Source organism: Phoca vitulina, unplaced genomic scaffold, assembly GCF_004348235.1.
Source record: "Phoca vitulina isolate PV1807 unplaced genomic scaffold, GSC_HSeal_1.0 scaffold6, whole genome shotgun sequence".
NCBI lineage: Eukaryota > Metazoa > Chordata > Mammalia > Carnivora > Phocidae > Phoca > Phoca vitulina.
The window spans coordinates 50,752,492-50,823,160 of NW_022589709.1; the positions used below are offsets into that span (position 1 = coordinate 50,752,492).

The 70,669-nt window shown below is 39.7% G+C and overlaps 2 protein-coding genes and 1 non-coding gene across 4 annotated transcripts in view; 2 read left to right on the top strand and 1 right to left on the bottom strand.

Moving 5' to 3' along the window:
* The first annotated feature begins 25,242 nt into the window (after positions 1-25,242).
* ZBED3 (zinc finger BED-type containing 3) lies at positions 25,243-42,655 on the top strand. 2 transcript variants are annotated; one of them, XM_032404157.1, is made up of 4 exons: positions 25,243-25,378; positions 31,268-31,418; positions 32,850-32,974; positions 33,627-42,655. In XM_032404157.1, exon 4 carries the CDS (start codon positions 33,641-33,643, stop codon positions 34,346-34,348), a length of 708 nt encoding a protein of 235 aa, XP_032260048.1. In that variant the 5' UTR covers positions 25,243-25,378; positions 31,268-31,418; positions 32,850-32,974; positions 33,627-33,640; the 3' UTR covers positions 34,349-42,655. The 2 variants fall into 2 exon arrangements, with proteins under 2 accessions (XP_032260048.1, XP_032260047.1); XM_032404156.1 differs by lacking the exon at positions 31,268-31,418.
* LOC116632514 lies at positions 31,024-31,161 on the top strand. The gene has a single exon (XR_004299450.1). It is a non-coding gene; the product is annotated as a small nucleolar RNA SNORA47 (small nucleolar RNA).
* A 4,878-nt stretch (positions 42,656-47,533) lies between the features above and the next one.
* The window catches only part of AGGF1 (angiogenic factor with G-patch and FHA domains 1), a 35,831-nt gene continuing 12,695 nt past the window's right edge, over positions 47,534-70,669 (bottom strand). The window contains exons 6-14 of the mRNA XM_032404159.1: positions 69,896-70,226; positions 67,839-67,950; positions 66,837-66,888; positions 61,978-62,079; positions 60,931-61,096; positions 59,466-59,548; positions 53,237-53,364; positions 51,236-51,335; positions 47,534-49,725 (exon numbers count right to left, since the gene is read on the bottom strand). Of these exons, the coding sequence (XP_032260050.1) occupies positions 49,525-49,725; positions 51,236-51,335; positions 53,237-53,364; positions 59,466-59,548; positions 60,931-61,096; positions 61,978-62,079; positions 66,837-66,888; positions 67,839-67,950; positions 69,896-70,226 (1,275 nt within the window). The 3' untranslated portion in view covers positions 47,534-49,524. The remainder of the gene's footprint in view (positions 49,726-51,235; positions 51,336-53,236; positions 53,365-59,465; positions 59,549-60,930; positions 61,097-61,977; positions 62,080-66,836; positions 66,889-67,838; positions 67,951-69,895; positions 70,227-70,669) is intronic.

The window sequence follows — 70,669 nt, forward strand, 5'->3', positions numbered from 1 at the left end:
TTAATCTCAGGAAACAAACTGAGGGTTGCTGGAGTGGGGGGTGGGGTGGGAGGGATGGGGTGACTGGGTGATGGACACTGGGGAGGGTATGTGTTCTGGTAAGCGCTGTGAATTGTGCAAGACTGTTGAATCTCAGATCTGTACCTCTGAAACAAATAATGCAATATATGTTAAGAAAGAAAAAAAGAAGAAGAATGTAGCAGGAGGGGAAGAATGAAGGGGGGGAAATCGAAGGGGGAGAAGAACCATGAGAGACAATGGACTCTGAAAAACAAACTGAGGGTTCTAGAGGGGAGGGGGTTGGGAGGATGGGTTGGCCTGGTGATGGGTATTGAGGAGGGCACGTTCTGCATGGAGCACTGGGTGTTATGCACAGACAATGAATCATGGAACACTATATCTAAAACTAATGATGTAATGTATGGGGATTAACATAACAATAAAAAATTTAAATAAAAAAAAATTAAAATAAAATAAAAAGCCCCCCCGCCAATAGTATCAACTTCAAAAGGCTTCATAAATCTGAATTAATCCCTGGTAAGTATTATGTATTCCATTTTAAAAATTAATGAATAAGGGTAAGTAGCTTTGCCCAGATTTCCACATCTGGATTTAAGTGCAGGTATTTGAATGTCTGAATTCATTTTCTTTCCACTACTCCACAATACATCTCTAGATGGTGAAAGAAAGGTGAAGAGGTATCAGCTACTTTCCTGGGAAAATCAGGCCTGGAACATGGGTGGAAAGGGGGCAAACCTGAGCCATCAGGATTCATGTGGTGGTGTTCTGGGTAACAGGTGGTGGCAAAAGATACAAAACGCAAGGTCACTGAAGAAAACCACGATGACACATAATCTGTCTTCAGCCGGCTCTGCCAAGTGGTTGGAAAGCCATTACACTAAAACACCTCCTGTGAGACACCACGTACTTGGAGTAAGAAGAGGAGGTCTCTTTTTCCAGATGTTTCTCCTTTTATCTATTTTTTATTTTTTTATTTTTAAGTAGGCTCCATGTCCAGTATGGGACCCAACGTGGGACTTGAACTCATGACCCTGAGATTAGGAAATCAAAGACTCACGGATTGAAAGAGACAGTTGTGGGGATTTAGCCCAAGTCCTCAATGAGGGGAGGCAGAGCATAGTGAGAGGCATCACACATAGTGGTTAAGAGCACAGCTGAGGGACACCTGGCTGGCTTAGTTGGTGGAACATGGGACTCTTGATCTCAGGGCTGTGGGTTTGAGCCCCATGCTGGGTGTAGAGATTACTTAAAAATAAAATCTTTTAAGAAAAATGAGCACGGGGGCACCTGGGTGGCTCAGTCGTTAAGCGTCTGCCTTCAGTTCAGGTCATGATCCCGGGGTCCTGGGATCGAGCCCCGCATCGGGCTCCCTGCTCTGTGGGAAGCCTGCTTCTCCCTCTCCCACTCCCCCTGCTTGTGTTCCCTCTCTTGCTGTCTCTCTGTCAAAAAATAAATAAAACCTTCAAAAAAAATGAGCATGGTTGAACTTGGCTTCTGTCTAGAAGCTATATGACTCTGAGCAAGTTATCTGAACTCTATGCCTCAGCTTCTTCATTTATAATCTGGGGACAGCAAAATGAGTCTGTATTCCCTTATGTACAATTCAGAATCCATAACCCTAAAATTACTTCAAACCTTATTTGGTAGATAGAGCTAATCTGAACTGATTTGGAAGCAAATCCTAACTCAATTCATGTAAAGGTATTTATTCCATTTAATGTAAAAATTCATATGCCACTGGGCGACAGGTATTAAGGGGGGGTATGTGTGGTGATGAGCACTTGGTGTTATACCCAACTAATGAATCACATCAAAAACAAATGATGTACTGTATGGTGGCTAACTGGATATAATAAAAAAAATTCATATGCCTCCAACAGACACAGGAAAAGATGCTCAACATCACTCAGCATCAGGGAAATGCAAATCAAAGCCACAATGAGATTTCACCTCACACCTGTCAGAATGGCTAAAATCAACAACACAAGACATAACAGGTGTTGGCGAGGATGTGGAGAAAAGGCAACCCTCTCACACTGTTGGTGGGAATGCAAACTGGTGCAGCCACTGTGGAAGACAGTATGGAGCTTCCTCAAAAAGTTAAAAATAAAATACCAGCAATTGCGCTACTGGATATTTACGCAAAGGACACAAAAATACTAATTCAAAGGGATACATACACCCCGGTGTTTATAGCAGCATTATCTACAGTAGCCAAACTATGGAGAGAGATAAAATGTCCATCGACCGATAATGGATAAAGAAGAAGTGGTATATATATACACGATGGGATATTATTCAGCCACAAAAAAGAAGGAAATCTTGCAATTTGCAATGACATGGATGGAGCTAGAGAGTATTATGCTAAGCAAACTAAGTCAGACAGAGAAAGATAAATATATGCTTTCATTCATATGTGGAATTTAAAAAACAAAACAAACAAGCAAAGGGGGTAAAAAAGAGAGAGAGAGAGGGAGGCAAACCAAGAAACAGACTCTTAACTCTAGAGAATAAACTGATGGTTACCAGAGGGGAGGTGGATGAGGGGATGGGTTAAACACGTGATGGGGATGAAAAACTGCACTTGTTGTGATGAGAACTGGGTGTTGTATGGAAGTGTACACCTAAAACTAATTTACACCGTATGTTAACTCTACTCAAATTTCAATAAAAACTTTTTAAAAGTTCATATGCCGTACCACAGAAGTATTAATTTATTTAATTATGGGGTACAGTCCCCTGAGGGTGCTTTCTAACACAAGATAGATGTGCCATGTGTCTTTTCAAATCTAAATATTTTTGAAACACATCTGGTCTTATGAATTTCAGATAAAATACTATGGATCTGAAGTACCTCTCTCATAAGGCCATTGTGAGGATTAAATTAGTAAACACAGGAAAAGTGCTTAGAATAGTACTTGGCACAAAATAAGTACTCCATACACAGGTGTGCTATTATTGAGAACCCCTTCTATAAGCATATTCCTGAGAGATGTTATCTGACATTTATCTGACTCCTCAGGAGGAGAATTCACTTGTTTATGAGACAACCAAGTTTAAATGCTGGACATTTCTGGGGTGCCTGGCTGGCTCAGTTGGTTAAACGACTGCCTTCGGCTCAGGTCATGATCCTGGAGTCTTGGGATCGAGTCCCGCATCGGGCTCCCTGCTCGGCAGGGAGTCTGCTTCTCCCTCTGACCCTCCCCGCTCTCATGCTCTCTCTCTCATTCTCTCTAATAAATAAATAAATAAATAAAATCTTTTTAAAAAATAATCTAATCTTATACTAGCTGAATTTTGCCTCCCTGTCACTTCCCCCCACTGTCACAGCTAGATTTCAGTACAGTCCTTGGGGATAGCTGCCGTGTCTGCCCTGAGTCTTCTTTTCTCCATGATTAATTGTTCATCACACACTGCCCCCAGACCAACCAGTTAGCTCTGCCCCGACACACTCCAGTTTGCCAATCTATCCTCCCAAATGCGGTGCCCAAAATAAAACCCAGAAATCCATCTGGGTTCTGAGAAGCATAAGTACAGTCCATGTTTTTTTCTGTGCTCCAGACTGTGAAAAACAACAGTGTCTCAGTGTGAAAACAGAAGTAAGATGGGAGGAGATTTGGAAAAACACAATCAAGTCCACATCGCAGAGTTTCATTAGAAAAACACACTAAAAAAATTCAATTTCAAAGCAATTTTTTCTGGTTTCCCTGAACGAAGATGGAAAACAGCGAGCAGCTTGGACCGATTCAAATACAAGAGTCAAACAGTGTAGAAGTAAGGTCAGTGACGCTACACCAACTCATGGACTGTGAGATCCCACAGACAGCACTCTGGTGCCTGTGTGAAGGTCACGGACCGTATCCCACAGTCCAAGAAAAACTAACGATATGCCAACAGGAGGAGGAGAAGAACAGAGCTTAAAAAACAAAACAAGACAAACAATAACTCTGACAAGTATCAGCACCAATTTACAGTGAATTACTGAGAAACAGAAGGACACTGCTCCCTCTGGTGGGCAGCTAGACCCTTCCTCGTCACCGGCCTCGACCCCTCTGGTTAAAAAGAACCTGAACGAATAAATCCACTGGAGGGGAAGAAATCCATTTCCCAGACGGGCAGTGTGATCCCTCACTCGAGCTCTGATGGGGAAAACATTCTTCTCTTGCAGTGGCCACCTTGCCTACTTGCATAAGGTGCCTAGAATTCTAGATTCTTTGGAGTCGTGGTAAAAATCCCCCAAGAGCTGGTTGGTGGGTACATGGGGATTTGTTATTCTATTCTTTCTATTTTATGTATGTTTTAGATTTTTCTAACAAAATGTTTTGAAAAATCCTCAGGCAATTACAACTTTTAAAACATTTGTTTTAAAATGATGACAGTCTAATAATTCAATCTGTCCTCCTTTTCCTCTTACAGAGATATCTTTTTTCCCTTTTTTTTTTTTGAAGATACTTTTTTTTTAAAGATTTTGCTTTTTATTTGAGAGAGAGAGAGAACATGAGCACAGGGGAGGAGGAGAGGAAGAAGCAGACTCCCTGCTGAGCAGGGAGCCTGATAAGGGGCTCGATCCCAGGACCCTGAGATCAGGGCCTGAGCCAAAGGCAGACGCTTAACCAACTGAGTCACCAAGGCACCCCTTGAAGATAGTTTTTAAGCCAGAAGTTACCTTCATTAATAAACTGGTTGGGAAAATGTTGGTAATTTTTTATGTAGACCTATTAAATCATATACTAGGTTCTATATCTAATAACTAAACACAGAAATAAACTATCAGAAAGAGTTCTGACACTGAAAAGTATGTTCAAAGCCATGTTGTGAATGAAGGCCATCAGGTGAATGTCTGGCTAAAGGCAAGGATGTTAGAGTGAGAATGTTTAGCCTGGTTTGTCCTTTAGTCCACTGAGGAAAGGCTTTGTGATCATATTCCTCAGACTCACACCAAACCTAATACTAGAACCACACAGATAAAAGAGTAGTCAGAAAACTGATTAGGCAAATAGACTTTGACCTACTTCTGCTCAAGTGCATCTAGGAATGGACCTCCATTTTACTTGGGCTCAAGTAAATGCTCAGAATGGGCTGACAATGTTTTGTATATGGACACTCAGAAGCAGAGCGTCCAATGTCCCGGAACTCTTGAGTACCATTTCTCATCCTGGCCCTGCCATTTACTCCAGTCGCTGCTGCCGCTAATCAGTTCCACATAGGCTTGGACTAGCTCCACACAGGAGCTGCACCTGAATCTTGCCTTGCAAGGTGATGCTTGTCTCATCAAGACCCTAACTCACCTCTACTCACTATCTCCAGGATAACTGGAGCCAAGTTTTGGCTCAAATAGGCAGGAAAATATAGCCTTGCTCCCATAGGAAGTAGTTTACTGAAGAAACTGAAGGCCCTGGCCATTGCATACAGCCAGGAACCTCGAGATGCTAACAAGAGTGGATCTTGAGGATGCTGGACCACGGTTGGTGAGCAGAGAGCAGACAAGTTACTGACAGTGGAGCACTCTTCCTTGATGTAAGCTGACCTGGCAAAAACACCTGGAGCAATTCACTGCAAGGATGGTTTCTTGAGGCTCGGGCAAAATAATGGCCTACAATAAATAAATTGCTGGAATTTGCCTGGCAAAGCTCTGAGGAAGAAATTACAAAGCTCAGGTGAATGGCAATATTAGACTTACTTTTTTTGATTATTCACTTAGGACAGATTACAAAAAGTGTTGATTAGCAATTAATAGAGGCAACATGTAATTTCAATTTCTACAAGCACTTATGTTTTCAAAAGTTTGCAGGAAACACACAGAGATGCCACTTTACGTAACTGAATTCCATCAAACTCTTTGATCTCCGTCATCATAATCAAATGACCGATACTGGCAAATAAGGCATAGCTTATTCTTGAACAGTGGTGAGTAACTTAAAAAAATGTATTGTGGTAAAATATACATATATAAAACTTACCATTTTTACTATTTTTAAGTGCCCTATTCAGTGGCATTAAGTACATTCACATTGTTGTGCCACCATTAGCACCATGATCTCCAGAAAATTTTCATCCCAAACTGAAACTCTGAACACATTAAACAATAACTCCACATTCTCCCTCCCTCCAGCCCCTAATAACCTTTACTCTACTTTCTGTCCCCAAGAACATACCTATTTTGAGTACCTCATTAATATGATTTGTGGACCCATACAGTATTTTCTTCTTTCACTTAGCATAATGTTTTCAAGGTTCATCCATATTTTAGCATGTTTCAAAATTTCATTTCTTTAAAAAGATGAATAATACTCCATTTTACATATATACTACATGTCGGTTACCCATTCATCTACTGATTGACATTTGGGTTGTTTCTACCTTTTGGCTTTTGTGAATAATGCTTCTAGGAACATTGGTATACAAGTATCTGTTTGAGTCCCTGCATTCAATTTTTTGGAGAATATAACTAAAAGTGGAATTGCTACATCATGTGATAATTCTGTTTAACTTTTTGAGGAATCACCAAACTGTTTTCCATAGCAGCTGCACCATTTTACATTTCCACCAGCAAAGCACAAGGGTTCCAATTTTTCCACATCCTCACCAATGCCTATTTTCCTTTTGAAAAAAAAAAAATAATGGCATCCTAATAGGAGTGAAAAATTAGACATTTTTTACTTTTACCTCTTCAAATATTATTTGATCCCTTCCCTCTCTCCTTTCCTTCTGATACTTCAAATGCACAGATGGTAGACCACTAAATATTATTCCATAGCTCAGTGACGCTTTGTTTTTCCAATCTTCTCTCACTGTGCTTCAATGTGGATAGTTTCTTTTTCTGTGTCATTATGTTCACTGCTCTTTTCTTCTGTAGTGTCTAATTTGTTATTATATCCAACCAGTGTCTTAATTTTGGATATTTTATTTTTATCTCTAGAAGCTTGAATTGAGTCCTTCTTAAATCTTCCATTTCTCATCACATCATTTTCATGTTCTTTCTTAATCTTTGAGTATACTGAGCATAATTCTAATAGATGCATTAACATTCTTGTCTGCTAATTCCATAGTCTCTGTCATTTCTGAATCTGGATCTTGTGACTAATTTTTCTCTTGATTATCATTCATATTTTCCAATATGTCTATTCATTTATGTTGCATTCTAGATATTGTAAATTGTACATCGTTGGGTGCTGGACTTTGTTGTATATCTTTAAATAGTATTGGACTTTTTCTTTCGGACTTTTAATTTAAGATTAGTCTGATCCTTTTGAGGTATGTCTTAGGCTCTTCTAATGTGGTTTAGAATAGCATTTACTTGAGATACAACTCAGTCCCACTTCAAAGTGTTGCCTTTCTGGGATTTCTACTGAATTTCACGTGTATTCAGTAAGGTCTCTTTACTCTGGCTGGAGGGGATTCAAATGGTTTCCAGCCCTGTATAAACTCTGGCTATTGTTTGTCTCACAGCTGACACATAACTGGTCTTTCCTTGGAAGATGTTCTTGCCCAGACTTCTGGAATTTCACTGTATTCCTGAGTAGACTGATATTCAGACAAAGACTAAAGGGGATTCCTACAAAGATTGCTTGAGCACTTTTTTGCATAGTCACTCCTCTCAGGTATTCTGCCTTGGTCTTCTTATAGTTACTATAAATTATCTTGTTCTTCTTGAACTACAGTCTTTTATCTACTTAACTCTGTATGGTTTCCCCTTTCTCAAACACAGTCTTGGAGCTACCTGCAAGCAGCCCTGGCTTTATATACTAGATATGATATCATGGGAGACCATGAGGCAGAACCACCCAGCTAAGTTAATCCTGAATTCCTTACCAACAGAAACTGTGGCTGATAATTGTTTGTTGTAAGATACTAAGTTTTGGGGTAATCCACTATGCAGCAGTAGGTAACTAACACAGTGCTTCTTCTGCAGCATGTTATATCCTCTTACCTGACTCTGAACTCCCACCATTGCTGCACATGACAAGTTCTGCACCAGCTTTGACCAGCCGCACCCAGATTTAATCTGAAGCATCCCACCTTAGCCCATGCTGTGCACCTACAATGGGAATTCCACAAGGGGTTGGCAAGAGGCCTTCCAGTAGTCACACGATGGATAAATGCTTTCCCTTTCATCACCCGCAAGCTAGGTTCTGAGTAGATTTCCTCAGAAGATTCCAATGGGCTTGAACACCACTTGCTCAGCCGTGTCTAACTTGACCTTGTATTTTTCTTTTTACTGTACTCTTTATTATGAAAATTTTCAAACATAAAGAGAAGTTGGAAGAATTTTATGGCCAAACCCATGTATCCATTACCTAGACTGCACAATTAACATTTTACTCTCTCTTCATTATATGTCTGTTCATTTATCTACCCCTCCATCTATCAATTAATCTTATTTTTAATGCATTTCAAAGTAATTTGCAGGCAACAGTACAATTCACCTCTAAATACTTCAGCATGAATATCACTGACTAGAATTCAATATCTCTTTGGGATTTTTTTTTCTTTTAAGGCAAAATTTACATTCAATGAAATGCAACAATCTTAAGTGCACCACTAAATAATTTTTGAAAAATAAATTTGCCTGTGTAACCCAAACCCTCTGAAGATATAGATCACTCCCTCATGCCCATCTTCTGTCCATCCCCATTTAAACACACACATACCACTGTTTTGATTTTTCTTCATTGTAGATTGCCTGTTCTAGAACTTCATACAAATGGAAACATATAGTACTCTTTTGTGTAAATGGAAACATATAGTACTTCTTTCACCCAGCATATTTTAATATTTATCCATATGTTGTAGCAATAGTCTTCCTTTTTATTGCTGAGCAGTACTCCCTGGCGTGAACATAGCAGTTTGCTTATCCATTCTGTAAGTACGCTGTTTCTAGTCTTTTACTATTGTAAATAATGCTTCTATGAACGTTATTATACAAGGTTGTTTGTATCTGCATATTTGATATTTGCACTGAGTAAATATCTAGGAAAGGAATTGCTGGGCCACAGAGATGTGTGTTTCATTTTATAACAAACTGCCAGACCTCGCTAAAGCCGGTGCACCCTTTTACACTTCTACCAACAATTTATGAGAGCTCCAACTGTTCCACAGACTCGCCAACATCTGTCGCAACCAGTCTTATAATTCAGCCATTCTAGCAGACATTCAGCAGGTATCTCATTTGATTTTAATCTTAATTCCCCCAATGACTAGTGATATTGGGTGCTTTCTCATGTGCTTATCGGTCATCTGTGTATTGAGAGTGCAATCTTGTACTGGTTTTTCCATCTTCCCTGTTTCACTCCCCCATTCCTCATTCCTGGTGTCTAATATCCTTTCTCAAATAAAGTACCTGTTTATGATCCTTTGTCTCGACTTTACTTTAGGGATATCCAGGCTAGGGTATCAGAAAAAGCTGACGAGCTAAGAGGATACAGCTCCATTGTATTCCCATTCCTATGAAAATAGCAAAGGGGATGCTTTTTCATTCTGGTGAAACTTCACCGCTCATATGTTACTAGGTGGGCTTCCATGTGATGTGTGGGGGGGTATCCAGAAGAATGCACCTATGACTGGAAGTATTCTGTATTGACCAAATGCAGATAGGTTTCTATAGCTTTCACAATTAAAGAAAACTTCTGTCTTCTAACTTTCTGTTTTCATAGTTAGAATCACTAAGATGGTCATTCACACTAAGTTCAAACACAAGGGACACTGGTCTGAGAAACAGGCAAAGAAATGGCTTAGAAAACTAAATTCTTCTTCTATTCATCACTTGGGCTTTACAGGAGACCCAGGTTGGCCTTCACATGGTGGACACCACCTTTCCTCTGCACCCAGAGTACCCTGAAGTACCCCATGACTCTCCAGTATCCAGGCCCAAGAGAACAAGGCTGAGAGAGAAGACCCCCTCCACTTATTTTCTCCTTCAGCCTGCCTTATACTTACATTCTGCCCCAATAACAGAAAAAAAAAAATACTAAAGTTTAACTGAGATTTCTAGACTTAAATACAGAACTATCATCCAAAAGAGTGTCTTGTACACATGCATTCAGTAACTGTTGGTTGAAAAATAATGAATGTATACGTGAACAGATGCATATTTAAATAATAGGACAAAATGGTATACGCTAAATACGCCCATATCACATAGAATGACACAAAGAGCAAGTTCCATAGACAGGTCCAAATATGGAAGAGGAAAACACATGCTCCTCCTACCCCTCAACTGGTCTGGGGGGCAATCAAACCTGCAGCCCCCCTACTCCCAACCATGCCCGAAAGACCCGCATCAGTACCAGAGGTTCTGAGGAAGCCAGACATACAGGTGACGGCAGACGCAGGTGGTGGCAGCTTGGGGACCAGTGCACTCCTACCACCCCAGCCCCCAGAGGACAGGGTGCACCTTTGGACTCTGCAGGCTGTGACCACACTGCCCAGTTCTGAGTCCATGGGGGTCATGGTCACAAAGCCACCAAAACAGAGCAGGAAGAGGCTTCACCCCTTACAGGGGACCTGGAAGCAGCCTCGGCTTGGGTGGCAATTAACAGCAGCTTGAAAAATGACTCTCAGAGTGGACAGCTGCAAGGCTCTGCCACGCAGAAGGCTCTAGAAATATGTGGCTCAGAGGGGTGGGGGTGTCAGGTGATGGTGGGGGTGAAAGGCACGGAAGTGACAACTGGAAAGTGTACCATCTTCTTGGTCCCCGAAGAAGAGGAGGCAATGGAAGAGGAAGAAGCCAGTAGGTAAAGAAATGGATATGTCCAAACTGAAATGTGCTGTAGGTGTAAAGTGTACACTGGACTTCAAACACTTAGTACAGAAAAAAAAAGAATGTAAATTATCTCAGTTTTTATATTGATTACATGTTAAAATGCTATTTTTGATATATTGTGTTAAATAAAATATGATTTAAAAATTTTTTAATGGAAGAAATCAGTAGGCAGGAATGGACATAAAAGATTTATGAAAGATGAACAATCAGTCTGAACTGAGCCTTGAAGGGTAAGTAGGATTGAGCTGGGTGGGAGAAAAGGGAAGCAACCTCCGAGAGAAGACCCAGCCTGTACAGACCTGAATTCTTTCTGATGACCCTCTTCCTGGATGAAGTGAACTTTCATTGTAGCACTGAAAAGGTCAGGGACACTACAATCAAAGATTTAAGTTTAAAACCCCCTTTCACCATTGATTAGTGCTGGACAAATCAATAAATCTGAGGGGACGCCTGGGTGGCTTAGTCAGTTAAGCATCTGCCTTCAGCTCGGGTCATGATCCCAGGTCATTCTATCCCTGACTTTTGCTCAGCAGGGAGCCTGCTGCTCCCTCTGTCTGCCTCTCCCCCTGCTTGTGAGCTTGCTCTCTCTCTCTCTCTGACAAATAAATAAATAAAATCTTAAAAAAAAAAAAGAAAAATTCTATCTCACATGGCTGTGAGATATGTAAATTAGATAGTATGTTAAAGAGCTTTATTATGAAGCATCTTGAAATAGATCATTCTCGCTTCTTCTCCGGTATTTCAGAATCGGCACATCTTCCCAACAATTTATTTCATAAGACCTATGTTTCTCCTTCAATGTCCATGTGTAGTCGGAGGCCTGTGTATTTCAATATATTTTCATATGCTTGAAAATACCTCACTCCCCTTCTGAATACATATGTCTTCCACAGATAGCACACTCTTCTAGTTGACTTTGAGGGGCCATTGTAGAGAGGGTAGGGTCTCTGCAGAAGAAAATGGACATTTCCCATCCTCCTGACTTTCCTGATCAATGAGTTGCAGCACCATCCATCCAGGTGAGCGAGCTAATACCTAGGAGTTCCCCTTGTACCGCTCCCTCAATCCCCACATCCAATCTGTGAATGAGCGCTACTTATTCTGCCTGTCAAACGTCTCTCACTTCTCTGGCAGCCACCCAAGTCTAAGCTTTCAGCTTTGCCTGACCTATTGCAATAATCTCCTATCCCTGACTTGGCATTCTATCCCTGACTTTTGGCATTCTACCCCTGACTTTTGCCCACCTCTCTACAATCCATTCTGCATTCCACAGACAAAGTGATTTTCTCAGTATTAAGGAAAAAGCATTCAGTCGTGCACCATTCAGTCTGCTGTTAACTGTAAGGTTTTTGTAGATGCCCTTTGTTAGGTTAAGGGAGTTCTCTTTTGTTCCAAGATGGTGAAGTCATGAATGGATGTCAAATCCTGTCAAATGCTCTTGATATGGTAAATTACAGGAACTTTGTCTGTTGCCTAAGTACTGAAGGGAATTAGCTAAATGGGAGATAGAGTTGGAAGGACGGAGCAGGATGGTATTCTCTGAAATAACTGGATGTATTATGGCCTGGTAAAAGGGAAATAACGAGAGGCCATCTGGCAGTCTCTGCTGCCTCCATGATTCAAAGGCAACTGGGTACATAGCATGTATCTGAAACGACTGATTCCATCTCAGTCTGTGGTGGACAACTGGGATCCATTCTCCAACTCTCAGAGCACCATCTTGGAATGCCCCTAGAAAGTTTTGGTTAGTATTCATTCCATCTGCCTTGCTATCCTTCAACAAACAGCAATTATGACATCTCCAACATGAAATTGGGGGTGCAGATTACTTATTATTTACAGGCAGTCCTTGTAATTAGCTATTAAGCGTCAAGTGCCAAACCCCAATGCAAATCTACTCATCAGAAGACAATTAATTAAACTTGACTTTCTCATTAAAACCTATAGTTTTCCTAAACTTGCATTCAGATCATGGATTCCATGTGATGAATGTCACCTTAAAATTTGTCTTATCAGTCAGAGCACTCTATTTTATCCCACAAAATGGGACAAAATATTTGCAATACATACATCTGACAGAGAACTTGTATGCAGAATACATAATGAACTAATACAATTCAACTATGAAGACAGAAATCAATTAAATATAGGCAAAATATTTGAAACAGACTTCACAAAACAAGACCTATTAATGACCAATAAACACATGGGAAGACTTCAACATCAATAGCCATTAGGGAAATGCCAATTAGGGATGCCTGGGTGGCTCAGTCAGTTAAGCATCTGCCTTCAGCTCAGGTCATGATCCCGGGGTCCTGGGATCGAGTCCCACATCGGGCTCTTTGCTCAGCAGGGAGCCTGCTTCTCCCTCAGCCTGCTGCTCCCCCTGCTTGTGCTCTCTCTCTCTCTCTTTGACAAATAAATAAATAAAATCTTTAAAAAAAAGGAAAGAAAACAGAAAAAGAAAATGCAAATTAAAACCAAAATGGAAAAAAAAAAATGAGGTACTACTTCACACCCACTAGAATGACCAAAATGAAAGAGACAGACAATATTAAGTGTCAGTGAGGATGTGGATCCCTGGAACTCTCACACATTGCTGGAAGGAGTGTAAAACATTACTGCTACTTCCGAAAACATGTGGTAGTTTCTCACAAATTTAAACATATACTCACCATATTACTCAGTAATTCTACTTCAGGTATTTATCCAAAAGAAATTAAAATATATATCTACACAGGGATGTCTGGCTGGCTCAGTTGGAAGAGCATGTGACTCTTGACCTTGGTGTTGTGAGTTCAAGCCCCACATTGGGTGTAGAGCTCACTTAAAATAAATAAATAAATAATGTTAAAAATATATATACATATATATATGCATATATATCCACACAAAGACTTGTACACATATGTTCATAACAGCTTTTTCAAAATATATACAATAGCCCCAAACCAGAAACAACCCAAATGACCATCAACAGGGGAACAGATAAACAAATTGTGGTATATATAACTCAGCAATAAAAAAAAAAAAAAAAAGAATCCACTGATATATGCCACATAGGTGAATCTCAAAAGCATTATGAAAAATGAAAGAAGCTTTCACATTCCATTTATATGAAATTCTAGAAAATGTAAACTTTTCTATAGTAACAAAAAACAGATCAGTGATTGCCTGGGAGTGGGAAGAAGGGAACATTTACTGAACAGGATATAAGAGAATTTGGGGGAGTTATGGAAATATTCTGTATCTGGATTTAGGTGGTGCTGACATGTTTGTATACATTTTTCAAAACCCATCAAACTACATTTAAAATGGGAGCATTTAATTGTATATAAATTGTACTGTAAAATTCATTTTAAAAAACAATAAAACACAAGCTCCTAGATGCTCAACTAGCTGCCCATTGTCACCTAATACATAGGGTTGCAAAGGGGGCATCTACTACCCTGAGGCCCCTGCAGACAAACATGTCCCTGGCTCCCAGGCCATCATATAGTCTCTTACCACGGTGGATAGGACTAGCCCCACGTGAACCCCAACACGGGGACTGGACCAAAGGTTTGAGGGCCCTCTGTGCTCCCCTCACCCTCAGATCCCACTTAGCTTTCTCGGGGGAATGAAGGGTACTTCCTCCCAAGCAGGGAGCTCAGCTGGTCTCAGGAGGAAGGGGAGGAATGGTATAAGGAATAGAAGATATCCTTGTCCTGTTTACAACTCATTCAGGGACGACCATCATGGTTTATTGATGACTCACGCCAGGCTGAACATCGGGGTGAGAGTTTTCCACATGCTATCATATTCAATTCTTGTCCTAACCCTAAGCATGACTCCTTCTGTTAGGCCAGTTTAGAAAGGAAAAAGCAAAGGAAGCAGAGAAGCTAAGAAACCATTCCAAGCTTTCAGAGCTAGTATATGGCAGAGCTGAACCCAAGCAGCATGATGTCAAAGCCTGTGTTCTTAACCACCACACTGCCTTTGCTTGTGAGCTAGCTCTGCTTCCGACTGCTCATGCCCATCCTTCCCCTCAACACCCTGCCTAAAGTGCACACAGCTCGGGGCAGGCCCAGAGGACAGGGTTCTGAACAAACAGGACCCAGGCCCAGAACATGGAGTCCTGTTCTCCTCCCTGCTGCAGCTACATCAAGAGTGCCCAAAGTTCAGAATCATATTAAGTCATTTTCTCTATAATTCAAGTACAGAAATACTTTTGAGAGTCATACAGCATTCCGGCTATTCCTGTGTACTATAAATATGTAATTTATGGGGATAATGGGAACTCTGTGTCACATTCAAACTGAGAACTATCTGAAAGAAAGGAGAAAAATATCCCATCCTATTGAGTCATGGGGAAAAATACAGTATATCATAAGAGTAAATAAGAATGTAAAAACAGCTTCTGTTTGGAAGTGCAAATCAAATGTTAATGTGGCCTTGAGTTTATTTCAAGTATTTTTGATGAAGCATTTTCATTTTCACAACTCGTTAAGTCCCCCATATTAAACCAAAGTCAAATGATTTTAGATGCCTACTTGAAAACCCTTAAGATCAATGTATTCAACTCCCTTTGAAAAGAAGAAACAAACTGCAACTGTTCTTTGAAAACAGATTATCACGGCATATAGATCATTAGTTACTAAAGAACAAGATCCTTGAGGGTGGAGCCCCGGGTTGATTTTTCTTTGCCTGGCACAAAGCTCAGTGTGGGGTGGACACCTCATTTTTCTTGGCCCAACGCCCCTTTTTCTCAGAAGACGGAAGTCCTCTTTACTGGGAAAACTCCCTCCCCCACTCTGAGTCAAGTAAGAGTGGCCAAACCCAGCCCCCTGACCACACAGGGGAGAAAGCCAGCCCAGCTGGGTCTCAACGTGTCCTGTCCCAAGATTCTTCATACTTCCACTAAAGAAAGAGACTGAACAGGGACCCAAGATCCCAAGAGTTGCTGGTGCTGTGTTTCTGGCTGAGAGGGGAAAGTTGGTCTGAGAGAAAGAGCTCTCAGGCCTTTCTTCTCTGAGTGGGGATGCCCCCCAGCCACCAACTGGGTACCTTCCAGGGATTTGGTTACATGTGGGATCACACATCACAGACAAGGCACTGTGGGTCTAGAAGGTACCTGGGGTCTATTTCATTCTTCTCAGATCCAAGCTAAAATCACAAAATCAAAGCATTCTTAGCGGCCATTTATAAAAAGTAGCCATAGTTTTCAGCTTCTATTCTGCCTCAAGTACCCTGGGAGACATTTCAGGCCATTCCTATTATGTAATCCTCCCAACAAATCTACAGGGGAAGGAAGCTACTATTATTATCCCCCTTTTACAGAGACACAAACCAAACAAAACTGGATGCTGAATATTTTGAGATCTTTAGTAACTTGCCCACATTCACACCATCACTATTAGCCTTTTGCCCTTACTCTGAGGGCAGCTGTAACACTGTGTGGTCTAGACTTGAACTCCTCCTAACCATTCTTGTGTAGGCATGAATTATAAAAATAAATCTAAACTAAAAGCCTGGTACGAATGTTCTCATTTAAAAAAAAAAACAACATGGAGCTAGTAAGTGGGCAGCTGAACCCAGTGTCTAGAGCTGACCCAGCAAGCCCATCAAACTGGAAATTTCATTCACACACAGTATTGATCCTATACATGGGCACCAGGGAGGGCAGCTCAGGGCAGAACTAAGGAAGAGCCTTAGATTTTTACAGAATGTGCCTTTTTGAAAATATTTTTTTCCACTGTGGTGAATGTACATATAACTTACCATTTAAGCCTTTTATTTGTTTATTTATAGACTTTATTTATTTTAGAGAGAGAGAGAGAGCACGAGAAGGGAAGGGAGGGACGGAGAGAGAGGGAGAAGCAGACTCCCCGCTGAGCAGGGAGCCCGATGCGGGGCTCGATCCCAGGACCCTGGGATCATGACCTGAACTGAAGGCAGATGCTTAACTGACTGAGCCATCCAGGCGCCCCAAGAAGAGAGATTCTTAAGCAGGCTCCCGGCTCAGGGTGGAGCGTGACATGGGGCTCCATCTCACGATCCTGAGATAATGACCTGAGCCAAAATCAAGAGTTGGTTGCTTAACCGACTGAGCCACCCAGGCGCTCCTCCATTTTAACCCTTTTAAAGTGTACGCTTCAGTGGCATTAATACACTCACATTGCTCTGCAACCGTCCCCACCATCCATCCCCAGAACCTTTTCATCTTCCTAAACTGAAACTCTATGCCCATTAAACATAACTGTCGTTTCCATCCCACCCCCACTCCAGCCCCTGGCAGCCATCCTTTTACTTTGTCTTTATGAACTTGACTACTCTGAGTACCTCATGTAAGTGGTATAGTATATGCTTTGAATTTTCAACTCCTCCAAGTACTTACTGAAACCGACTACTTGTCCAGCACTGTGCTAGGCCTTATGAAGGAATATATAAAACATGAGATCCAATTCCTGCCACAGAGATCATTATGCAGCCGACTCTTGTACAACACAGTTTGTACTGTGCAGGTCCATTTATATGTGGATTTTTTTTTTTTTATCAATACAGTACTGTAAATGCACTTCTCTTCCTTGTGATTTTCTTAATATTTTTTCTCTAGCTTACTTTATTGAAAGAATATAATATATAATACACCTAACATACAAAATATGTGTCTGTTGACTGTATGTTATTGGTGAGGCTTCCGGTTTGCAGCAAGCTATTAGTAGTTAAGTTTTGGGGAAGTCAGAGTTATATGCAGATTCTCGACTCCGAGGGGGATGGTCAATGCCCCACCCCCTGTGCTGTTCAAGGGTCAGCTGTAGTTGAGCTGTGAAGGCAAGCCTAGATTCTAAGAAATGATGTGAATGTTCACATGCTTGATACCGACTGGAAGACAGGAGCAATGTAGGGGAGAGAGATCCTTATAAGCTGGTATAGTCTAAGAAAGCTTCATAGGAGTGATGACTTGAGGAATGAGAATGAAGTTTGGTTCGGCAGAGAGGAAGATTCTGGATTAATGAAATCATTCACAAATCCAGGCAGGCTGGATCTTCCCGAGAAGTCAGAGCCAAAGCCAATGGGCCACAGCATTCTGATCCAGTGTCTCTGAGGAAAGGATGGTAAACACTAGGTCTGTGAATCAGACTTCTGGTTGTATCCCCAAGATACACATGCAATGGTTTCCTTTTCTCCTACTGCAAAAGAGACACAAAAGAAAATCAAACATTCCTTGTTGTTGTTATTCTTTATAATTATCTCAGAAAATAGCCAAACCAGCTCTTTTGTGCAGGTTTGTCTTTTTCCGTTGGCAAAAGGAGCTGGTAGGGACTTCTGAAACTTGCGTGGAGTGTCTAATAGCAGGGTCAGGTCCCGTCAACTCAGACCACCGATGGGGACACGGCCCCCTGGAGTTGTGGTGAGATAAGCCTCCAGATGCTCACTCTAGCCAGTCCCACAGGCCGTTTAAACAAGCGGTCCACAACACCACCCCAGCCCTGCCAGCACTTTGAGCAACTGGCCGAAGGAGCATCACCCAACAGATCACTTTCGGAGCATAACCCTCACTAGGGACTCTGTGTAAGAACAGGAAGGCCTGCATCGCTGCATCATATCCCTTTGTTTTTTCTTGTCTGTTCTTTCTCCCCCTTTTTTTTTTTTTTTTTTAAAGATTTTATTTATTTATTTGAGAGAGAGAGAATGAGAGAGAGCACATGAGAGGGGGGAGGGTCAGAGGGAGAAGCAGACTCCCTGCTCGCTTCTTCTCCCTCTCCCACTCCCCCTGCTTGTCTTCCCTCTCTCGCTGTGTCTCTCTCTGTCAAATAAATAAATAAAAATCTTAAAAAAAAAAAAAGATGTGGTCGTAAAAAAAAAAGTAGTCCTTATTTTAGACATAAACATTCCTTACTGTGTCTCACAGCATATAGTTTTGATTCTGACTGTCCATTCAACTGTATGTAGGTTAACAGAAATTGCAAATGTGGGGCCAAATGAAGCAGCCAGAAAATGTACCATGGGCCTTTATGAGGAACTTGGCAACTCTAAGAGAAGAAAAATGTAAAATGGTAGCACGTGGGTCCTGCAAGCCTCCCACAGTCATAGGCATGGAGTAGTCCATGGTGAATGGATGCACATAAACCACAACAGAATACAGGATGGGGAACTAATGGATTCTGAAAAGGTATTGAAATTCTGAGATGAATCCTAGTACAATTCCTTCCTAATAGTTCTGAGAACTAGAAATCATTGTCTCATGCCTCCCTGAGTGCTCCCATAGGAGGGGCTGCTACCCGTGCTTTCCTCTCGTTCTAGTGACCTGGAAAAGGCCACCCTGGGGAGCACTACTTTCTAGAGGTGAGTACATGGGGGTGTTGCTGTCTGAGCAGCAGCTCAGTCTCCTCAGGTACACCAAGGCAGGTAACAGATGTCAGGGACATAGGAGAACTACAAACCATGTTGGAGCTACTTATTACTAACCCATCGTCCATTCTCTTGTTTATTACTTTCTGCTACATATTGAACAGGTTGAATCTCAAGAAGATCTCAGTTCTGACCCACAATATTGCAATAGTCTAATTGGCCTACTGGTCTCTAGTATGTTTTCTTCAAACACATTTCCCCTACTTCCCCAAAGCGGTATACTTAAAATACAAATCTCACTATTAACGCTGTTGCTTAAAACTTCCTCCAGGATAAACGTCAAGCTTAGTTCACTATGTTTCAAGCAAAAAGAAATGTGTACTTATACGTAATTACAGTGAAAATGTAGAGTTTCAAAGATATTTTTAAATAATTACAGAAGTCTTCAAGCAAAAAGCCATCCAATGAAATAAGCATAAAATCTATGTTAACATGTTTTCTAACATTGGATGATAGACAATGATCAAGATAAAAAAATGAGGAAGTTGGGTCTGAAAAAGCCAAGAGGTAAGGATTGAAAATAGTCCACTATGTAGGAATAACTTTTGTTACAATTGTAATTACAAATATAAAATGAAGACATTATATGAAAGACACACATTCATAGTTAACAAATTAAGCCTCTTCATTTTGGCAAGCATTTCTTTCTTACTCTCCCTGCTGCCCCAGGCCTGCTTCTTGTGATCACCTCTCAGACCACCCGCATTTAGCTCTTGTCTCAGTCATTGCATTTGGGGGAGCCCCAGCTAAGAAAGTAGGTACCAGAGTGGCTCCAGAAAGTAGAAGCTCAAAAATTCTGAACCTCCAAACCTCAGGATGGGATTTTGGAACTGGATTATTTAGCCCTCTGATGGTAACAAGGACCCCACTTCTATGGGTAAGGGTGTGATGATATGCTTGGTGTGCTGTAACTGAAGGATAAAAGTTCTCAACTGTAATGGATTAAGATGAGGAACAGATGAAAGAGGAAATGCTGGTTTATTCAGTAGCTTTGGCTGATCCTATAAAATATATACATCTAGAAGCAGCTAGCCTGATACACCATTAGAACAGTCTATTAAACGTCAGCTAAGGTGTCAGTTGGGGAATGATGTCCCATGAGGTTAGGGCACTGGCCTCTAGGATAAATTGTATACATTAAATCAATGATATATGGGTCTGTGTCCCCAATAACTAGAATACATGGATTCTAAACACTATATAAGCTTCCAAGCACCACAAAACCTGGATCCAAAATTGTCTATTAATATGGGTATTATAAGTAGCTAGATCAAATGAAATCTTGCCACTTGCAACAACGTGGATGGAGCTAGAGTATACTGCTAAATGAAATAAGTCAGAGAAAGACAAATACCATGTGATTTCACTCATACGTGGAATTTAAGAAACAAAACAAATGAACAAAGAAAAAAGAGACAAACCAAAAATAGAGTCTTAACTACAGAAAACAAACTGATGGTTACCAGAGGGGAGGTGGGTGTGGGGATGGGAGAAATAGGTGATGGGGATAAAGAGTACCGTTATCATGATGAGCACTAAGTAATGTATAGAATTGTTGAATCACTATATTGTACACGTGAAACTAATATAACACTATATGTTAACTATACAGGAATTAAGTAAGAAAATAAATAAATAATTTCTTAAATGTTGCTAGATCATACCCTTCTCCCAATCCTCAGCTCTTCAAACTACGTCCCACTTTTCTCTAGGTCGGCTAAGCTGTAGGCAGCTGCTAACCACTTCTCCCACTCCCCCACCCCCACACACACGAGTAATTCTGAGAACACTTTTCCAGCCAATCTTCCCCATCCCATTGCCCATTCCTGCAACTCTGTTCCCCAAGTTCCAGGTCTGATTTTTCTTGGCAAACTTTTCTTCCTCCCTCACTTCCTCTCCTGTCTTCCTTCCTGCCTGCCCTCTTCCCTTCAGATTCTGCGAAGAGGCATACAATTAAGAAAAAACTAAGTAATCCAGGGAATCAGGACAAAAGGAAAATAAAAGATTAGCACAAAGAAAGTTGACCATATGGAACTGGTAGGTAAGTGTTACAAGTTGAATTGTGTACCTCCCTGCAAAAAAAGGTGTTGACATCCTAACCCCAGGTACCTGTGAATGTGGCCTTATTTGGAAATAGGATGTTTGCAAAGGTAATCAAATTAAGAGAAGGTCATTAGGGTGGGGTTTAATCCAATATGACTGGTGCCTTTATTTTTTTTTTTTAAGATTTTATTTATTTATTTGAGAGAGAGAGAGTGCACTCGCGCCTATGAGCGGGGAGAGAGCAGGGGTGGGGGGGAGGGGCAGAGGGAGAGGGAGAAGCAGACTCTCCGCTGAGCATGGAGCCCGACATGGGCTTGATCCCAGGACCCTAGGATCATGACCTGAGCCAAAGGCAGACACTTAACCAACTGAGCCACCCAGCCACCCCTATTTTTTATTTTATTTTTTTAAGATTTTAAGTAATCTCTACACCCAATGTGGGGCTCGAACCTACGACCCCGAGATCAAGAGTCACATGCTCCACCAACTGAGCCAGCCAGTCTCCCCCAACATGACTGGTGTCTTTACAAGAAGAGGGAAACTTAGACACAGATACACAAGGAGAAGGGCATGTGACAACAAAGGTAGAGACTGGAGTGATACAGCTGGAAACCAAGGATGGCTGGCCACCACCAGAAGCTAGGAATAGGCAAGGAAGGATTTTCCCTACAGGTTTTAGACAGACTATGGCCCTGCTGACACCTTGATTTTGGACTTACAACCTTCAGAACTGTGAGAGAATAAATTCCTATTGTTTAAGCCACTTAGTTTGTGGTAATTTGTTACAGGAGCACTAGAAAACTAATAGAGTAGGCATCCCATATATTTGACTCTTAGTCTCTTCCTAGCAGCTGAAGCAGGAAACTGTTACATGATCCACAGGGCCCACAGGATTAAAAGATCCTTATTTGTTCAGGGGATACAGAGCTTTTCATGACACTGAGAGTTCAGAGAATGGTCTCCACTGGGTCCTACAGAAAAAAACTTCGGGAATCAATTCACAACTATAGTTGATGACATCATGACACTTGCCCCAATAATAAATTTTATGCAGCTATTTCCTACAAGGTGCACATCCAGGAATCAGAAATGAAGAAGAGACATTATTACCAACTTTACAGAAATAAAAAGGACTATAAAGGAATACTAGGTACAACTGTATACCAACACATTAGATAACTTGGATGAAATGGACAAATTCCTAGAAAGATACAAACTACCAAAACTGACTCAAGAAGAAAGAGATGATCTGAGTAGACCTAAAAAATGAAAAGACTGAATTAGTAACCAAAAAACTATTCATAAAGCCCAGGCCCAGATGGCTTCACTGTGGAATTCTACCACTTATTTTTTTTTTAAGATTTTTAAAATTTAGTTTATTTGAGAGAGACACAGAGAGAGAGAGAGAGCAAGCGAGCACAAGGCGGGGAGGGGCAGAGGGAGAAGCAGACTCCCCACTGAGCAGGGAGTCCAACACAGGGCTGGATCCCAGGACCCTGAAATCATGACCTGAGCCGAAGGCAGACGCTTAACCAACTGAGCCACCCAGGCGCCCCTCTATCAAACATTTAAAAAAGAATACCAATTCTTCACAAACTCTTCCTGAAAAGAGAAGAGGAAGGAATACTTTTCAACTCATTTTATAAGGCCAGTATTACTCTGACACCAAAACCAGACAAAAACGTCACAAGGAAACTACAGACCAAATGCACATATAGAACGTACCAAAAGAGTATGTTCCAAGTACACAGCTCTATAATTTTATGTCTTTGGGTTTTTGGTAAGGTCAGACAGCAGATTTCAAGGCTATAATCTTTGGGAAGCATCTGGGGGGTAAATGTTCTGTGTTACCAATGAAATGCAGGTCTTTATGCTTTGCCAACTTCTAGAGCAGGGGATAGAAATGAGGTCTTCTGATGAAAACGAAATGTTATTTATTTATTGTTAAATGGTTGACGAAAGTTAGGGGAACTGCCACTACCAAAGAAAGAACTAAAGAGCATTTTTCATGCTGAAACTTAAAGAAAGAATGTGGGACAAAGAAGAGTTATTAGATATTTGAGATATATTTTATAATTTATTTAAAATTTCATTTAAGGGGCGCCTGGGAGGCTCAGTCCTTAAGCATCTGCCTTTGGCTCAGGTCATGATCTCAGGGTCCTGGGATCGAGCCCCACGTCGGGCTCCCTGCTCAGCGGGAAGCCTACTTTTCCCTCTCCCCCTGCTTGTGTTCCCTCTCTCCCTGTGTCTCTCTCTGTCAAATAAATAAATAAAATCTTAAAAATAAACAAATAAAATACAATAAAATTTAATTTAAAACTACAAGAAAGAGATTTTAGCTTATAAGGAAGTTTAAGCATTGACTCAAACACAGAAAAGACAGGCTGCATTTCTCTGGACTTCAAAAATAAATCCAAAACACATCTTGCTAGGATAACAAACATGTAATTCCAGGAGTCCAAATCCTACACTTTTTCAAGTCTTGCTCAAATGTTGCCAGTTTAAAAAAAAAATGTAGCTGTTTTCAAATTAGTGTGGCACTTGAAAGTTTCCTTTTACATCATTTTCCATTTTCTTCTTTGAGTTGCATTTATCTTACTATCTTACTGAACAATCTCTAGAATCTCCAGACTCCTACTCAGGTTTAGAATAGTGCTTTGCTCATAACCAGCACTTACTAAAAACTGTTCCATGAACTAATGAAAATACCATGTATCTCATTACATGGTCAGTCTAAAGCCAAACGGATTTTTAAAGTATTCAAAGTAATAAAGCCTCCTGTTAAAAGAATTGCCAGATACAATAATCTTTAAAAATCTGTTTTTGAATTAAGCAACAAATAAGAGATGACTTAACCAGATTCATTTATACTAGTTACTGTTCTTTTAATTGATGTCCACAGCAGTAAGTGTCCTTCTGAGAAGAAAAATGTGAACCTAATAGTTTACTTTCACTTTGCAAAATTATCCCTTTTAAGATACCCAACCGGTTTCTTCTGAAACCATTCTTGGAATGGTAGGGAGAAACTCCATTAATGGACTTTGACACTTAGACATTTTTCTAATTTATAGAAAAAATGAGGTTGAAAATAAATTACTTGAACCGAAGCATGTAAAGTGGATTATAATATTGTAATCACTAATTCCCTGTCCTTCTTTTAAAAGGATTATATAATCTCTGCCCATTGTTATACGACTTGCAAGGTTTCTTTTTTTTTTTTTTTTGAGAGTACACTTTCTGGCCCCATTGACAGCAAGCTTTGCCATATGACTTGCTTTGGCCAATAAAATGTGAACAGAATTGGGGTGCTCAGAATGTGAGCTGTTTTGTTTTAAGAGCAGCATGTGCAGGTGGTGTATAAGAGCTCATTGTAACATTTCCAGAAATTTGGCAAGTCACTTGTTAAACTTGTTAAAAGTAGCTTGAAATCAGCCACGGTGGGAGTATTTACATCATGGAAATAACAAACACTACAAATCAGGACTCTTCTTCCCTAAAGTTGGTTCCAGCCCACGGTGAAGTGAGTGTATCCCCCCAAAAAAGTTGATCTTTCAACCTGGAGCCTGGAGTAAAGGAAACTAGTGGAATAGATGTAGCAGATGTAATTTGCTTGAGAAATGAATCTTTCTTATTGTAAATCACCGAGTTGTAGGCGTTGTTACCTCAACATAATCCATCGAAAGCTGATACACTAGCGTTATTAAGTTCTAGAACACCAACGAGCCCTGTCCAGACCTTGGTTCGGCGGGTTTCTTTTAACAACTTGAACCATCAGATACCTTGAACCTGAAAGGATGCAAACTGCACTCAGACTCAAGACAGGAATCCAGGTCTTGGAAGGTTAATGTATAAGTATAAAATAAAAATTACATTTTTAAAAAGCACTAAACAACTGCATCATTTTTAAACCTTGGCAAACGAGGTCTGTCACTCGTGGACCTGGATGGCTAAGGAGTGACTCTCCAGCCCTTTCCCCTATAGGTCACATGTTACCCTCCCCCTTTCACCCCCAGATGCGTGAATTGAGCGCTGTGTCTTTAAGGGAGACGCGCGGAGGTTTCTGCACAGAACAAAATGTCTGCGAGGATCCTGGAGGGGACCCGCGATCCCAGACCTCTAGCCCGCCTCTTGCTCCTGCCGCGCTTTGGGGGTGATGGGGTGAGTGTGCGCCGCCACGCAGGCGGCCGCGCTCCCGGAGGCCTGGGCGGGTCGCGGCCCACCAGGGGCTGGGGGAGAAGTGGGGCGGCGAAGGGAACGGGGACCAGTCCCGGGCCTCGGGGGCCGCAGGTGAGCCAGCAACCCGCACACGCCACTGTGCGCTATTATCACAGGCTGGCTTGCGCACGGGCTGCCGGACGTGCCCTTCCTTCTCTGTGCTCAGGTTGTCCCTAGTATAAAAGATGCATGTGGCCCCGGATTCTGCCTAAAGGCACTGTTCAGCTTCTTTCAGCACCTCGTTTTTGCTCCCAGTCTCCTTTCAAAAAAGTTATTTGAGAATATCGAAAATCATCTGCTCTCCTAAGTAAAATTGCCTTTTTGCAGTCAGACTTTTAACAGTGGCAAATGGTTGCATGCCCTGTAGTGTGCTCTTTCTCTGAGACTTTCTTAATGTTTCTCATTTTGGAGAGGAGAAGCCAAATACGAGCCAAATGCTCAAACAGGAATCCCTGCCCCCATCTCCATGGTGCTCAAACAAAAGAATTTTCTGATCCTGAGTATAGAGAAGCAGTTTGCTGTAACTACTGACAGTAGCCAAATGCCCGAAGCTTACCAAAAAAATTGTTTTTCCTTTCTTGAAAGAAAAAAATAACTACGATCCAAACTTCAAATTAGCCCAGACTACATGAATATGGTGTTAAACAGAAGCTATTGTAAAAAAAGCTTAATAAATTGACATAATTAGGGTATTATTTTATGCACTTTGCGTTCATGTATTATTTGTACACTCTTTTTGGCCAAAACTGGCTTGAGGCAAAGGACAATAAAAAGTATGCAACAATGTGTAAAATGGCCAAGAGCCAAAACAAGGTAATTCTCAATTAAAAATTCTTTGTATTACAAAGGACTTCAAAGTAGCAGTTTTAAATTCCTGTAATTCATATTAAAGTATGCGTTTTACAAGACAAAATGAATCAACACCCTTCTTTTGAGGAACATATGTATTAAAGTCATGTAGACCTAAAATAAAGGTCCAGTTTAGGGTAGAAGCTTTTCATTTTTAAAAATGCATTAACAGAATACATCTGGCCTTTTAGCTAATGGTAGAGGTATTTAAGAGTTTGGCTTAACACATTCAGAGAACATCTCTGACTCATCATACAATTAGCTGTGGGTCCAGTACATTTTTTACAGTCCATGTGTAACATTTATCTAAATATTTTCACACTTAGCCCTGTATTGCCTGAGCTAAGTATCCACACTTCACAGTTTGGAGGCATTTTTTTGCTTTTTCACTTCATCTAAGTCTTCAGCCTCGTGATTCCAGACTAATTTTTCTGATTGGCTGGATCTGTTTATAAATAGATGAATCCATGGTAGTAAACTAATATTTCAAAGAGATGGACAAGTAACAGGTGAATGAATTGTGGTTTCCTTGATATTTCAATTGTCAAGGCTAATTATTTATTATGTTCTGCTTTGATTAAGTTACTGGTGGGTGAAGTAAATGAGACTTTCTTAATGTTTCTCATTTTGGAGAGGAGAAGCCAAATAGGAGCCAAATGCTCAAACAGGAATCCCTGCCCCCATCTCCATGGTGCTTTTACTGTTTCCACCCAAGTCTGTGTGGATTTCACATTAGTGTGAATTTCTTACCTAAGACCCAGGCTCAAAGTCAGGTATTTGTTTACAACTCTGCCAGATTAATCCATCTGAAGTGATTAGCCTTGGCTGTGGAAGGACAAACAGAGCTATAGTTCATTTGCTATTCCCTTTTGAGAACATTGCCTCATTCTTTGGCCTTTAGCCTGCCTAATATTTTGTATGTGTTCAAGCATAAGTGTAAAATAATAAAATTAACTTCCGTGGGTATTTTATAGGATGATTCTTAATGTTACAGTCATATATTATATGTATGTACACGCATATTTACACAAATTATTCATCTGGGTTTTGATCTCCCTTATTCTCTATATTGGTATTCAGGGAAATGATACTGAAGAGTCTGGGTTTTAATCTGATAGATTATTATAAGACTATGACTTTGGAGAACTGCAAATAAAACTTCAAATGCAGTTTGAAATAATTAATGTGAATTTATTATCTTCCACAGGCTTAAATTTACCATTCCTTCCAGATAATGGATACTCAAATGAAATTCACTATGGGAGAGTTTAGAGGTGTGGTACCAACAATACTACTCTCCCCTCTTCCATGAAATAACTAAAATCTACTTTTCTCTCAGCTTTTTCCCCTTCCCCGAAATTGGACTAAAACATTTCCACTATTAATTTCATGCTAGCTACTTTCATTTAGCATCAGGAAATATTTTTTTAAAATATGAGCTTGGAAGCCTAGTTATAAGACTAAAGAATTGGAACTTTATGAGAGTCAGCACTAGTGGCAATGTGTTTTTTGTGAATTTGGGGCCCTGAAGGAGGTCAGGAAGGGAAGAGATGCTGAAGCAGGAGTGTCTGCTTGAACATTTGTGTTAGGGCCCCCAAGACCCACCCTTTCCTCAGTATGGACATCACGTGATGGAATTCACCCTCATGAGTGAACAGTGCTCTGACCTTTAGCATATGTATCAGAATTATTGCTGGAAGCGTCTCTCCCCACCAGACGGTGAGCTTCTGGAGGGGATGGAATATGTGGTTCTCTTGTTGGCATCCTGGGCAGGCAGCAAGCCCTTGTCTGACCTCAGATGAGCAGGTGCACAATGAGCAATTCGAATGAGAGTGGATGGAGTGAATGGATTGTAAGCAAAATAATCACATTCACTGGCACCTTTCTGGTAATTTAAAAACTGTTTAAGAAAAAATTAAGGGAGCTCTTATTTTTCATTTTCTTCATGTTAGCTAACCATGTAGTTAATAGGTGTGCGTTTTTCTTGGTTACTTGGTAAGAAGTAATACGTATCGCAGGGCTCCAGGTAACCAGACCTCCCCATTATTTTCTACCTGAGACAGGAGCGACCTATTTTGCATGAAAGTCAGTTTACGAAATGAAAATAAATTTGGTTGGGGAGGGAAGGTGGATCTGTGATTCTTTTTTGCTTTTTATTTTTTATTTATTTTTTTTATTTTTATTTTTATTTTTTTTAAAGATTTTATTTATTTATTTGAGAGAGAGAATGAGAGAGAGAGAGCATGAGGGGGGAGGGTCAGAGGGAGAAGCAGACTCCCCGCTGAGCAGGGAGCCCGATGCGGGACTCGATCCTGGGACTCCAGGATCATGACCTGAGCCGAAGGCAGTCGCTTAACCAACTGAGCCACCCAGGTGCCCCTCTTTTTTGCTTTTTATATTAAAAAATCCTCAAGAGAATTTTTCCAACTTAAACTGTCTACTCTACTGAATAACAATGTCAAAGAGAGAAATAACACTGCCTTTAGCCACTAAGATCTTAATGTGGGTGTGTCTGAGCAGTAAATACTGGTAGCTTCTTTTTGTTCATGCCCTGAAGTTATAGCACTGGAGAATCCAAAAGCGAGATCATTTGCATTATTAGATTTCAGCCACAGGTTTAGAGGCAGATAATCTTATCATTTTCCTTGACAGATGGAGAGATTGGGATTTAGTGAGCTGGGTCTAAGAAAAGTAGTCAAGTTCATTGCATTGAAGGCAGCATCCCTTGAGTGCCTGCCTGTGCCAGGGAGATGGGGCAGGTGGGCATTCCTCCCAGGTACCTCCATCTCTTATGTATACAGAATCTCCTTCTGTTCAAGCAGGGCCAGCAAACCTCCTGACGCCGAGCAACCTCACACACTGGGGTCCCTCCAGGGCCAGATGGCAGCGCTATGCCTCACGGGACTGTCCTTTCCAGTCTCCGTAGTTCAGGCTGCCTGGCCCAACATGGACTCACGGGCCTGAGGATTGTTTTAGAAAATTACTTTGTATTTACATTGTTGGGGAGCTACTCTATGAAGGCGTATACACAGATTGTGTCTTTCCATAATGTCAGCTTTATTGAATCATAAAGCAAGGTTAACATAATTGTAAAAGCATGTTCAGAATTCCAAACTCAATGACATTTCGCTGCGCGTTTACCTTGGCTTCATATACAATACACAAACCAAAGTACAATATAAAAGTCACATAACAAACAAGATAAAATTGGGTAAGTTAATGAACCCAATGCAAAGTCAGTCTACAAGCACACAGCTGAGATGAGGTCTAGACCGGTGTGGGTCCACTCAGTGCTTCCTGCTTAGTATGTTCAAGCAGGGGAGGATCTCTATTATGTTCAGAGATCAATTGGGCAGGACCTTCGGTGGCAGTTGCCTTTCTGATGCGGTCAGACGTGGAAGGGTCAGTGTCTGGAGAATATGACAGTTTGCTGCAAAAATCTTCCCTTTTTAAAGGAGTTTGATCAGTCTAGCCCTTCCAGACTTCGGATTCTACCGATCATCAGTTCTCGGTTCATCCAGGCTCTCTTGGCTTTGCTGGTCATCACTTCTGGGTGCCAACAGGCTGTGAAGAGTTTTAGTGATATTTATTCTCAGCTCATCACCCTTGTCTGCTTTCCTCATTCATGACATCACTGCTTGACGTGAGTGACTCCATCTCGCTCTCCACATTATGTGTAGATCCTGCCATATATATAGTCTACCTAAATGTATCCACAAATGTGCATGCTTTCTTAGGACCTTTTTACTCTTCCTTCTGTGTTTACCTCTTCCCTTTCTCTTTTCACACCAGCTGCCACTCATCAACCGACAGTGTATCTTCCTCATTTTTCTTCATATATATATATATAATCTTTATATATCCTACACAGATCTGTATATTATTTAAGAATAATGACATCATATTATACATATTTTTCTGCATTTGGCTTTTCTCCCTGAAGAGTTCCTTCAGAAATCCCTCTAGGTCTTCTAGCAGAGCTCCAATCCGCCCTTTTTAATGGCTGCACAATATTCCCAGATGTGAACACACATCATTTACCCAGCCATTCTCCAGCTGACAGGCATTCCCGTGCTTCCAGTTTTTTGCCATTCCAGATAATACTGTAATAAACATCCTAATACATATTACTTTATGTATTAGTACTTTTAGTTCTACAGAATAGATTCCCAAGAAGGGAATCCCCGATTATATCTATTTTTAATTAACAGAAATTGCCAGACTGCTTTCCTAAAAGCTTCCACATCTCCACTAGTAATGCATGAACATACCCTTTTCTTTTCCTCCCTTCTAGCTTTGGCTGACAGACCTCTTCGTTTTTGTTAGTGTGATGGATCTAAAATGAGACCTTACTGTTACTTTAATAGCACTTCCCTGAATGTAAGTGATGTGAATCTTTTCACAAATTTCTTGGCCATCTGATTTTGTTCTTAGGTCATTTGCCTACTCGTATTTCTTGCCCATTTTTTTTATTGGGTTGTTTGTCTTTTTCTTGTCAGTTTGTAAGAGCTCTTTGTGTATTAGGGTTGTGGCTGAAGTTGCTGAGGCCTCTCTCCCAAGCCAAGATAGCTGACTAGGAGGCTTCTCTCCCTCTGTACTGTAGGGATAGTTGAAACAAGCCCAGGGGTTGTTCAGCAGAACTAGGAAGGCTATGATGACCTATGGCCACAGACTGCTGGTCACTGTTTAGATACTTAGTCTGAACAGAAGACTGTATTGAGCCAGGATGTAGCTGTGTGCGGAGGACTGAGAAGGTGAGGCAGTTCAGTACTGTGCTGCCTTCCACTGGTTAAGACCTCCGAGAGTGAAGGCCTGCCAAGGCAGAGGATGTCCCTCTGCCGCCCTTGGAGGGGCAGCGCTGTGCTGGCCAACATTTACGGTGCTGCGTCCCTGGCTCAGATGAGGCAGTCCACTAAATTTAAAGGATTAACACATCAAAATCAGTGCTTCTCACTCTTGTTTCCACCCTCGCTCTTATGACAGATGGCATTCATGTATGTGGCACTCCTCTGGGCATCCCAGATTTTGAAGAAACCCAGAGACATCTTGCAGGGAGGTAAAGCATGACAGTAATTGGTCACCCTGGCACTTTTAGGGGCACATCAGTAATGATCACTCTCAGACTCTGGCACAGGTAAGACAGTCTGCAGCTTATATATAGTTTTCAACCCCCAGCTCAAGAAAGCATTATCAGAATGCAAAGCAATAGTCTTGATATTATAGAAAACCTTTAAATCTCTTTTAATTTATAAAAATACAAGAATTCATAATCCTATTCTCTCCCCTTTGTGTCTATCTAGTAATAAAAAAAGGAACTCTGTAAAGAGAGGATTCTAATATAGAAGAAATGAAATTCTAAAAAAAAAAATAGAAAAAATTTTAGGTAAATTTAGGTTACCAAAAACAGTTTCTAATACTAAAATCTGGTCTGTTTACTAACCATAATGTTACATAACCATAATGTTTACTAAGCATAAAAAAAAAAAATTATCCTTGAAAATTGTAACTCCCCTCCTCATCCTATTACTCCCCCTTTGGGGACTTTGGGGATTTAGTAAATCTCTTGCAGGAAATGTAGCCTTTTAATTTCCAAAGACTTTTTATACTAATTGGCTTTCATGAGAAACTATATTCAAATCAGTGCCCGTTGTATCACAAGATATGTAAATAGCTAATTCTTTTGTTAGAAGAGGACTGGTACTTGTCTTTTTTGATGATTCTGGTAAGTTTGTGACCTTTTGAAAAATATAAGTGATATGTTTAACGTGATGCCTGATCCTGACTAGAACAGCTTGGTGGGGAGAAAAATGAGATTTAGAAAACTGTAACGTATCTGTAACAAGACTCTTAGCAACTGAAATAAAAGCTTACACTAAACACTACTACTATTATAGCAACTTATTTTTCCTCTTCCCAACTGTGTCTTCTGTCATTCCCAGTTACGTTAAAAAAAAAAGAGATTCTGGAACTTTATCATCTCCACAGCTGTTGGTTCAAAACCTGACAGTACGAGTGGACACTGGCTATCTCACTATGTATCTTGGCCTTGATTTTCCCCCTGAAATAAATTCTCAGAAGACCTCCAAGTCTGCCACGTGCTCTCTTATTATTTTTAAATTTTCAAAACAAATTTGTTTAGAATTACACATTTGGTCCTTTGTGAAGTTACGTCCCGAAGAATAAACTTCACCTTTTCTATCCCTTTTTGTTTGATAGGTTATTTCTGTGATAAACTGTTTTAATAGGAAAGACTTTGCAATGATAGTCACTGGGTTGTGTGTGGATCCTTTCAACCACAGATATTTGCTGGACAGAGAAGAAGCTATTACTTTTATCTCCTTCCTTAATTAAAAGCATTGACAAAGCTTTTTATCTTTTAAATATATAGAGGGGATGAGCAATACAGAAAACTTCTTTTTGTTTTATAACTGGAGCAACTATGACAGGGCGAGAAAAAAAAAGAACACTAGAATAACATGGTGCTAGCCAGTATTCTGGTATCTGTTTAGGGGGCTGTTGACTGAATTTCTTTAACTCACTGCCTGTCCTCTGAATTTACTCCTAGCACTGCTGATGGTTCTTTAGAACTCAGGATTCATGCTACCTGACAACTGACATTGGCTGGAAACTCTGAGGCAATGACAGGGACCCCCAAGGCCCACAGGACATGGCCTACCAACTAATTTAAAGGTAAAAATTCAGAAAACTGCTTTGTATATTTGTTTTCCTAAGTATGTATATTTTTAAAACATTTTAGTGTTTTTTTAGTACTGCCATTTTCCTCATAAGCACATTGTTTTTAAAGTCACAAAACAGAGACTTGTATTTTGAAAAAAAATTTCCTCACTGAAAGGTCTTTAAAAGGCTGTTCACCACGGGCACTTACACCCCTCAAGTTTAAGGAACAAATCGCTCGTTCCCAAGACTTTCCTTTTGGCTCGTTCCAACAGTTTGTTCCCTAACACTGAGAGCAGCAAACAAAATGAAGCTCTTACTCTGAGAAGAGTAACCTTTCTAAAAGAGAGCGAAGGAGACTAGTTAAAACTCACACATACAGCACTTACTTAGCTGGTGCTTCCCATTTCCTTAGTATCAGTACCTGTGAGCTGGGGACCCGTCTGATCTTGAAGAGCGCTCCTAGTTACGGGCAGAAGGGCTGGACAGGGCTAACATTTCCTGAGGACTGAACCGTTAATAGTAGGAAAAGAAACCCAGGTACCCGCAAACGAACCGTCGGATTTTTATGTGTAACAAAAAGGCCGCCACCTCTGGCCGCCGAAGTTGTGCATGCGAGTGTGTGTCTAGTCGGGTGGCTGTCCTTACCTTCTCCCTCGGAACGCAGGCGCGGCGGAGAGAATGCGGAGTGACGAGCTGACGGCGCCCATGGACGACACCGGCGGGCCGGACGACGCGGCGGCGCGGGGTGGCCCGTGCCCCGGCCTGGCCCCGGCCCCTCCCGGCCGCCTGGGGGCGCCATACTGCGAGGCCTGGGGCTACTTTCATCTGGCCCCCGCGCGCCCGGGCCACGCCGCGGGCCAGTGGGCCACCTGCCGGCTGTGCGGGGAACAGGTGAGCCGCGGCCCGGGCTTCCACGCGGGCACCCCGGCGCTGTGGAGGCACCTCAAGAGCGCGCACCGGCGGGAGCTGGAGAAGAGCTCCGCCCGCCGCTCGCCGCCCGCCACCCCCTGCCCGGCGCAGCCGCCGCCGCCGCCCGGGCCCGCCGTGGCCGCCGAGGGCGACTGGGCGCGCCTGCTGGAGCAGATGCGCGCGCTGGCCGTGCGCTGCAGCCTGCGTGAGCGCGAGCTGGCGCGGCGCGAGGCGGCCGTGGAGCAGGGCGAGCGCGCCCTGGAGCGGAGGCGCAGGGCCCTGCAGGAGGAGGAGCGCGCGGCGGCCCAGGCGCGGCGGGAGCTGCAGGCCGAGAGGGAGGCGCTGCAGGCGCGGCTGCGGGAAGTGAGCCGCCGCGAAGGCGCCTTGGCCGCCGCCTCTGCCCCGCTGCAGACTCCGCTCAAAGAAGAGCCCGAGGGGGAGAGGGACGGCTTCATAATCACCAAGGTCCTCCTGTAGGCTGTGGCCGCTTTGCGACCCCAGTCCCTCCCATGCCAGCGCTACTCCAAGTGTGGTCCGCGGACCGGCCTCACCTGGGACCTGAATCTCAGGCCCGCCGACATCTCCAAAGGCCCTTGAGAAGCGCTTCGGAGGCCTAACCAAAAATCACTAACGCTCCGTGGCCCCCCCAGGATGCCTGGGAGCACAAGCTCCAGTGGCCTCCTTTGCTGTTGGCCTTTAGGAGCAGGTTTTCTTCCCACCGCCTTTGGAATGACAGCTCGAGCAACTTCGTGAGACTAGGTCACCCGGAGTCTCGTACCGCGGTGACTTTGAAAGGACAGAAACTTCCTTGTGTACCAAAGACTATCATACTACGTGCCTGTACACCAGCCAGGGCAACCCAGGGTGGAGGGGGCTTGGAAATGAGGATAAAGCGTTTTATCCAAGAAGAGTTTTACTCCTTTCCCAATGAATAAATCTTTGGTAATTGGTTTGCCCAGCACGAAGTTCTGAAAAGGGGGCCACTTAGCTTCCACAACGGCTCTTTACCCTGTCCTCTCTAGTGCCTCATTGGCGCAGTCTGAGCGAACCCCTGTGTACTCCCCTCCCAGCTTGCAAACCATACCAAGTGCACCCTGTCCCACCCCAGCTGTTTTCTTTCCGTTTCACACCCAGTGTCAGCTGTAGTGAGTTTCCCCACTTTCCCACCTCACACTCCCTTACTAGCAAAACATGACCTACTCCCTCATTAGGAAGGGAACTTGGTTTCCCACATCTCCACAATCCTCGCTTCTGGGCCACAGTAGAAGGAAGGCATCCCTCCCATCTGGGGCCACCTCTGTCTCTTTTTCTGTTCCCATCCATTCCTCTTCCACCGTTACTGGACCTTTGCTCCATTATTGTTTCTCCTTTCTTCTGACTTATTCCCTCCCTTCCCCAGACTACTCTTCCTCAGCAACAGGCTGCCCCCACTGAACACTATCCAAGGGGGGGCCAGTTATCCCTGCTGCCTATACTTCCTCCCATACGTCAATTCTTCACTAGTGGTCAGCTTCCCATCCTACCCTGGACCCTTAAGAGCTGAATATGATGATTTATTTTCAGCCTTTGTCTTGCTAGTACAATGAACACCCACATACACCCTCCACCTAGACTGAGCAATTGTTAATATTCTGCCTTAATTTTTTGGCCCTCTGCCCCAAACATGCATCGCATTTCATCCAGAAGTATTTCACCATATATATCTCCTAATAGCCTCTAAAATAATTCTTAATCAAAATTCCCCAATTGTCTCAGAAATGTCTTATCTTTTCTAAAACAAAACAAAACAAACCAGGGTCCAATCAAGGTTCATTCATTACTTTTTGATTATAACTTTGTCTCTTTTAGTCTAGAACAGCTCCCTTGTTATTTTTTTTTCCATGACATTTTTGAGAGTCCCAGCCATCTGTCTTATAGAATGTCCTTTATTCTGGGTTTGTCTGATTGTTTGCTTAAGCCAATTTATGCACTCATTCTTGGCTCATCTACCTCTGTGCCAGTGACTCCTGGCTAACTCCAGCCTTGAGTGTTCTTCCCAGTTCAGTCCCTCATGTCCAACCCCCTGCTGCGTGTCTCCCCCTCTACTTGTATATCCTGCCACTGCTGAGGAAAGGGCAAATCTGTTCAGTTCCACATTCCCACCCCTTACCCAAGAACTAACATTTACTGGGCTCTTAAAATGTACAGGTACATAACTGCACACTGCATGCATTACGTCACTTCATTCTCATAGCAGCTCCCTGAGGAGGTATTAATACTATGCCCATTTACAGCTAAGGAAACAGATACAGAGGCGTTAAGTAGCTTCTACAAGATCACAGCTGGTAAGTAGCGTTGAGATCCAAATCCAGTCTCTACCTCCAGATGCGGTTCCTGGCTGCTGTACTGTCTCCCTTGCTAGTCACTGAGCTGACACCAAGTTTCCTCCCTCTCATTCCAGGTAATATGTCAGTGACATTAACATGCACTGAGCATTCACCATGTGCCAGAGCTGTGCTGAGCTTACAAGAATAACTGCCTACCATGCAGTAACCCCATGACATATGCCCATTTTGCAGAGGAAGAGAGAGGCTCAGGGAGCTAAGTAATGTTGAGGCAAGAGTGGGATTTGAACTCCTGTCACTGAATCCTAAGTTCCTGTTTCTACAAAGTGCCACATTTGTCTTCCTTCTGATGCCACCTGTCAACCTCAGGCCTCATTTATCATTCATCTAGGGTTCATCTTCCCATCCTTGTCTTCCCCAACTGTCCCCTTCCTAACACTCAACTTGACCAAAGGAACTGTTCTAAGCCAACACTGATTATATCACAATTCCTGCTCAAAGGCACCCCAAGATCACCCATCATCAATAAGCTTCGATTTTGTAGCCTGACATTCAAGTGCCCCCACCCTGCTGCCAGTCTTATCTGTCCCCTCTCCTACCTATACTATATGCTCCAGCCCAACCGGACTCCTTGTTCCTCCTGACATGTCCTCATCTTGGCTCCTCCATGCCTGTTTGCCTTCCCTCCACTTAAAAGGCCCCTTCAATCTCTGAGTATGAAGAATTCCACCCATTTTCAAAGACCAAGCTCAAATTCAACTGCTTGCATGAAGTTTTCCTTGATTACTCCTTATTTAGAGATGATTTTTTACTTCTCTGGACTCCTTGGCATTTTATAATCTCATAACACTTCGAACAGGCCATCTGGCATATGACTCTATGGGTTCTTGTCTTCCCTCTCCTGCCAGACCTGAGCCCTTGGGTTAGCCTTCTATTCCCACAGTACTTTGTATATAATAGCTGCCCAATAAATAAATTTGAGGCATTGAACTCAGTGTTTTGAAGGTTTTACAAGTTAGTTTTCCCACAGTTACTAATATAATTATTCATTTATCTTTAATTCTGAATAGAATTCATAGCAGAAAAAAATAGCTTAGAAGGAAATAGCAGTAATAATTTAAGCTGTTTAGTCAATAAAGATTTAGTAAGTATCCATTATTGCGCTGTTTGGTTTGAATCCAAATTAGTATATCACTACTAGTATGTCATTATCAGGAATGTTTTTCTTAAAATGTTTTTCATTACCCAAGTAACACAAATGCAATGCCCCAATCTAGGAAGAAATCAGAACATCCCCCAAACTCCTGTCACCAATAAAACTGCTACAAACATTTTAATGTATTTTATTCTTCTGTCTTTCACAATCTTTACATTATCCTAAAAATAGTATGTTATTTCTGTAAGTACTGAAATATAACTACTTCATGTGGATGTGTAACTTGGGCTATAAGAGGAATTTGAACTTTTTAGAAGAAATCTGCAAATGTTACTCTTCTATTTCACCAACTGTTAGAACTATTAATATCAGCAAAGACTGACTTTTAGAATCGCAATTGCTTCCTCAAGAAAGATAAATAATGGGAGCACCAATAGCCTGTTTAGGGGACGGGGGAATAGTTAGCCTGACTAGTAACTTAGTGCTGGCTGTGGGAGTTAAGCAAAGAGATTTTACTTTCTGCTTTATATACTTCTGTACTGTTGTACTTTTTTTATACCAAGCATGAATTACTTTTATAATCAAAAATAAAATTTACATTCCTCAAATGAGAACTCCTGACCATGAGCATTCCACTTTCTTAGGTAAAATAAACAAAACCCAACACAAGGACTGTTGTAATCCCTACTTTCAGAGAAGCCTAGAGAGAAATGCAGCCCTTGTCCAGTCTAACACTATCATTTGACAGAAGAGAAAAATGAGCCCCAGAGTGGCTTGCCCACTATCAGGAGATAGTGGCTATGGTGGTCACCTGACTCCAACCTCAACAGATATTGTGCCTCTTTGGCCTTAAAGACTTCTGCTGGCTCATCTGTCAAAGCCCAAGGGCTGTCAGGACCAATAAGCCAAGCTGGCCTCCAGAGGACGTAGAGATGGGTTATGGGGACTGCACTGGTCTCTCTGCCTGTGACCCAGTCAACTCACAGAGAGCTGTCATTGCTGATGGGTGACAGTGACACACCTTGCCTAGATCAGCAGGGCTTCTCTGACTTCTGTGACTGGCTTACTAATAGCGCCACCCACGTGCTGCCTTTGAGAGCAAGCACACAGTGGGAGGTGGATGGCTGGAATGGGGATGCAGAATGCCCTGAACCCAACTCCTGAACTCCTGCCATGATGTAAAGTGATCAGTCACTTCTTTAAGTTTAAATTTGGCAGAGAGGAGGGGGAAGCAAAGCAGGGCACTGACAACCAAAGTTGAAACAGCTAGAGCCCTTTATACACCTAAGCTGTCATCCATGGAGCTGGAGAGGGAAGAACTGGTTTGGGCTTTCTATTTTAAATAGCTGTCCATGTCTTTAACATCTTAGAAGGGACTCATAAAGACTGGACTTTTGTTTTGCTGCCACTCAATAGGGAATTCTAGTTCTGAAGGTTTGAACTTCTTACCTTTCCACAACCTAAATCTGCTTGTCTGCAAAATGGATGAGGTGATCATTAAGGTCCTCTTTGGCTCCAACATGGTATGATTACATGAAATACAGTTTAACATCAACTGCCTTTGAGTCAATGAGTTGTTTGGTTTAATTGATTTTCTTGGGTCACTGCAAATTTAGAAGTAAATGTTGACAGTGACATGCTTATTCTCAAAAATAATAGGAGTGTATCAAAGTTCTTCCATAGTAGTGAAGTACTAACTCTATCATTCACTCCCTAGAACGGAAGATGTGTGCAGCAATTATGAGTATGCTCTGTTGTACCCACTCTTTTGTCCTCATGACACCCTGCAGGCAGGGCAAGTATAATTTTCCATATTTTACAAATGAGGCCATACACTTCAACAAGGTGAAGTGACCTGCTGAAAGACAACAGCAGATTGGAGGCTGGAACTCAATCCATGGATCCCGGTCATACCTGGGGCCAAAAAGTTGCACTTCCTCCCAGGCCTCCCTTCTGGTCCACCTCTTGACCAGTGCTATCCTGGCTGGAGTGCCTACTGACACTTGGGTTGATGTTGGCTGCTTTCCACCCACAAGCTCTGGTGTTGGGGGTAAGCCAGACTTTTAAGGAAGTGAGGTTGGCCATTGTATTAGTTTGCTATTGCATATGTAACAAATTACCACAAACCCAGTCCTAAAAACAACACAAGTTTATTATCTTACAATTCTGCAGTCAGAAGTCTGAAATTGAACTCAGTGTCAGCAGAGCTATGTTCCTTTCTAGAGGCTCTAGGAGATTTTTTTTTTTTGTCTTTTCCAGCTTCTAGAGGCTGCCCACATTTCTTGGCTTGTGGCCCCTTCTGTCAAGGTCAGCAAGGGCCATTCTTTCTCACATTGCATCACTCTGCTACCCTCATCCACATTAAATGGACCCTTCTTATTTTATGGTCAGTTGGTTAGCAACCTAATTCTATCTGCAACTTTAATTCTTCCCTCCCAGGTAACATATTGGTAGTTTCCAGGGATTAGGATATAGACATTTGCTGGGGGGGCAAGGGTGGGGGATCTATTATCTGCTTACCACACAGCAGTATCCTGCCTGGCTTAGGTTTGGAGGTATGTGAGAAAGGCAAAGTGCTTGATGGGGAGCCCCTATTCCCCAGAAATCAATACTTTAATGGGGGTCCTAATCTCCCCCACCCCTCCTTATAAATCTGCCTAGTGCAGGGAGTGCTCACAGACTTTTCTGAGACAGATCCCTGCAAGGTGGGTGTGAAGGATGCCTCTGGGGGAAAATCAGAGGCCTCCATAGTGTAGAGAACTAAACATTTAAATATCTGTGCACTAACTAGGATCTGATTGACTAGGAAGGTGGTGATGTTTGAGTTGTCAAGCCTTTGGAGTCAGATATGAATTAAAATTTAATCTTCCCCCCAAAAAGACAATACTCAAATACTACGATTAATAAACATGTTGAAATATTTTTTAAAAAATCTAAGCTTCCAAACATGTATGTTACATGTCACCTTGGCAACCACCTTAACCTCTCTGAAACCCAGTTTCCTCATCAGTAAAATGGGGATAATATATACCTTACAGGGTTGTTACAATGATTAAGATATTTGGGTAAATTCTGACATATAGTTTAAACTCAGTAACTATGACTTCTTTCTTTCTCTCTTACTTATCTGAATAGAAGCTCAAAATCAAGCCAAAGGATCTCAGAAAGAGCAAGTTCCCTGGGATGAATGCTGAGAGCAGGTGCTCACAAGCCACATAGGTTTGCCAAGTCATTTTCCTTCATGATAGATACCTGAGTTCTCAAATGAGCCAATCCAGTCAGAACTCGTTATGACTTGTGACTATAAACTAGTTTGACCAAAATTACAAGTAAATATATCAAACCCTATCCATCTAAGTACTTTTCCCTTCAAGTAGTTACCTTGAAAGACTAGTTATTCCAAAAATGCTTCTATGCTTAGAATGTCTCTGGAACTCCTCTTCCAGAGTAACTCTCAGAGTCTTAAAAACTTCCTTCTTAAAAGCATCCTTAAGTTGGCAAATACTCGTATTTCCAGGAAAATTTTGATTTTTGAAAAGAGCTGCCAGTTATTCAGAGCCCAGACTGGTAAATATGGTAGAACCAGATTAAAACATTTCTGGTTAATAAGGTGTGATTATAATAAAGCAATAATTATTTTTGTGTGGCTCATAAATTGGCCTTGATAGTGTTATATATGAAAGTTAAGTAAAGGCAACATGGTCCTAGTAGACATTAAAGTCCACTTTAGTGGGTTTATGATGTGAATTAATTCAGATAGCACTGGGAGTCATTACATACTTAAATAGTATTAAATGTTTCTTTTTATGAAAATTTTAATTATGACATTCTCTGAAATCTGATTTCATAGTATTAAAATAAAGGCTTTAAGGAAAAGCATTAATGCTAATGAAAGCTTTATTATTTCAGTATATATTCTCCTGGGCCTTTGGTCAAGATAAGTAATGATCAGATGAAGGAGTTGGCAACCTTCCTGGCCTCTGCAGTCCACTAGTAACTGAAGGCTAAGTAACACACTCACATGTTTAAATACATTTAACAATATTTTACCAACTTCTCCCTCTCTTGCTTTTTGGACAATGAAATACCATGGCATCTGAACACATGAAGAAAGCTAGCTTTTTGTTGAAGAATTTCTGAAAAGTCATTCTTACTCAAGCAGGAGGAAGTCATTTGCCTCCATTCACATTAACTTCCTCCAGGGACTTTCTGATTTACATGTTCTCCATCAACTCCAATTTCCAATGACATGATTCATGTTGCTTTTCCTTTCTTTCTTTCTTTTTTTTTTTTGGTACTTCAGTGATCTGTTGTTCAGACTCAGACCCAAAAAACCCAGGGTTTGAGCTGGCAGAGTCACTACTGTGCCCAGGTAACTAGAGGAGACACATAACTGAATGAGGGGCTGCAGCCTCAGTAAGGTTTTACTCTTGTCTATACATCCAAAACCCGGAAGAAACATTTTCTGAGGGCAGAGTTTATAAGATTCTCCTAAAAATTCTGGTTTAGGGGAAGACTTGAAAACATTTGAAAAACACAAACTGCTCCTTTCCCCTCCACCCCAAGAGCTTTGGCTTTTGCAAAAACTTTGAAATGAACAGAAACTGCTTTGGATTAATACTCTGAACTATCAAGGCCTTCATGTGACTACTTGGCCTTTACATTCTACAAATACTATCTAAAAACACATGTAAGATGACAGGGAGTCTTGTCCCATTTATTACTGTATCCCGAGTGCCTAGCATAGTGCCCGGACTTTAAGTTCCTCAAGGCTATCTGCTGAATGAATGCATGCTGTTCGAAGATTTTACCATCTGAAATCTAGTCCCTTTTGCAGTTCTCCCTATAGTTCTCCTGCTCCTACAGTGTACTGAGAGCCAGGGTGGGCCTGTTGGATGTCCCTATCACCTTCTCCAGATGGCTTCATTCCATGCAGAATCCACCCCTTCTTTGAGTAGGACCTCAAAAGGGTCACCTAACAAGACCCTTCTACCCTTTCTCACTATCATCTACTAGTCTCCTGCTCATTCTGCAGTACTCGTTTAAGTGTACCTCCTATCATCACCTGAAGGAATGAAGATGATGCATCCACTTACTCACCCCACCCTTCACCTTTCCTCTGACTTCAATAATCACCATACTCACTCCAGGATGCTTCTCCTACAACTGTGCCCTTGCTATTGGTAGCATGGCATAATAACACTAATAACTGCTAATATTTGAAGGCTTATTATGCACCGGACACTGTTCAGTACCACATAGGCCTTATCTCATTTAAAATTCCCAATAGGGGCGCCTGGGTGGCTCAGTCGTTAAGCGTCTGCCTTTGGCTCGGGTCATGATCCCAGAGTGCTGGGATCGAGTCCGGCGTTGGGCTCCCTGCTCTGCGGGAGGCCTGCTTCTCCCTCTCCCTCTGCTGCTCCCCTTGCTTGTGTTCCCGCTCTCGCTGTGTCTCTCTCTCAAATAAATAAAATCTTAAACAAAACAAAACAAAACTGCCCAATAGCTACATGAAGACAGTAAAGTATGGAGGTTTAAATAAATTTTTAAACATCGCTCAGCTCAGGAGGCAAATCCAAATCAGCCAGACTCTTTAGCCTGTGCTCTGTGCACTGGGATGAAAAGAATCAAGATTTAAACCCCAGCCCTGCCACTGTGCCACAGAGACTTTTTGATTTTGAGCAAAAGAAAAACCTCTCCAAACCTCAATTTTCTAATTCATAAAATACCGGCAGGAATAAAGAAGATAATGTATGTTAAGTGCTTAGCAGAGTGTCTGATATGCCACAAATGTGTGTTCCATCCATCCAACCAACACATGCTCCTCAACATTCAGCGCTGTGACAGGTACTGAAGATACAACAGTGAGTAAGACCAAAAAGGTCCCTGCCTTCACAGGTCTGCACAGCTCCTGATGGGTGCTCAGTAAGTATTTGATAGATGGAAAAAGCCCTCCAGGAGGTCTGTTAGCCTCCACTCTGCCCCTCTTCAATCAGCCAGTTATTTTGCTATAAAGCAATCTACTGAGAACACTTCACTGCTTAAAATCCTTCAGGAATTCCTCACTGTGGAAGAGAGAAAAATCCAAATTTCTTTTTTTATTATTATTTTTCTAAAGTAGGCTCCACACCCAATGTAGGGCTTGAACTCACAACCCCGAGACCAAGAGTTATATGCTCTACAGACTGAGCCAACCAGGAGCCCCAATCCAAATTTCTGAACACAGTATTATAGCTAGGTACGTGGTTCAGTTCCCCTCCCCACCAGCTCCTCTTTAAGCAGTGAAACTCTTTCTATGACACCTATCTGGAAGCCAAATTAATGTAGACCAATTCTGGTAATAGCGTGAGAACTGGAGTCACGTTTGGCATCCTAACCCCTTCCCAGCCTCATCACTCATTCACACACACACACACACACACACACACACACACGCACACACACTGCAGCTCCTCTAAGGCAAAGCCATAGGTTCTGTCAAACCATTTGAATACCAAGCTTTAAATCTGGGTGTTTCTAATTGTAGGACACAACCCATCAGTGGATTATGAAATCAATTTAGTGGTTGGAATCAGTGATTTGGAAAACAAAAATAAAGAGTACATTATGTGAACTAACAGCTAAGTATTGGTATATAAAACCTGTCACAGGGGTGCTCAGTCCATTAAGCGGGTAGCTCAGTCCATTAAGCAACTGACTCTTGGTTTCGGCTCAGGTCATGATCTCAGGGTCCTGGGACTGAACCCCACGTTGGGCTCCATGCTGAGCGTGGAGTCTCTTGTCCCCCTCCCTCTGCTCCTCCTCCCACTCTCTAATAATAAATAAAATCTTAAAAAAAATAAAACCTGTTATAAATGTACACACAACACACTTATGTTCTGAGCCATGATATAAACTGTATTTCTTAACACGGATCATGGTCAAAATGGTTTGAAAGCCATTGCTTCACACCCTCTGTGTAGCCTCAGTTCCTTCCACGTTTCCTCAGTCACACAAAACCCCATCTGTATCAAGCCACTTGCAATTCCCCAAACCCACCTTGCTATTCCACTGCTTGCCTGTAAGCTATAAGCCAGTCACGGTGCTCAGCACTGGGAGTACAGTTGAGAGAAAAACCAAGGTCTTGCCCACATGGCACTTAAGAATCTAGACAGACAAATGCTATACTAATCACATTAATATCTGTGACCCAAAGTAAATAATCTAAATGGAACAAATATGGATTTCCAAGAACACTTATCAAAGGCAATCAGTCTGTCTAGGGGACAAGGGACACATCCCTGAAGAGAATCAATTAGCAGAGATCTAAATGTCAGAGTTACCTAGGTAAAAGGGTACAGGAAGAGCAATGCAGACTTAACAGAAGATCAGTGGCCCTAGAGTAAGAGAGGGTGTGGTATGTTTGAGGAACTGAAAAAAAGGCCAGCCTGGCAGCAAGTGGGGATGATGTAACACAGGACGGCAAAAGCTGGTGGTGGCTAGACCAGGTAGGGTGTTATGGGCCAGGAGTTTGTTTTCTGTCCTCAGAGTAATGGGAAGCTGTGCACAGGAGGATTTAAACAGGAGATGATGAAAGAGGAGCTGTGAAGACACTGTGTCTGCAGTGTGGAGGATGCACGGGAGGGAGGACAGGGTGACTGCACGGAGACCAGCTGGGAAGTTAGTAGCACAGTCCAGGTGGGTGTTGACAGAGAACTGATTTACTATATGGGAAACTGGTGGAGGGGACGGAGGGTGAGTGTATGAAATAGAGGCTGACTCCTTGATTCTAGCTTACGCAACTGGATAGATGGTGCTGCCAGCCGAGAGAACAAACTGGAAAAGACCAGGTGTGGAGAAGACTATGGATTCAGTCTTAAACATTGCATTTAAGGTGACTGAGTTGGAGATGTATCCTAGCTAAGACAACCTGAAGTCATGGGTATATAAATGGTAAATGAAATGTGGCACACAAGAGTGAGGAAAATGCCTGGGGTTGAGCCCTGAAGGCCTCTCCACTTCCAAGTGTTGTATTCTTACCTATTATAAATGTGTATGAGTACCCATAGGTAAGTGCACAATTATACCTGCTTAAAGGTCACATACAGATGGGGCGCCTGGGTGGCTCAGTTGTTAAGCATCTGCCTTTGGCTCAGGTCATGATCCCAAGTTTCTGGGATCGAGCCCCACATCGGGCTCCCTGCTCGGCGGGAAGCCTGCTTCTCCCTCTCCTCACTCCCCCTGCTTGTGTTCCCTCTCTCGCTGTGTCTCTGTCAAATAAATAAATAAAATCTTTAAAAAAAAAAAAAGTCACATACAGAAATAATAAAATGTGAAAGTCTGCTCACTTCTTTGGCAATTAGTATTAACAATTTGACGTGTACCCTTACATTTTTTTAAAAATGAGATCAGGCTATACATACCTTTCTACAATCTGCTTTTTCAAGTCAGTAATGTAGTGAGAATATTCTTTATCAGGGTATAGATAATTCTAACTTACGCATTTGAATGGCTTCAAAGTATTACATAGTAGGACTGCAAAACAATTTAACCAACCCCACAGAATTCCCACTGATGGATAGTTGGGTTATCTGGCAGCCTGTTACCTGTCCATTCAATAAACCTTATAACTGAACTCTGATTTTGTTTCAACAGCAACATGTTCAGCCCCAGGTGATGGTTCATGATTGGCTTAAGCCAAAGTGAGACCATCCTGTTGCCCACCTTTTCAACTTCCCTTGCAACTATGGGTAGTCATGTTATCAGATTCTGGTTAATGACCCTAAGGAGAAGTTTGCTCTGAGAGCTTGTGAGTAAACTTTTATCTTCCTGGTAAAAGAGAACACAAATACTGCTCTCTTTTCCCTTTCTTCCTGTTTTGGACATGAATATGACAGAGGAGTTCTAAGTCATCTGCAACTATAAGGCCATAACCCAACGCCAAAATTAGTAAAACAGAAAGGCAGAGAGCAAGCCTGGGCTCCGATACACATAGACACACACATAAACACTAACTCATTTTAAAGAACCCAAATGTACATATTTTCAAGTCTGAAAAAGTAAAATAAAGTGTTTCAGATTAAAGATTCAGAGCAGAGATGTAAGTGATGCTCTGCAAAAATAAGAAGCATGCTTAACACAAGACGATGGGGAAACACTGCGAACACCTTTAGGTCTTGAGTCCAGAAACGCCTTACTGGCTCCCTGCCAAGCACATCCCTCTGTCCTGCAACTTGACGGGATGGCCTTTCTACACAATCTCTGACACCTCTTGCTTTCCCTTATTTGAGATTTCTATCTTCTTTTGCGTGTTCTTGGAAAATGTGCCAAATTAAGACATAATCTTTTACACAAGAAGTTGGAAGGTATCTGATTTGGGTGAGCCATTAAATTTCATGAGAATAAAAATGAAACATCAGAAATAAAAACTTTTAAAAGCTGGGGGGGTGGGGGGGCTGGGTGGTTCAGTCGATTGGGCATCTGACTTTGGCCTGGGTCATGATCTTTGGGTCCTGGGGTAGACCCCGTGTCGGGCTTCAGGCTCAGCAGGGAGTCTGCTTCTCCCTCCTCCTTTCCCTCTGCCCCTCACCCCACTTGTGCTTTCTCTCAAATCAATAAATAAAAGCTTTAAAAAAAAGTAAAAATAAAAATAAAAGCAGGGGGAAAAATCCTTTTTGAAAAATGTGCTACCTCGCTATTTAATTCTAGAAAATAATTTGTTAGTTTACTCTAACATTTATGGTTTCTTCCATTCTCAAATTTTGTCAGCTTCTCATGTTCTGGCAAAAATGAAAGATGTTAGATTTCTCAAAATTCAGCAACCTGTAGCTCCACTTAAAATAAACCCTAGGGGCTTCTCCCTCTCCCTCATCACCACCCCCCCCCCCCCGCGCTCATGCTCTGTCTCTATTTCAAATAAATAAATAAAATCTTTAAAAAAAGGCGGGGGGGCGCCTGGGTGGCTCAGTCGGTTAAGCGTCTGCCTTCAGCTCAGGTCATGATCTCAGGATCCTGGGATCAAGCCCCACATCGGGCTCCCTGCTCAGCAGGGATTCTGCTTCTCCCTCTCCCTCCTCCACCTTGCTCATTCTCTGTCTCTCTCTCTCTCTCAAATAAATAAATAAAATCTTTAAAAAATAAAAAAATAAACCCTTAAAGACTACTACAATAAATTTATACTGTGTGAATAAATAATTTAAAATATGAGACACAAAACAATTTTATATGTAATCCAAATTGTACATAATTCACATCTTTGCTTCTAAACAAATAGAAGCTCACATCTCCGTACTACTTTTACAGTTTACAAAGTATTTTATATACATTTTCTCATTTTCTATTCAAAAGACATGAAAGATAAATATTATTATTTCACAAATGGAAATAGACCCAGACATTATTCAGTCCTTTAACCACCAATAGTATAGCCCTGAGACTTTAGATCTGCAAAGGGTTTTAATAACGCAAATATCACACATATTTCAATTTTTATCACCATTTTCAAGTCTCCATTTTCTTAACAAAAGAAAGCAATGAAAAAAGTCTTCCACAATCTAATAATAAAAATGGGAAATATTATATACACAGTTGTATACTTTACTCAGTGAGTGAAATCTACCACAATTCTAATTTGGGCCACCTGTATACAGGGAACCAGTACCAGAACCACATTTAAATGAGTAATTTTTTTCTATTTTAGAAAAAAGAATGCAGAACACTCCTGTTGCCTTCAAGTTTAATGTACATATGTAAGTGTCAGGGCGTGTAGGTGGCTATGAAGGATACAGAAAATTACTTTTTGCAGATTTGGAGTTACAGGACCTCTGATGGTCCCAGCTTAGACCTAGAGGGTCTTGACAATTTGTTTGGTCATATGTCTCATCTTTAGTAATTTATTTATTTTTCTTTCCCCACCACCCCCTTTTCTTCTTAAGTACTCTGTTCCATTCAGAGCAGAAATTCCATCAAGTAGCCTTTCTTTCTGAATTATCTTCCCCATTGTATAATTTTTTTCAGAATTTTCTTTTCCCATTTCTAAATCTTGAAGACATTTCTTTATAGTAGATGAGGGAGCTATAGCTTACATTCACTGCCAGAAAATAGCCAGTTCCAGCATAATTTCCCAGCAAAAAGCTGACAGAAAAGTTGAACAGAAAGGAAAAGAACAGTGATAGCCGGCAGAGCAGTGACATCTGCACTCGGAAAGCTGCACTGCAGTTCTCTCCGATACTTCAAGTTATCCTGTTGTTCCTGCTCTGCCAATTTAAAGAGGAAAATTCTGGCTGGTCCTGAGTTCAAAGCAGACCTATCTGTTTAAAACATTGGTTCAAGGAATCACTCTTTTTGATGTTATAATGTTTTTATTGCATTTGAAGACATTTTCAATAAATATCTTGTGTTTGAGGCCTTGGCTAGGCAATCCTTTTGCAGTAGAAATCAGATTTCTCTGGCACAACTCCATTGCCAGCAATGGGATTTATCAAAACTATAAATACCAGCACATGGAATATTTCAATACTGTACTCAATTGCTCATATCTAAATATTTCAGCTATAAAACAAACCAAATGTAAATGCTTAATATATAGTACAAATCAACAAATTCTTCACAGAAGAAAACAATGAAAGACTAGTTTTCTATAACATATCACCTGTTCCTTAGTTCTTCAATACTATTACTTAGAATATTTTAAGAATAAAATTTATGCACCACTATCCCTGTGTTCTCAACATTTTTTATCTAAGTTCTAAAGGACATAAACAAGGATGCATATAATCAGACTTGTTTTTATAAACTTTTGATGTTTTTCTTGTTGTATATCTTATAATAATGAATATATGAAGACAAGGACAAACGTACATTTAAATCATTACTGGTTATATGAATTTTGCATAAATGGGTCTTATAAATGACAAGATAAAATAACAAAGTTTGATAAGCTCAGCCGTGCCCTGTGAACTTTAGTCTGCTCACAGCATAACCTAATTCAATTACTATTTATTAGTTTTTAAAAAAATGTTTTTTTTAAAAGCTGCAAACCACAGTTTATTACACATTTCTGAATCATGAGGGGGTAAATTGTGATACAGTTCCCTCATGCCATGGACTCTTTTGGAAGGAAAAGTTCTGCAATAAAATAAGAGTTTCCAAACTCTTTTTTAAAAAAAGCGCAAATTGTGTTCTATGACTAACCTTCACTCTATGGTCCCTTTGACCCAAGGGACGGTTCCTGGCACATCTTTTTGAGATTTAGTTTCTGGGAAGTTTTCAGCAAACCTCTCTCGTGCTTTCTCCCAGTTCTTTTTGCTCTTGTTTTGGAGAAGGTGAACATCTTCAATCGAGGATGGTTTGCCTGTCCCCAAGCCTGCATGTGTTCGCCGAAGCTGAAGCTGGATCTGTTACCAAAAGTTAAGCCCAGGACTTACTATGGAGTCTAAATACATTGAAATTTGCTGTACCCAACTTGGTATTTTAACTCTTTGATTTACAAAGATTGATGCAAAAGAAAACCTGTCAAATCTATCAAATACATGCAGGAATGCACACGATTATACATAGAACTTAAAGTCATTCTTCTACGTTGTCTTCCTTATCAGTAACTATAGCTGACTCCGTATAGAAAACAGAGTGCTCCTTAAAGAGTGGCCACCAAATTTCACCGAGATGCTGCAAAGGCTGCTGTCCCACTCTAAGCAGAAGAAAAGGCAATGGACATACTTAAACCTACTGCTACTCTAGCCTTGCCTAAGAAAGTGAAAGAGTAGATTAAACACTAAGAGTCATAAAGAGAGGGGCGCCTGGGTAGCTCAGTTGGTTTAGCAACCCACTCTTGGTTTTGGCTCAGGTCATGACCTCAGGGTTGTGGGATCGAGCCTGGCATCAGGCTCCGCGCTCACGCTCTCTCTAAAATCAATCAATCAAATCTTAAAAAAAAAAAAAAAGCCATGAAGAGAACTTGATTGTTTATTTTCATAAAATGAGGGGGAGGACTTCTGATTATTTTGAGAACTATTAAAAGCTACCAGTTACTGAGTGCCTACTGTATGTTGGGCACAATACTAGGGGCCTTATCTTCATGATACCCCTTAGAAAACAGTTCTTGTAATACCCATTTTTACATATGAAAACTGAAGTCCAAACCTGCCCTAAGTCACACAACTAGTAAGTGATAGAGCACCTATTCTAACAAAATAATTCTATTTTATAGGTTTGACTATAAAACCCATGTTCTTCTCATTGTACCTCATAAGTAAGAAAATTCACATTAAACCTCACACTCATCCATCATTTCCTTAAGTACCAGGTAATTATCAAAAAAGTTCTCTAATCATGTTACTTTGTAAGGTTTTTGTAAAAGATAATCTAAACCTCTGATGAACCATGGGGACTGCAGAATTAACCACTGCACTGTTTTCCAGACATTATTCCCTCTACTGCTTGTTACATGACCTGATTCTTAAATCTAAAACAGATATAGGATCTGCCTGTTTGTAAAGTAACACTGTGGGGGCACCTGGATGGCTCAGTCGGTTAAGCATCTGACTCTTGATTTCAGCTCAGGTTGTGACCTCAGGGTCGTGAGATCGAGCCCCCATATGGGGCTCTGCACTCGGGGAGTCTGCTTGAGATTCTCTCTCTTCCTCTCCCTCTGTCCCTCTCCCTGCTTGTGCTCTCTCTCTTAAATAAATGAATAAATCTTAAAAAAAAAAAAAACACACAAAACAATGCATATATATATATATATATATATATATATATATATATTTGGTAATTGCGAATGCCACAAAGACAGTAATCATGTCTATTTGTGCTTCATACTACACTCCTGGCACTAAGGTACACAGTAGGTACACAGTAAATACATCTGCTATAAGAATAAAGAATGAAAGAAAACACATGTCTTACCGGAATTTTCATTCCTCCACCATCCTTCCCTAGGCCCTCTCCTTTTTTCCAACCCATCTTCTCCAGCATCTTCCGACCTTTGTTGCTATCAGTAATTTCACTTTAAAGGAAATTAAGATAGTTGATTTCGAAAAGACCATGTAGATCACATTTATAATAAACTAATAAATTAAAAGTAACTGGTACAAATACTATAGAAAACTGTTTGACCTACCTAATACAGTTAAGATACATAAATTGTCCCATATATGCTACTTAACAGATAAGCACATACATGGTGCACACACAAAAAAATGGAGAAGAATGTTTCTGCAGCAAATTTAATAATAACTACAAATTGGAAATAATCCAGAGATCTATCAATGGTAAAATATATAAATTGTGGCATAATCATGTAAGAGATTATACAGCACTGAAAATAAAATATACCTAACAAAATAATGTTGGACAAAAAAAATATAGACACAAAATAAATACTAAATTATTCCATTTATTTAAAATTCAAAAACAAGTGAAATTAATCTGTTCCTACTGGAAGTCAGGAAAGTGGTTGCCTTTAGGGAGAAAACAGGAATAGTGATCAAGAGGGGGCACTAGGAGAGGGTAGGTTTCTGGGAGTTACTGATCATTTTCTATTTCTTGACCAAGAAATGCATACTCTATAATGTGTTAATCTTACGATATACTATTGATAGCAATACTTATATTTGTGTACTTTTCTGTATGTAAGTGTACATCAATAGAAAAATAAAAGTAAAATGAAACAAAAACTCTCATTCACTATTTGCATTTTATTCTATGATTTTATGTTCTGCTAGTTTAAGGGTATTTTGATTTTATGTTCCATCACACTGTACTTTCAGTTCTACAAAATATGTTAAATTACCTCCTCAATAACAATAAACCAAGCAATGGCAGACCAATGTATTTCATTTTTTATTTCTGCCTTCTAATTTAACTCTAATGCAATCTTCATATTTTCCAGCTATTACATCAAAAATTAAACTTTAAAAAAACTTGTCATGTTGCTTAGTATATCTAATTCATAATGCTGTATTTCATCAAAGCTGATGGATGCAAGATGCACTGTTGTTTTATGTACCATTGAGAAAACACTGCTGTCATATGTAACTAAAACTCTATCCAAGTAGTGTATCTTAGAATTAATAAAATACATTTAATCAAAGTTTATGGTTAGTTGTCAGTCTTACACAAAAGATTTAAATTCTAACTAAACTCTGAATTTATATTCTGAGAAAAAAAATGTAGTTAATATATGATTAAATGCAGAAATATGGTCATATCATATGGGCCACAAAATTACATTTTTCTTGTTATCAGTGCTACTTTACCAAAAGAAAAAAACTGAAAGAAAAATAAGTAAGAAAAATAGTATTCCAGAGTCAACAAGAACAAACGTAGGTGAGTACTGAAATAATTATAAAAAATACCAGCCCTCCCCCAAAAAAACCCAGTCCATACTAATTTCTTACTAGCCCAAACTTTTAGGTATCTAGTATATAAAAATATGTTCACTCAAGGGCTCCTGGGTGGCCCAGTTGATTAAGTGTCCGGCTCCTGATTTCAGCTCAAGTCATGATCTCAGGGTTGTGAGATCGAGCCCCGCATTGGGCTCTGCGCTGAGCATGGAGCCTGCTTGAGATTCTCTACCTCCCTTGCCCTCTGCCCCTCCCTCCCCCAACTCACATGTGCTCTCTAAAAAAAAAAAAAAAAAAAGTTCACTCAAGTGGGTGGCTAGAATGTTAGCTATGTACATGTATGTCTGTATAAGTATTTGTACTTTCATATATGCTAAGTAATCTTCTAAGGAATGGAATTCTATTATTGAAAGAAAATGTAAATAGAGACAATATTTCCATCTTGTTAGAACCATTCCTTTAAAGACCAATTACCAGTATACATAGTCCTATAAGTCATATTACTCTACGAATGTGATTACAATACAAAGAATGTTTCGAGCAATTAAAACTTAGTACTCACGAATGAACAGATGCAGGAGCATCATCTCTTTGGAAAGTCCCTTCACTTCCAATCTGCTCCCTCCGTTTTCCAGCTCTATCTTTGTATTTTGGATTCTTCAATGCCTTTTCATCTTCATAGTCTGTATTCTTTATAAACATGAAATATTCATTGAAAAAAACAAAACTGATACATAAAAATGTACTGTCTGTATATTTGCTTTACTTGGCAAACACGGTTCAATGTAGTCTCTATTAAAACAACAAATTAAAAGAGGCCATGATATAAATTAAGACAATCATGTAGAGTATGCTATTTTCATTCTATCTCCTTTAAAATGTTTATATTATTTCAAGTTGTAGAACATAAACTGCATATAGAAGATAATCTAAATCATATATGAATTGTAATATGCAATCGTAAGAGAATAGAGTGAAAATATAGTACATTTTGACTTAATACTGTGTACTCATATTCTCATGAACTGCCAGTATTCAAAGAAATATGTAGAACCCCTGGGTTTGGCAAAAAATCGACTTCTCCTTTTCTCTAAGGGACTGAAAGTTCCAACAGACCTAAAATAGTTTGGTGTTATTCCGTAGGAGGGAAAAATGTAGAAAGTGTTTAAAAAATGGAAAAGAGCAGGTACTCTTTTGCCGTGGCAATTATAATAGCTTTTTGCTTCAATATAGCTCCATTTATATTATTAGTCAGCCACTCAAGAAATATTTACTGAATAAAAAGTGTGGTATGCAAAGAAACTTGTAATCCCAGAAGGCAGACACATCTGATCTTCAGCATGCCACTGTCTGACTGATTCAACAATAAAAGTATGCACAAGAGGGGCCCCTGGGTGGCTCAGTCATTAAGCGTCTGCCTTCGGCTCAGGTCATGATCCCAGGGTCCTGGGATCAAGCCCCGCTTCGGGCTCCCTGCTCCGCGGGAAGCCTGCTTCTCCCTCTCCCACTCCCTCCCTGCTTGTGTTCCCTCTCTCGCTGTGTCTGTCAAATAAATAAAAAAAATCTTTAAAAAAAAAATTTTAAAAAAAGTATGCACAAGACACAGCAGTGGCACAAAAGAGGTAGTCAATTTAGCTTCAGAGAAGGCTTTTCTTTCCCTTTGTTACAACTTGTTGATCTTTATATAAATTACGATGTTCCCTGAAAGATGCTAGGAAATGCTAATACAATTCAAGGAAAGTACCACAGAAATTTTTACTTAATTCTGATTTTAAACAGAGGAGAAAAATAGAGAACCATCAACTCTAATGGGTTTTCCCCCAGAAGACAAGAGAGTTAAAACTTTTGAGAAAACATTTTATTCTTTCCTTATTATCTTCTATTTTCCTCCCAAATTAGCCCAACATTTTTTCTATTACAATTTCTTGTAGTATGAAAGTAACAACAAAAAACACAATTTTGCAGAAAAATATGTTATTCTGGCAGCATTTTTTCCCACATCCTCATGAAGTTTAAAAACCACTGGACAAATCCACTTAAGCCCTAGATTCCAGGGTCATCTGGCTGGCTCAGTCAGAGAAGCATGCAACTCTTGATCCCGGGGTCATGAGGTCAAGCTTCACATTTAGTATAGAGAGAACTTAATAAATAAATATTAAAAAAAAAAAGACCTAGATTCCATATCTAATTCTGTCATTTAACAGCTGAGTGACCCTTAGCTTAGGTTCTCAAATGTAAACGAATACTAATTACCTTCCTGGTCTACTGATAGGATTAAATGGTAATGCTTTTTTAAAATGTTATTGTGATAGGGGCGCCTGGGTGGCTCAGTCGTTAGGCGTCTGCCTTCGGCTCGGGTCATGATCCCAGGGTCCTGGGATTGAGCCCCGCATCGGGCTCCTTGCTTGGCGGAAAGCCTGCTTCTCCCTCTCCCACTCCCCCTGCTTGTGTTCCCTCTCTCGCTGTGACTCTCTCTGTCAAATAAATAAATAAAAAATCTTTAAAAAAATAAAAAAATAAAATGTTATTGTGATAATTAACTATAATTAACATACAATAAATTACACATAAAGTATACAATTAGATACTTTTGCGATTTGTATACACCTATGAAACCATCACCACAATCAAGATAATAAATATATCCATCTCCCACAAAAAAGTATCCTTATCCTTTGTAATCCATCCCTACAGAGCCTCCCTCACCTCCTTCCTCTCTTATATCCAGGCAACCACTAATCTTTCTGTCATGATATGTTAGTTTGCGCTCCTAGAATTTTATGATGTACGTATACAGTACATACGCTTGTTGTCTGGCTTCTTTCTCTCAGCATAACTGAGATTCATCCATATAGCAGCCTGTGTCAACAGCTCATGTTTTTTTATTGCTGAAGAGTATTTGACCATATAGATATACCATAATTTGTTTATCCATTCATGATAGATACATGAGTCTTTTCCCATTTCTGGTTACTAGAAGAAAAGCTGCTAATACCACAATGAAATACCACTTCACACAGATAAGAATGGGTAGTATGCAAAAGACAAGAAATAATAAGTGTTGGTGAGAATGTGGAGAAAAGGGAATCCTCGTGCACTGTTGGTTGGAACGTAAATTAATGCAACTACTGTGGAAAACAGGATGGAGGTTCCTCAAAAAATTAAAAATGGAAATACCACAGGATCCAGAAATTCCACTACTGTGTATTTGCCCAAAGAAAATGAAAACACTAATTTGAAAAGATATAAGCACCCCTACATTTACTGCAGCATTATTTACAATAGCTGTGATATGGAAGCAGCCCGTGTCCGTCAAGAGATGAATGGATAAAGATGTGGCGTACACACACACACCCCCCCCCCACAAAATGGAATATTACTCAGCCATAAAAAATGAGATCATGTCCTTTGTGACAACATGGATGGACCTAGAAGTTAGTATGCTAAGTGAAATTAAGTCAAGAGAATGACAAATGCAACATAATTTCACTTATATATAGAATCTAAAAGACAAAACAAACAAAAACCAGCAACAGACTCATGAATACACAGAACAAGCTGGTGGTTGCTAAAGGGGTGGGGAAGGGGAGGATGGGCATAATAGGTGAAGGGGTTTAAGAGGTACAAATTTCCAGTCATAAGTTAAGTCCCGGAGGTGAAAAGTACAGCATAGGGAATATAGTTAATAATATTTTAATAACATTATATGGTGACAGATGGTAACTCCACTTATTGTGGTATCATGTAACAGATATAACTGTCAAATCACTATGCTTCCCATGTGAAAGTGATATAACATTGTATGTCAACTATACTTTGGTAATAAAAAATAAAAATTTTTAAAAAGGGTTTTCAAAAGAAAGAAAAAAAAATCATGAACATTTGTTTATAAGTCTTTGTATGAACACATACTTTCATTTCTCTTGGGTAAATACCTTGGAGTAGAACGTTGAATCACATGGTAGGCATACATTTAACTTTTAAGGAAACTACTATTTTCCAAAGCAATCGCACCACTTTATATTCTCACCAGCAGTATATGAGAACTCCAGCTTCTCCACATGCCTACCAACACTTGGTGTGGATAGTCTTTTTACCTGGTTTTAATTTGCAACTTCCCAGTAATAGTAGACAACTTTTCATGTGTTTAGCTGCCGCCTGTACACCTGCACTGGTCAAGTGTCTATTCAAATCTTTTGCTCATTTTTATTAATTTATTTTTTTAAGATTTTATTTATTGGGGCACCTGGATGCTTCAGTTGGTAAGTGTCTGCCTTGGGCTCAGGTCATGATCCCAGGACTCATGATCCCAGGGTCCTGGGATCGAGCCTTGCATTGGGCTCCCTGCTCAGCAGGGAGTCTGCTTCTCTCTCTCTCCCTCTGCCCCTTCTCCTTGCTCATTCTCTCTCTCTCTCAAAATCTCTTTAAGATTTTATATATTTCAGAGAGAGGAAGAGAGCGAGCAAGCACAAGTAGGTGGAGGGGCAGAGGAGAAATAGGCTCACTGCTGAGCAGGGAGCCTGATGTGGGATTCAATCCCAGGACCCTGGGATCATGACCTGAGCTGAAGGCAGACGCTTAACCGACTCAGCCACCCAGGTGCCCCTTTTTTGCTCATCTTTTTTAATTTAAAGATTTTATTTATTTACTTGAGAGAGAGAGAGAAAGCACAAGCAGGGGAGAGGGGCAGATGGAGAGGAAGAAGCAGGCTCCCCCCCAAGCAGGGAGCCCAAGGTGGGGCTCAATCCCAGGACCTTGGGATCATGACCTGAGCAGAAGGCAGACGCTTAACCAACTGAGCCACCCAGGTGCCCCTCTTTTGCTCATTTGTAAATTATTTTCTTATTAATGGGCAGAAGACATGAATAGACATGTTTTCCAAAGAAAACATCCAGATGGCTAACACACATGAAAAGATGCAACATCACTCAATATCAGGCAAATACAAATCAAAACAACAAGATACCACCTCACACCTGTCAGAATGGCTAAAATTAACACAGGAAACAACAGATGTCAGCGAGGATGTGGAGAAAGGGGAACCCCCTTACACTGTTAGTGCAAACTGGTGCAGCCACTCTGGAAAACAGTATGGAGATTCCTCAAAAAGTTAAAAATAGAACTACCTGATGATCCAGCAATTGCACTACTAGGTATTTACCCAAAGGATACAAAAATACAGATTCAAAGGGGCACATGCACTCCAATGTTTATAGCAGCATCATCAACAATAGCCAAACTATGGAAAGAGCCCAAATATCCATCAATTGGTGAATGGATAAAGAAGAGGTGCTACACACACACACACACACACACACACACACACACACACACACACAATGGAATATTACTCAGCCATCAAAAAGAATGAAATCTTGTCATTTGCAATGACGTGGATGGAATGAGAGTATTATGCTAAGCGAAATCAGTTAGCGAAATATAAGTATCATGATTTCAATCATATGTGGAATTTAAGAAGCAAAACAGATGACTATATGGGAAGGAAAAAAAGAGACGGGAAGCAAACCATATGAGACTCCTAACGATACAGAACAAAGGGAGGGTTGATGGAAGGATGGGGATGGGCTAAATAAGTGATGGGTATTAAGGAGGGCACTTGTTATGATGATCACTGGGTGTTATACATAAGTGATTAATCACTAAATTCTATTCCTGAAACTAATATTACACTGTATGTTAACTAGAATTTAAATAAAAATTTGAAAAATAAAAAATGAATAAATAAATAAAAATAAATTTTCTTATTGAGTTTTGGGATTTTGTTATATATTCCAGATACAAGATCTATGGTTTTTATCAGATAAAGGATTTGTAAATATTTTTCCGAGTCTGTGGCTTATCTTTTCATTCTCTCTTTTTTTTTTTAAGTAGACTCCATGCCCAATGTGGAGCCCAAAGAGGGGCTTGAACTCACCACCCTGAGATCAAGACCTCAGCTGAGGTCAAGAGTCAGATGCTCAACCAACTGAGCCACCCAGATGCCACATATCTTTTCATTCTTTTAATAGTGTCCTTGGAAGAACAGAAGTTTTGGAGGAAGTGCAATTTATTAATTTGCTCTTTTACAGATTGTGCTTTGGGTGTTAGGTAACTTAAAAAACCTTTCCCTAACTTTTTTTTAAAAAGGTTTGTTTCTAGAAACTTCATAGTTTAAAAAGTTTTAAATTTATATTTATGACCCATTCTGAGTTCATTTTTACACATGTTACAAGGTGTAGATCAAAGTTCTTTTGTTTGCTTTTGCATATGGCTATCCAAGTGTTTCAGCACATTTGTTGAAAAAGACCATCCTTTCTGCACCAAACTGCCTTCACACCTTTGTTGAAAATCATACACACACACACCCCCCCACACACACACCCCCACATACATCTATGTATCTATCTGTGAATCTATTTCTTAATTCATTATTCTGTTCCCCTCACCTATTCATCTTTATGCCAATACTATACTGTCTTAATTACTGTGGCTTATAGGAAGTCTTAAAATCAGGCAGTACCAGTATCCCAACAATGTTCTTCAATGGTACCATCTTAATCCAAGTTTTTTAAAAACCAGAAATGGCTATTTGAATGTTGGGTATCATTATCATTTTTCTACTCCAGCCTCAGTAGTTGTTGAAGTAAACAGTAACCAAATTACATAAACCTCAAAATCATTCTAAATAGCTGTATCTTTATATATAAAATGGACTATGCATATCTAAAGACATTTTTACTCAAATCCAGACGCATAAATATAATAAACGTAACAATATTTAACATCCTTACCTGCAAACCATATTTTACTCGTATTTTCTTTAATTCTTTTCTCCTTTCCAACTCTTTTTCCTCCTTACTTAGCGTTGGACCAACTAAAAGGAAAAAGTTGAGTTTGGTTTAAAAAAAAAATACTAAGTCTGACAGACTTTACACAAAATTAATATTGTTACTTAATAATAAAAAATTAATACTATTCCATCTGCATATTAACTAAAAGCTCAACTAAACATTAATATAAAGGAATCTTGGGTTGTGGTGATGTCCTTTCAGCATTTTGGTAAATAAATCTACTTGGAAAGTAAACCAAATCCCAAAGACTACAGGAATGCTACACTATAGATAACAAAAGAACATTGACCATCTTAATTTTTTGATATGATTATAACAGAATTTCAAATGCAGAAATACTGTTAATTTTCCAAAGTATTATAGGCATGTAAAAATCACTGAATCCAAGATTCACATTGCTGTGTAATGTACCATACTCATTTTCATAATCTAGTATCAGAAAACAAAAAATAAACAATGAACACATATAGTTGGTATTTGGGGGAAAAACTTGATGTAAAAAAAATTACTTCTTACTGGTTCAAAGTATCTATTTAAAATTTGAAAGCCTCTGATGAGTGGATTTAAATAAGATAGCAACCTCTTACAGTGTTATTATAGAAAATAATGGTGTATATATACAGATGATATAGCAACAGAAGCTCTAAGTAGGAAAGCAAGCATATTGGGGTGCCTGGGTGGCTCAGTTAGAATCTGCCTTCGGCTCAGGTCATGATTCCCAAGTCCTGGGATCAAGACCCACATTGGGCTCCCTGCTCAGCTGGGAGTCTGCCTCTCCCTCTGCCCCTCCCCCTGCTCAAGCTCGCTCTCTCTCAAATACGTAAAATCATTAAAAAAAAGAAAGAAAGCAAACATGTCAACGAATAACTTTTATTACCCCAGCCTATTATTTTATATATTATTATATGACTGAGTTTAACCATGGATGACTTTTTCATATCCATAAACAGAAGTCAAAAGGAAACCAATCTTTACTATAATTATGTCACAATTACCCTTTTGAAGGACATTTAGCTATCACTGCTGTGCCGCTTCCAAAGTCTACTAAACTCTATTAGCAAAAATAGCTAATGATTACCTTATGGGTCAGAAAGCAACCTAATGCTATAATAGCACAACTAAATTGTTGCACAGAAAAATCAACTAAAATCATAATCTACTAGCTTAAAAAAAATGAACTAAAATCATAAGCGACTAGCCTAGGTTTCAAATTTCAAATACATGTCATTTCTTAGTCTCACGTGATAATATTTATCTCACATAATATTCACTAAAATATAAATGTATCTCAATACAGTTTTATATCAATTAAATATGAAGCTGGTAGCTGATACTTTTTTAGAACACTCCAGTGAATTAAACAGAAAAGTTATCATGCCTACATATAACAATATGTTTCACATACCAAAAGATTCATCTTTCTTATCAAGACGAAGGTGAGCTCGAACCTGTCCTGGTTCACAGCCGTCACAGGTATCACTGCCAGGGTGGATGTGAAAAGACAGTACAGTCTCTCCAATTTTCACTTCATCACCATGCTCAAGTACATAAGGGTCACATTTAGTTTTAGGCTAAAGAAAAAAATTACAAAACAGAAACCCAAGAGAGTTATGTAAGATTATTTTATATCTACTGTAAGTAATGTCTGATTAAAACAAAAAAATATTTAGGATGGTTCTCAATGAGATAGACACACATATGCACACACAGCACACATTTCCACAACTTGAGGATGATACAATGTTCAACTAGTGGAGAAGATACCTGCACTGAGCAACTTCTTTTATATTATCAAAACCCGCTAATCTCATCTCCGTGCGTAATCCTAGAGAAATACCCAACCCAAACATCAAACGATCTATTACCAAAATGAATAACCATCACAGTCAAAAAGATAAAGTGTTAAGGGGCTAAGTGCATATTTCCCCTTTTTCCTCTTCTTTTCTGATAATTCAGTTTTATTTCATTTTTTATTCTTACAGACTAAAAATAAGGCCTCCCCCACTCCCTTCCATTTACTTTCTTCCATATGTTATGTGCCAAGCACCTTGCCAAATGTTGGTGATAAAAGAGTTAACTGGATAGACATAGGCCCTGTCTTCAAGGAGTATCCACTTTAGCAAAATTTCCATTAAAACAATTTTTAAAAAAACACAAAAAAAGGAGTGCCTTTTAAGTTACTGTAAGAACCTTTACTTTGAATAGCTTTAAAATGCATTTACTTCTAAAATAAAGCATAGATACATAATTAGAAGATAACACTCAAGAGTTAAGTATCCACTTATTCTATACTTTTTTCAGTCCTTTCTGTGAATCCCCTTCCATGTAATACATTTGGGCTTGAATAGTAATCTGAAACAAATTATATGTATAATAACTACAGCCTTCAGAATAAAAATTTCAGTTCATTTTTTAAAACTTATGTGCAAGTAATTAATATATATATACTCACCTGAAGAATCTGTTTTCCATTAACAATTGTACCATTTTGACTACCTTGATCCACAAGGACATAACTTTGTAAGTCATGGTCAAAATAAATTTCTGCATGAAACTTAAAAAAAAAAAATAAAGAACGAGGTAATTATAAAGAATAATATTTTTTTAAACCACAGATAATTTCTATCATAGGATGCGAGACTTAAGTCTATAATAATTTAATTTTTATTATTTTATCTTTTTTTTTTTTTTAAGTAAGCTCTACTCCTAATGTGGGGCTCAAACTCATGACCCCGAGATCAGGAGCTGCACGTTCTACTGACTAAGCCAGCCAAGTGCCCCAAATTTTACTATTTTTAATACCTTTTTTCCTGAATACAAAAGTGTAACAATGCCTCTGGTAGAAATGTGAAGGCTACAGAAGAAAAAGTCACCTATAATTCCACCTACTATTGCCGTTAATAATTCAGTGTGTCTTACATTTTCTACTTTACAATATAGCTGAGATTATACTATTTAAAACATTTGAAATTATTTTTTCACCTATTAAAAGTATTGGTCTTTATCATTAAAAATCCTTAATACAAAAGGTGACTTCAAACATTCAAGATGAACTTTTCCTTTTAAAGATTCTATTTTTTTAAAATAATCTCTATACCCAACATGGGGTTCAAACTTACAACCCCCAAGATCAAGAGTCGCATGCTCTACTGACTGAGCCAGCCAGGCGCCCCCGAAGGTGAACTTCTCAGAGAAGTTTTCCAGATTTTCAATACTCAGGACTAATCATTCCCTCCTTGTACTTTGTTTACATAACAATTACACTACACAAAGTTACTGCATATGTGATAGTTGCCGTATGGCTCACAATTACTGCTTGGTTGACATTTTTGCTTATCACTCAGTACATATAACAGAGAGCCTCACATATAATGGCATATACCCAGTACATGTCTATTTAATTGGATAAAGAACTGCAGACATTTAATTTATAATTTCATAAGTAATACACTGCTGGTGGGAATGTAAAACTGTGTACCTGCTTTAGAAGGGTATGGCAGTTCCTCAAAAGGTTAAACAGAGTTACCACAGGACCAGCAATTCTATATTTAGGTATATATCAAGAGTAATAAAAACATACATTCAAATACAAACTTGTACATGAATGTTCACAACAGCATTATTCTTAGTAGCCAAAAAGTGGAAACAATTCAAATGACAACCAACTGATAAACAAAATGTAGTATATCCATACACTGGCATTATTATTTGGCAATAAAAAGAAATGAAGTACTGATATATGCTACAACATGAATGAATCTTGAAGACATACTAAGTGAAAAAGCTAGGTAAAAACAACTACATGTTATAGGATTCAATTTACAGAACATGTACAGAACAGGCAAATCCACAGAAGATAAAAGTAGACTGTGGTTGCCTAGGCCTGTGGGAGTTAAAAGGAAATGAGGAGTGACTATTATGTTTCTTCTAATGGTGATGAAAATGTTCTGAAACTGTGCACCCAAGTGGCTCAGTCGGTTAAGCGTCTGCCTTCGGCTCAGGTCATGATCTCATGGTCCTGGGATCGAACCCTAAATTGGGCTCCCTGCTCAGCTGGGACCCTGTTTCTTCCCTCTCCCTCTGCCCCTCCCGCTCGTGCTCTCTCTCTCTCAAATAAATAAATAAAATCTTAAAAAAAAAAAAAAAGGAAAATGTTCTGAAATTGACTGTGGTGATGGCTACACAACTCTATACAAAAAACCTTTGAATTACACACTTTCAATGCATAAATTGTATACAGGATATGGACTGTATCCCAATGAAGTTGTTCTTAAAAATTTTCAAAAACTGGGTGCCTGGGTGACTCAGTCACTTAAGCATCTGCCTTTGGCTCAGGTCATGATCCCAGGGTCATGGGACTGAGCCCCAACTGGACTCCCTCCTCAGCAAGGAGCCTGCTTCTCCCCCTATTTGTGCTCTGTCAAATAAATAAATAAAACCTTTGAAAAAAAGAAGAAAAAAAAAATTTCTCATAAACTAACTATAAAGTGTTCCAAACACACAAAAGAATACACTGAACTGGTCTACCCATGACCCAGCTTTAATAAATTTTGCCATATTTGACCCAGGTATTTATTTTTTAGATTTTAGTTTATTTCAGAGAGAGAGGGTGTGAGTGGGGGAAGGGGCAGAGGGAGAGGAGAGAGAGAATCCCCAGCAGATTCCATGCTGAGCATGGAGCCCAACACGGGGCTCGATCTCCAGACCCTGAGAACATGACCTAAGCTAAAATCAAGAGTCGGGCACTTAACGGACTGAGCCACTCAGGCCCCCTTGCCTCAGATTATTTAAAAGAAAAATTATTATTCATGGATGTGTAACTCATTCTGTCCATCCCACACCCTTTCTTTTCAACGGTTCAATATTTAATCATGATGCCTCTATTACTTTCACCCCGTATGTATGCATCCATAAACAATTCATAGTTATTTTGCTTTAAACTTGACATAATGGGAATTACACTGTATGAATATTTTCTTGAGATGTAATTCATATACAGAAAATTCACAGGTCTTACATTTACAGTTTGATAAGTTCTGACAAACATATGCTACCGTATGTATTTCTTCTATTTTGCTTCTTTGGCTTAATATTATATTGTGAGGTACATCCAGTTGTGTACAGTTTTGCCATTTTGCTGAATGGTAAAACTCACTGTACGGATTCTTCAACATATTCTGATGATGAACATCCAGTTTTTTCCCCCAAGGTTTTACTATTTTTTAAGATGTTTCTATCAACATTCTTATACATGCAACATTCCTGTAGACAATGCAAGGGTTTTTCAGGAGTATATTCTTAAGAATGGAAGTGCTAAGTCACAGTATGTGCAAATCTTAAACTTTATTAGATACTGCCATATTGTTTTCCAAAGTGGTTGTACCAATTTATATTCCCAAAAGCAAACTATAAGAATTCTTGTTGCCAAGAATATAGTCTTAACCAATATTTGGTATTGTCGGAATCTTCAGTTTTTGCAAGTATAAAAGGTATGAAATTAAATCTCATTATCGTGATTTTAATTTGCATTTCCTCAATTACTACGAAGACTGAAACCTTATATTTTTTAGCCACATGGATTTCCTCTTCTGTATATTTTCTCTTCATGTCCTTCATACATTTTTTTTCAACTGGGTTCTTTAGAATACTAACAACTATACCAAAGCATTTAAATAGTTTCAAGTCTTTTGACTTGAAACCTTATTCCAAAGAGCTGTTCTAAATTATGCTCCCAACAGGAGTGAAATTTAATAAATATGACAAATGAAAACTGACATTTTGACTTCATTTGTATTTCTTAAAATTTTTAGAAAGACTGAATGGTTTTTACATAGTAATGATATCCCCTGCACTGTGAATTGTTTATTTATAGCCTTTGCTCACTTATCTATTAGAGTCACAGTGGGGTTTGAAAAAAATGAATTTATATGAGATTTTAAAACATAAAAGATATATATTTTGTCATATTTGTCTTACTGTCCTAGTCTGCCTTTTTTTATTATTATTAAGTAAACCCTACCTCCAACATGGAACTCAAACTCACAACCTTGAGATCAAGAGTTTCATATTCTTCTGACTCAGCCAGCTAGGTGCCCCACATAATCTGCCTTTTAAATTTGTTTAACATGACAAGAACTTCAAACTTAAAATTACTCAAAATTATGTCTTCTCTGATTTTTTCTCATTTTTTTTAAACTTAGGAGGTCTTCCCCTATCCAGTGACAGATTCCATTTTCCCCAAATATTAATATGAAGTGTCCAGGGTTTTTTATTTAAATTTTTTCATCTATCTGGATATGTGTAATATATATTGTCAAAATGATTTCATACAGTAACAAACCATTTACCCCACCAGTGAATATCTTAGTTTTAAGGAAAGAAAGAGCAGAAATGCCACTACAGAACTACCTATATTTTAGATTGAATTGCTATATAAATCACAGAGTGGGTTTTCTTTGGAGGCAGAAGGGTCATAGTAAAGTAAAAAAGCAAGATAATTTGGTCAGAGTTAAGATTATGAAAATTTCCTCCCTTCTGAATGAGTTGAAACAAAGTAAAAATAAGTGGACTTTCAAACTATAATGGAAAACAAATTTCATCCTCAAAAGACAAAAATCACATAAAATGTATACTTTAGATCCATATTATAATCTATTAAATAGAAACAAAATGGGGATGATGAAAGGTCAGAAAAAGATAACCAGCATGGAAGAGAGGGAAAAACTACAGAAAATACAGTAAAGAAAAGGAAAAATAGCAAATATAAAGAGTATCAGTAGCAAAGCCTTTTGTTTTTCTACTTGTAACTAAAGTTGCACCGCTGCTTTGTTTGTTTTAAAAACCCAAGTATTCTTTTTCCTGAAACCATCAGAGGAGCAACTAGGAAAAGCTATAAAAGCCTTGAGTGGTAGAGGACAAATAGTTCTTGAGTTGTAATATACTCTGGACTCAACAGTAACCATCTAATAAAATAGCCTGAATCCAGGTCTGATTCATTTTTGAACCACCATATCAAGAACATTTATTTCACTCAATAAATATTTGTTAAATGGGTATTACTTTAATACTTAATCTACATTTCTATTCCTGCTCCAGACTGTTAAAAATTAAACATCATTTAGTTTACTCTAATTTTGATAAAGAATTATTCTCGCAAGCAGTGGAATAAACAAATCTGAATTGCTTTCATTTCCATTAATACCTGGACTATTAAACTTTCTACTAAATAAAAAAGCCCCTAAACTTCCTGTCATAATGAGGGTTTATAAAATCATATCTAGGGCGCTATATTTGAAAAATCAAAGAACTTACCTTACTAACACCAACTTCAGGGATTCGGAGAGTATGCTCCATATCTTTTTCTCTGCAGGGTTAAGTAAAGTGTCTTTAATAATTTTTGAACCATATATAGATTAAACACAGTTAACACAGAAACGGTATTTTTTAAGATTTTTGTCGTCGTTGTTTTAAAAGAAAATGTTAAAATGCAAGTCCCTCTATCACACTTAAGTCATTTCCTTAATCCTACTCTAAATTTCCTATTTGAAAGAAGTTCCAGGATTACTTTTATTTTTTGATACATCTACCCCAGGTTAATAATAGACATCTAGGGGTGCCTGGGTGGCTCAGTCAGTTAAGAGTCCAACTCTTGGTTTCTGCTGATCATGAGATCGAGCCCCAAGTCAGGCTCTGTGCTCAGTGCAGAGTCTGCTTGAGATTCTCTCCCTCTGCCCCATACTCACATGCTGTCTCTCCCTCTCTAAATAAATAAAAATCTTTATAAAAAAAATAATAAACGTCCAGAACAGCATATCCTTTGTACTAACATCAATCATTCGAGATCTGTTGACTACATTCCAGCTTCTATTACTATATGTAAAAGGACCATACTATTCTTCAAGAATTTAAAACTAAGATTTTGTACAGAATATGAATTAAGGATGGATTTTCTTTCCCACTGGGAAGTAATGAAATTATCCTACTCATGATTAAAACCTACCTCTCTACCAAGCTGGTTATGAATTACAAAGGGGTAAAAGAAACAGAGGAAGGGGATTAAATACTGGACAAACACTGGATTTAATGAAGGAATTTAAACCAGAAACGGCAGTACAAAAAGGATGAAAATGACAAAATTTCTGTGACAGAGATAAGGGTCAACAATATTTTCTGAGTGGGAGAGGGAGGAACATGGATGTCATTCAGTGTTTGCCTATTCAACAAGTACCATGCACATTTTATAACTGGTTGAGGAATATACAATCCATTGGAGTAAGATAAATACACAAACATAGTAACATTAAACATTTTTACCTTCCAATTGTAGCAGGGTTTACAGCTGTAATGATAAAAAGTGATCCTGTCTGCAATACTGGTGATCTAATAACAATTACTCTAATACATGGGGGCCAAATTTTTTCTTCATCTGTTAAAGAAAGAAATGTGTAAGTATTAATTCAAATGCTATGGAAAAAATTTCTAGGCAGGAATAGGAAGCATCCATAAAGTAAAACGTATTGAGGGGTGCCTGGGTGGCTCAATCAGTTTAGCATCCGACTCTTGATTTTGGCTCAAGTTGTGATGTCAGGGTCATAAGATTGAGCCCCGTGTAGGACTCCACATTCAGCATGGAGTCTGCTTATCCCTCTCCCTCTGCTCCTCCCCATACCCCCACTCGTGTGCTTCTCTCTTGCTCAAATAAAAATCTTTAAAATAAAAAAAAAAGTACTGATCAAAAATCTTAATTATTTGAAACAACCTTCTTAAATTCTGCTATATGACATACTTGATAAGGCTTTAACACTTACCAATTTAAAGTGATCAACCTAAAGATATTCAGGGTCTATCACAATTACAATATAAACAATTCTCTTTTTTAAGGTGTTGGAATTTGAAAATATCCTAAACAGGAATTTTTATATTAACTTAGAAAAACTGAGTCCTGCTTTAAAAATAAAAGTGAGAGAAACTGCATCGAGAACAAAATAAGCTCATATAACCTAATATAAAATCCTGGGCTTTAAAAGTATGTCTTTATAACCTCAGGTTTAAAAAATATAAGATTTGGGGTGCCTGGGTGGCATAGTCAGTTGAGCACCCGACTCTTGTTTCAGCCCAGGTCGTGATCTCAGAGTTGGGAGATCAAGCCCTGCATCAGGCTCCACACTCAGTGTGGAATCTGCTCCAGATTCTCTCTCTCCCTTCTGCCCCTCTCCCTGCTCTTTCTCTAAAATAAATATATATATATATTTTTAACTTTTTTTTATTGTTTTTTATTTATTTTTCTTTTTTATTGTTATGTTAATCCCCATACATTACATCATTAGTTTTAGATGTAGTGTTCCATGATTCATTGTTTGCATATAACACCCAGTGCTCCATGCAGAACGTGCCCTCCTTAATACCCATCACCAGGCTAACCCATCCTCCCCCCCCCCTCCCCTCTAGAACCCTCAGTTTGTTTTTCAGAGTCCATTGTCTCTCTCATGGTTCGTCTACCCCTCCGATTTCCCCCCCTTCATTCTTCCCCACCTGCTATCTTAAATATATATTTTTTAAATATAAGATTTACCATAATACCTACGTAGCTGAATTCATGGACTACACTTTTTTTTTTTCTTAGATTTTATCTATTTATTTGACAGAGAGAGAGAGAGAGAGAGTACAAGCAGGGGGAGCAGCAGAGGGAAAGGGAGAAGCAAGCTCCCCACTGAGCAGGGAGCCCGCTTAACCGACTGAGCCACTCAGGCACCCCTGGACTACACTTTTTAAAGGCAACTTATTGTTTCCCCTCCTACAAAAGTAGACTACAAATATCTAACCCACCAAAATAGCCTTAGTATATACTTTAGAACGTATGTAACTTGGTTTTGTTCTACTGACTAGGCCATTCAATGCAATAAAATTTTAAGGTCCAATTATTAGTCATTTATTCAAATCCTTCCCTCTAAAAATAACCATAATGGTATTGGAGACCACTTTGTTGGCAGCTCACATAATTTTCAAGAATGTCATTAAAATAATCAGTTTAGGGGCGCTTGGGTGGCTCAGTCGTTAAGCATCTGCCTTCAGCTCAGGTCACGATCCCAGGGTCCTGGGATCAAGCCCCGCATCGGGCTCCCTGCTCAGTGGGAAGCCTGCTTCTCCCTCTCCCCATTTGTGTTCCCTTTCTCGCTATGTCTCTCTCTGTCAAATAAATAAAATATCAAATATATATATATATATACACACATATAAAAAATAATCAGTTTAAAACAGTCCGTTTATTTTTTGGCAAATACAAGAGTTACTAACATTTTTAACTCTGTTGCTCTTTTACAATGACTAGACTGGGTTATTTACAGAAAATCAAACAATAGTTATTTACTTACCTTCGTCCTCACTATCTTCTGCAGTTACATTGTCTTCACTGGTAATGTCTTCATCGTAACTGTCCTCTGTCTGAGAGTCTGTAATTTCACCTTCCTCTGGCTCACTATCAGTCTCCATGACTTTCTCATCTTTAAATGACGTCGAATTATAAATGTTTTCATTAAGAGAAGATTCTGTAGTCTTTCCGCTAACTGGAACAGTAAATTTGGGGGGACTATTTTTGTAATGAATGTCTATTTTGGCCTTCTTTTTCATATTTGCAAAATCTTCTCCCTCACTGCAGCTTTTATGTTCAACACTGGATGTTTTTTGATCTTCTGAATTCAAATCCTGGAAAGACATAGGTGGGGAGGTGGGAACAAGGGGAAAATACCTTAAACATGACCATCTTCTAACGTTTAATGCTAAATGTTTCAAAGAATTAGTGAAGATATATGTACAACATTATATATGAAATACCAATAGCTATTACCTATAACCCCCTCTTCCTCTCATGTTCTCTTTCTTAATAACATTACCCATCCTCTTATCACCCAAATCAACAATCTTATAGTTATCTTTGACATCCCCTTAACTACCACATGGAATCCATTTCCAAGTGCTACAGACTGTTTACACCTTATCCCAATTCTCCTTATCTATTCCCTAACTGTCCCAGTCCAGGCCCTTATCACATATTGCTTGAACCATGCGACAGCCTAGACCACTTCTGTCCATGTCCAACAAAAATACAATGCAAGCCATATACATCTACATATATATATATATATATA

Coding starts and splice junctions, on each gene's coding strand:
- ZBED3 (XM_032404157.1), top strand. CDS start 33,641: ATGCGGAGTGACGAGCTGACGGCGCCCATGGACGACACCGGCGGGCCG.